Source organism: Acomys russatus, chromosome X (genome assembly GCF_903995435.1).
Source record: "Acomys russatus chromosome X, mAcoRus1.1, whole genome shotgun sequence".
In the NCBI taxonomy this organism is placed as follows: Eukaryota; Metazoa; Chordata; class Mammalia; order Rodentia; family Muridae; genus Acomys; species Acomys russatus.
Window position 1 is genome coordinate 100008858 of NC_067169.1, and position 72089 is coordinate 100080946.

Consider the following 72089-nt stretch of genomic DNA (forward strand, 5'->3'; position numbering starts at 1 on the left):
AAGATTATGAGCTTCAAAAACTTCCTTATGGGGAGGGCTTCAAATGTGGCAAACAAGTCACTGGATAAAATGTCCTTGTTTTGACCACAGACAGAATTGTGCCTAAAAAAGGGGCATGCTTGGATGCCAGCAGAGTTGACAGCCAAATTCTACCAAGACATGGTAAGCAAGTCCTCTGTAGTTCCTGCCTCACAAATATATCTGTCAAAGATATTGGGCCAGAATGCTGAAGATGTTGCTCCAATGTTAAAGGGAGTTTTGGATGACTGTTCAGGCAGCAAATTGTTTCTGTCATTTTTTCATTTTGGGAGCTGCATATCTTCACTTCCAGTTTACCCAGGTATTAAAGTTTTATTCCTTCTCATGTCTCTGATGGGGTTGAAGACCAGATAGTATAGTCTTACAACTAAGCTTAATTGTTTAATGGTTAAGATATTTTTAGGTATAGAGAGATGTTTTAAGTAGATAGATATTAGAGTTGATAGATAGCGATTTACAGTCTAGACTCAACAAGATAGGAATGATGTTTACTTCAAGTGTGCTAAATACAAATAGCCAAAACACTATGAATTAACATTTGTAAAATTCCTGAATATTTCATGGTTCTTCTTGCTGTATGTAGTTTATTTTATTTATATTTAATAATATAAATATATATGTAAAAAAGAAATATAATTTAAAAAATTTAAAAATATTTTTACTTTCCTTTTGTCTTATGTAGATCTTTTCCTGTTTATTATACCCACCCCTTCTATATTTTTTGTTTCAGTTTTATGTGTCTAATACATATCCTTTAATTTATCTTTTAACTTTCATTATATTTGCTAAGTGTGTTGACTGATACAATTAATTGATTCTGGAAATGTATTAACTGCTTTATTTTCCTACCTCTATGATATTCTCTCTTCCATTTGAGGAAAATTAACTGCACATATATAGAAGAAATGTTACTTTTTATTACCCTGTTTCGATGCATCTTACTTTTTGTTTAGTATTCATCATATTTGCGGAATGCTTCACTTGGCAGATTTTGTTACTAGCTGCTTTCAAATTCATATTTTCTGTGTTTATACATATCTACTATAATACTAAATTTCTTTAATATCAAATTGTAGTATGGCTTTCTGATAGTCACCAACTCATATTTATGAATGCTTATAATAACTACAATATAGACAAAGTAAGAGAACTTGGAGATATAATTAAATATACTTGTTGACTTTGAACTCATCCAGAGAAATATTGACTGGAATGGGTATTACTCATTTATATCCAGTGCCCTTAGCACTACATTACAAAATCTGACTGATGGTGACACCACACCATTTGGGTTACAGGACATTGGCAAATCAAGCTGGAAGTGACTAGAAGTTTACTCCCTGCTTGCTAGCTTTTATAATACTCAAAGTTGCTTAACAGTCTGTGGAAGGAGAAGGCAATAGTCTCTGGGAGTTCATATATACTAGGGGAGAATTTGCCTGTGTTGTATTGCTAAATGGGTGATGACTGAAATTGCCTTGTTAATACTTCCTGCTTATGCCCATAAATCACTACTACTTTCACTCTTCATCAGAGAAGCATCATTTAACAGTGGAGAGAGATTACTTTAAAGACTCTCAAGTGGTCAAAATATGGAGAATAAGTATCTCTGGAGGGCTTATCCCTTAAGCAATGACTCAAGTTTTCCTCCAGAATACATAGTACAAATACTTTAATAGCCAGAGTTTGGATACAGATGCTATAAAAAAGTGATTTTTTGGAAAAGACATGTCAAAATACTTATACATTTATTGCAATTGTCCTTTCTTGCATAAGGCCTGCTCAAGATTAAGCTACTCCTCCACTTCATCATACATAGTTCAAGAGCTCCTGTGGTCCTCTCAAACTCACTGAAGAACTATGAGCAGTTAATAAATACCACAGCAGGAGGAGTCAGTTTATTCACTGATAAGATGCTTGTAGTCCAGTAACTTTCAGCCATGTAAAACAAGCAAAATTAAATTCAATGAGGCAAGATAAAAATTTTTATACTGATGATCCTGGCTAAACTCCATCACAACAATAAAAATGCTGAAAAAATGTAGGAGAAGGACTTTCACAGAGGAAGGATATTAATGGTGTTTGAAGAGAGATAATACATGGTAGCAAATGAGAATAATCAGAATACATTATATACATGTATGGAATTGTAAAAGAACAAATTTAATAAGTATCAAAGGAAAAAGGCATCAAAGTAGTAAGATGCTCATTGGGAAGAAGTGTTTCAGTAAAAGGGAATTTGAGCAAAAATCTGTTCATACATACATGAAAATGTAAAGCCATAAAAAAATAAAAATTACAAAAAGGAAAATTAAATATTAATGTTCCCTAAAATTGGAGACTGAAGACACTACTGAATTTCTCCATAGCTTGCTGTGAACAAAACCAAATATTCATAAATTCTACAAATGAAAAGAAATTCTGTCAGTAACTCAAGAGAAGATGAAAATATGATTGTCTGTAGTTGAATTCCCAAATGAATATGTAGATGAGTTAAAGCACTGATTCCACTTTGAAATGACTTGCAGGTTTTATTTTCAGGGACTTTGTGACAATAAGTACATGATATATAGGCACACTTTGTGTCTGGTGTCCCCTTATATGGCCATGCAAAATTAATGTTCTTAGGTCTGATCTTTTCATTGTCCCACTTTTATTTCTCATTCTTTGATAACTAATAGAATGCAGTTTAGCATCCTTAATTTCTCGGCCTGTCTACAAATTTTCATATGAAAAAGAAATATACATGTATATATATGTATATGTGTATTAGACAGCATATTAAATAATGTTATTCCAGTCACATGGATGTGCATAATATACTGATTAAAATATAAAAAGCACAAAAACCAAATATCATGCTGCTAATTGTGTGTAAATTGTAAGAATGCATTGTAAAGAGCAATAGAGTAAAGGCTGAGATGTACTAATCATGGAGCGAGTGATGTTCAACTCAGAGTGCATATGATAACATCAAGGAACTGATGAGCTAAAGATATAGATTAGTGGCAGCATGCAAAAGACCCTTAATTGATTGCCAGCACCACACCCAAAAATTAATAGATGTTTAACATGACTGATATGCCAATTACTTTGGTTAAAGCTATCTATTTATCCATCTATATATATATATATATATATATATATATATATATATATTAGAACCTGTCATCATCTCAAAACTTATTTTTATATTTCTAAATTGCTTCTATTTCCTGGGGTGAAGGTATGCCTGCAGAGGCTAGAGAGAAATTTGAGGGTTTTCAGTTCTTGAACTCCAGTTCTCAAGTTTGATGACAAATACCATAACACTATTCCACCTCAGATGCCTACAACTGATAATGATATTTTAAGAGGGCATGAAGTTAAAATGGACAGTTTTAATAGTAACCTAATTGGTGCATTTATAAATTGCATAATTTTTGCAATTTATCTTCACAAAAATACTAGCCCTCAAATAGTGTTCAGGTAAATTTTCCAAAGAGGAAAAGTTATATGTCAGGATTGAATATTAGTGGGTATCTATTCTGAATTTAGTTGCCTTTATCTAAAACCATTGATGCTACAGTACTGACAATAGTAAGTTGTGGGTTGATGAAGTGCTCCAGCAGTTAAGAGTGCTTGATACTCTTGCAAAGGACCCAGATTTAGTTCCCAGCACCTACATGGTGATTCATAACCATCTTTAGTTTTAGTTCCTGGAGATCTGATTTTCCTCTTAAACAGCAGGCACATTTATGGTGTGTACACCATATACATGCTGCCAGCAAATATTCTTACATATGAAGAATAGATCTTGTAAATAGTTGGATAAATCCATACACATTCCATGTTATTTCTCTGGATGTGTTGTCCTTTTTTGTATATTTGATATAATCAATTTTTTATTTTTTATTAAATGTATTCTGTACATATGTCTGCTTGTTTCTCACAAAGTTCAGAAGAAGGAAGCAAACCTCCTGTAACTGGAATTATAGATGACTGTGAACTACCATGTGGGCATTATGAATTGAAGCCAGGACCTTAGCAAGAATAAGTGTTTTTAACCACTGAGTCATCTCTCCAGTCCCTATTATTTTTAAAATAAAGACAAATACTTGAAAAAGTACTGTCTGTACTAAAATCTTTCAGAGGACCCAAAGATATATATTAATTCCTTCTCACAAAAGGTCTCAAGTTATATATGTAAGTAAAAATTTTATTTTGATATTATGTTAAATGATTTAACTTTTATAAGCTTTTTTTTTTGTTGAATTTCACTGAGAACTAACTGCTGATTTTAATTTGTGAAATTTAGGTTATTTCCCAAATACAAATCTTCATTATGTCACTATTCCACATAACTATATATAAAATAAAAAATTCAAAATTAAACAATCATAGTGAGTATAAATACGACATTCACTGGTGGCCAAAACAGTGCAGTAACCATGGATAATTTTATATTTGGATACACAGCAGAAAACTGTTTTAACGAGCTTATGTTTTCTTTAAAATTGTATACTATAATGTTAATAGTTATAAACATTTGTAGCAATGCGTATTAGCATAACATTTGCACTCAAATTAGTAAAATATTTATACTCAAAAGAACAAGGTACAGTAACTATTAAAAATAAATATTGAAATCACAAAAATTTATTATCTCTGTTTCTATAATAGAGGGAAGTGAGAATGGAGAGGAAATATGTGCCTAACCTGCTTTTACTGAAGCTGAACAAACCCAATCTATTGCAACAATAATTTATTTGATTTGGGGCTGGAGATCTCACTTAATGAGATGAGAACAGTGAATAGATTAAATTTAATTGCTGTGCATGCTACAACTATTCAGTGTAAACAAGGAAATAAAATCAGCATTGTATAAAAACCATTCCAATATCTTTAGATTAAGTAATAAATTAAAAGGTACTTAAGAAATAACGCCCAAACTTCATGTTATCTACATAGTGCCAAACCAAGCATACCCATGTTAGCCAAATTTGAGAATTTAATAGGAGTCATCTTAAAACTGTCATCATAAAAGGATAGATTACATTTTCCTATCACCTCTAATTAGTTTTGTGGCTGTTGAGAGGCAATTTAATCTCCTTGATCCTCCTTAGACAACAGGTAAACAGACTGATTTCAAAGTAGATTAGATTTTGAGTCCTTTTTCTCTCTTGAATTAAAATGTTTTACAAAAGTACATCTAGAATTTTCCCCAAACATACAACACAGAGTGTAAATTAACTGCAGGGTTAAAATAGAAATTTTCAATAAATTTTAAGTCATAGTGAATTGAAAATAAAAGAGAGAAGGGAAACATTACAAACTTTACTTTGCTGACTTCATTCATTCTTTCCTTCATATAGCATGAATATTTTACAACTTCGTTATATATGTACTATATATATGTAATTTATCATATGTAGTGTAACTTTAGATACTAACAAACAAAATTAACTAAACTAAAACAGGCTCACATTTTTAAAGGTACAGGTTGTCCAATTTACATTGAGTGACAGTAGGATTCAAAGGATGCACTTGATAATAGAATATGTGTGAAAAGAATTATTGACAAAGAAAAAGAATAATCTATTCACATTTATTTGACTGTTATTATCTACTTAAATTTTTAAAGAAAACAAAGAACGTGATTGGAGTTCATGTTTCAAGGATGATAGTAATTTCAGAAGGAATATAGAAATCCAAAACATATAGTGCCTCCAGACTATTTTGGCATGCCTGCAAATTATTATGAGAGGTTTTATTTTATTCTTTATGCAGTTGCAAGATGTTGTATTTTGGAGTGAAAGTGAATGAGGACAAATTCTAAATAAGTTTGAGATACAACAAGTAAAGAAACACTACAGAATTACTAGGTAAGGAATGATTAGACTTGAAGCTGTGTATGTACTTCAGTGATAGAGTACTTTATTATCATGTTCTTAGCCCTAGGCTTCATCCTCAACACTGGAAATAAATTTAAATTGATTCAATGGTGTATGTATCTATATAGCTGTAGATATGTGAGCATCACTAGAATAACTTAAGTGGAATAACGTAATCTAAGGTCCATGTGATATGCAACCTGTAAAAAAAATTATGTTTAATGGAGTGTATTGTTCTGTTTCAATAGTTGTGTTTTCATCCATGAGGCAAAATGTATAATTTCTGATTTTAGTCATATAGCCAAAGTATAGATGGAATTATATTTACTTCATGTATATTAACAATTTTCAATAGGAGTAATAAACAGAGTAAAGAAAATGCATTGACCAGATTACAGATTATATATATATATATATATATATATATATATATATATATATATATATATATGTTCATATATATGTTCTCAGAAAATTAAAAAAAAATCTGGAACAAAAATCTTCTAAATCTTATAGGTGATCCATCACAGTTGTTGTCATACAGGCATAACTTCTAGAAGGAAATATTTGCCAATGTGCAGAAGATGCTTTGGGTTCCTAAGATAGGGGAGGGGTTATGGTTATTGGTATTTCCTGAACAAAGCCAGGGTGTTGTTATCATTCTGAAATGGAAATGGTGATTCTTAAGAACAAATTAATAACCAGAAAGTGTTGATGTTGTTCAGATTTAGAAGCCTTGGTCTTCCATTATTCTTTGGCATTGGTTTAAATCTAATTTTCCTCTAAGGACACAATTTGCCTTACAGCGGTAAAAAACAATAGTTTTCTTCTTCAAAATCATTATAATTGGATCCATAGGGTGAGTTAATTGCCATAGCCTTTACTATTTCCAAACTACAACCTACCCTCATCTTTCCTAAAAATTTTCAAATATATATATTTCATGTTCTTAAGTATAGATTACTTGGTTATTCTCACTGCCTAACCATCATAAATTATTTAGTACAATATATGTTTATTTTATGTGAATGCATGTGTGAATGTGCTTCCCTGTGTATAAGCCAAAGATCAACTTTAAGAAAGTGTTTCTATTGATCTCCCTCTTATGTTTTTGATATTGAATTTAGAAATACTTATTTTGAAAACCACAGATGCCATCAAGTTTCCAGGAACCACCTGCCTCTACCCCAGTCATAGGCATATGCTGCCAAGCCAAGCTTTAACTCTGTTGCTGGGCACATGAACCCAGTTTTCATGATTGCATACCACACAATTTCCTAATGGAGCTATATGTCCATGTCCTCATGATTTCTTCTGAAAATGTAGTTTATATTCACTGAAATATTTTTGAACAAGATTCCTATAATCTTACCAATTATTTCAAATATACAACAAAATTATTATTCAAGGAAGTGGTAGTGGAGCCTACCACAACCACTTAGTCTAATGGCTAAATCACAGTCTTCATTACTGTTACTTCTCCATAATCTTAATTACATCTAATCTCTTCTCTCATCACTGTTTACAATTTTTTAAATCCATGTTGAAGGTTCTTGGTTTATAGCCCACAGAGAACTCAAACCTTCAATATTTGTAATTTTTCATAATCCTATTTTTATTTTATTAAGCCTCAGTTCGATGATCTGTTATAATCGTATTCATACATTCTCAGTTCCTTCTCCTCTTTTTCATTTTTATGCTATTTAGAGTAGTACAGAGATGAATAATTACAATTTCCACTTATTCAGTGGTAACATTCATGAAACTGAAAGCAATTGGAGTAAACCTACAATTGGCTTTACTTTAAATTCTTGATTGCTACCTTTAAGTGGGCCTGTCTACTGTCCTTCATTTACTATGCATTCACTCTCCTTTCAACTTAGTCTCATAGTAAAAGGATCATTAGCATTTTCAGTTAGCTGCCTAATAAATGCATCAAATATAACACAATAAAAATAAACACTTGAACTACTCTTGACCTGTAAGGCCTATTCTTCATGCAAGGTGCCATTTCAGTTGATGACAAATCCTCAACGTTGTTAAAAATGGTTTAGAAATTTTCTGTTTCTCTTAAAATAAAAAAGTTAATGAGTTATTGTGGTCAGATACTGCTTAATCAGAAATATGTTCTTGATGAATGATAGATTCTATCTTGTTATTGAAATAAAAGTTTAGAAGCTACTACAATTAAAACTAAAGACATCTGTTTGTTTAACTTAAAAGAACTTTTAACTTAATTATAATTTACATCTTATATATTTTGTATAAGATTTTTGGATAGTAAGTAGCAAAGTTTCTTTCCCTTGGGCTTATTGGTTTAGTTTTTTTAAAATAAATAAACAAGAAACTGTTTCATTTGTTCATGGTAAAGATCCAGATATTTACCACCAGAACTCAAGAAACTGGAGAGCAAAAATACTGTCTTGTTCATAGATTTATCTGTACATATTGTCTTCAACTGACATACTTGCTTATTGCTGGTAACAATTTTGTTCATTTGTCCTGTTTAGCTTGCAGCTTTTAAAGAATAGTTTCATTTCTTGTTTCTTTTTAAATTTTTTTGTTGAAAATATTCTTTGCTCATACAACACATACCAAACACGGTTTTCCCCTCCCTCCACTCTTCCTAGCTAACCCAACCTCCATCTTCCTTCTGCTCCAGATATACTTCCTCCTTTATTTCCATTTCAGAAAAGAGAATGCCTCCAAGAAGCAACAGCCAAGGAGGACAAAACAAGATACAATAAGACAAGGTTGGAAAAAAAACCAAAACAGTGCCAAGAGCAGACAAAAGAGTCAGAGAAATACCCATTCCCACTGTTAGGAGTCTTGCAAAAACACCAAGCTAACAGCCATAACATATACGAAGTGGACCTGCAGCAGACCCGTGCCAGCACGATGCTTGTGACTTCAGACTTCGTGATCCCCTGTGAGCCCTGCATTTTTAATTTGGTGACCCATGTTTTGTTGGTGTCCTCCATTCCCTTTGTCTCGTACAATATTTCCTCCCCTTCCTTCCATCAGTTCTCAGAGATCTGAGGGGAAGGACCTCATGGAGATCTCCAATTTAGACTTTCTTTCTGCATAATGTCTGGCTGTGTATCTTTGCGTCTGCCCTCACCTGCTGCAAGTGCTTCTCTGATGATATCTGGACAAGGCACTGATGTATGAGTATAGAAGATAGCAGAATATGATTAGGAATAATAATAATAATAATAATAATAATAATAATAATAATAATAATAATAATAACAACAATAATAATTGATCAGGCAAATAGAACCCCCACTAAAACACAATTGACAAATTGATGAAGTCTCAGAACAGACAAATTTGAGAATTTAAAACTCTGTAATGCTGTTAATTGTTAACTTGACAGGAGCTGGAATCAACTAGGAAACAAATCTCCAGGAAGACTTGTGAGGGGTTATTAGGCCTCAAAGGAACTATGCTTATCCGGTTATTTGAGGTGCAAAAAATGCATCCTAAGAGGGAGGCACCAGATTCTGGGCTTTGGCTCCAACTATATGAAAATAAGGGAGTGAAGTCTATAAATGTATTCTTGATTGTGATGTGATGAGATTACCTGTCTCAAGTACTTGCAACTTGGATTTCTCAAAAAAGACGGACTGTATTCATAAACTTGAGCCTGAATACACCCCTTCTTTTCTAGCCTGCTCTTTTTCAGGGTGCTTTTATCACAACAATAAGAAATGAAACTAAGAGGAAATCCATGGAAGAAAATATTAGGAAAGATCCTGAACTTTGGTAAATTTTGACTTCAGGAGACTTCCTAGATCCCTCAAGGGAAAACTAAAGAAAAAATGCACTGAGTTCTAAAATGAAATAGGATGATGGAAATGGGCATTTATGGAAGCAAATTGGGAGGCAGTGGCAATTATGGATCAGAAAGGTACTCTCACTAAAGTGGCAGGAAACACAAGGAAGGGCCCTGGAGAGAATAATAATATATAATGGTATATTAATTAAAACGTGAAAATAAAATCCATTGCTTTATATTCTAACTTTAAAAGACAGAAAATAATATTCTCACCAAGGTGTGGAATTAAGAGAAACACAAAAATTATTGCAGCAGAGACAATCTGAATAAGGTCTCAAGAGGTCATAGTGTGTAGGTATATAGAAGAGGGGAATTATAGCACTCCAAGTTTATCTCGGATTTCTCACCACAAACAATAAAGGAAAAGAAAGGAGAGAAACACTTGTGAAGGTCAAGGTAAGTAAATGTGTGAAATTTCACAAATATTTTCTTCATATCCATACCTCATCTTTTCATTTTGCCTACAATTTGCTTGTCATGTAAACATGTTTGATATATATATGTATATATATATATATATATATATATATATTTACTTATTTTGTTTTCATTATTGAACTTTTTGTGAAATGCAGTGGTTTTTCCTATACATATCCTTTTTTGAGGACACTCTTCTTGAATTACTTAAATGCTAATGTGCAGTACTGAACAGGAATTGAACCCAAACTCAAGTTGAGAGACACAAACTGAAAGGAAAGAAGCTTTTAGTTGCCTCATGGACCCAAGTGAGAAATTAGTACATTCTAGCAAATACAACTTCGTCATACCTGCCATATTTATATTTAACAAGAGAACACCAAACTGTGTGGTACAAATAATGTTTTAAAAATAATGACTATACTATTATGAAATTGGAGGTTTGGGGCTGGAGATGTGGTTAAGAACACTGGTTGCTCTTCCAGAGGTCCTAGGTTTAATTCCTAGCAACAACATGGTGACTCATAACCATGTAAATTGAGATCTTGTGCCTGTGTGCATGCATACATGCAGGCAGGACACTGTGTACATGATAAATAAGTAAATATTTTTAAAAATAAAATTAGAGGCTTTATAACTCATCTATCTAGAAGCCCAGCAACTAATGAGGGCCTTTTCACTGCAGTGTCCTATGGAAAAAGACAACAGGATAACAGAGCACAATAGAGATCACATAAGAATCTTAGCTATCAAGCTCAGTGAATTCTGTGGTAGAGAAGGAGGAAGGAATGTCAGAGACAGAGGAGCTACAAACACCACAAGAAAACACACAGAATCCATGAACCTGGGCTCATAGTGGCTTGGAGAGACTGAACTAACAATCAGGGAGTATACATGGGTTTCAACTAGGCCCTCTGCATATATGTTCCAGTTGTGTAGCTTGCTGGACATTCTTGTAGGATTCCTAACACTGAGAGCTGGGATGTCTATGACATTTTTTTTTTTTTTTGCCTGTTTTAAGATCCTTTTCCTCCTACTTGGTTGCCTGTTTCAACCTTAATATAAGAAGTAGTGGCTAGTCATATTGCAACTCGACAGGGTATGTTAGGATGATAACTATGGGAGGCCTACCTTTTTCTGAATTGAAATGGAACAGGAATGTATGAGAAAAGGGGACCAGAGGAAGAGAAGGGAGGAAAACTGTGCTTGACGTATAATACATGAAAGAATAATTTAAAAAATGGTCTTAGCCACAATCTTTTTTATTTGTGTTAATTTATTCCAAAGTATAAGGCATTCATGGCATACCCATGAAATACCACTCATGAGTAATCATTGTACTAGTTGAATAGTTGCTACAAAATATATAAGCAGAGATAATATTTAGTATTTTTATCGGGGGAAGAGTGTTCAACACTCTAGTGTTTAGGCCTTTATGAAGTTAAATTTGTGAATAGCAAACACATCACCACCAAATCAAATAAACTATTTACAAAGAAGCACACACCTAAGGCAATAAGATTTCTTCTCACTATGTAAGACTGCTTCACACCGTAAAAGTTAATTAATGCTGAGCGTGGTGGCACATGCCTGTAATCCCAGCAGTCCAGAGGCAGAGGCAGGCAGATCTCTGTGTAGTCAAGGCTAGCCTGGTCTGAAAATCCAGTCCTGGGAAGCCAAGGGAACACACGGAAAGCCTTTCTTGAAAAATAAAAAAAAAAATAAATAAAAATAAAATATCAATAAACAACATCAATAATGAAAAAGATTACATATGAACAAACAATCATTTGCAATGAAAATAAGCTTATTCAACTTTATTTAATAAGTATGTAAGGATTGGTAATATAACTTATATTGTATGCTATCATGTTTGAGGCCTGGTATCTGTCTCAACAATGCAAAACTAAATCAACAATAAAGTAAAAAATCAAACATCACCACATCATAATGGAAAATAGGTCCTAGTATTAAGTTTTTATATTGCTAGACAGAAGATATATTAATGAGCCACATTTCCAGTATGTGAAAAACTTTTAAATTGCATTTTAATGACAGAGACTTATGTACATCAATTTTATTTCAGGACATATGCTATATAGACATATTTATCACGAGACACTTGAATTTGTGTTGCTTCTTCTCATAATATTATCTGTTAGTATTTTATAGGACTTTGGGGTTGTTTGGGAATTTCTGGCTGACATCTATAAAAATATTTTCAAATTGTTAACATCTGAACTTATATATTGTCAATTATTCTGTATAATATAAACAGAAATTTGCCTGCTGTGAAATACATAGAAGAGCCAAGTATTTTCAACTTCTTTGCTCCAAGTAAGTAGATGTACAAAACCGTACACTATTCTAAAAAAACCTATTTTGTCTATTCTGGGCATTTGTGTGTATGTTTGCTGTAAAAAATATCTAAGTAATAAAGTTTTTTGTAAGCATAAGGTTATTATGTATTTTAAATGTTGATTTAAATACCCCTTCCCATGTCTTATTGCAACCTTTTTTCTGAGAATCTCCTGTCTAAATATTGTGAAACACTGCTTCCCGTGCTTCCCTTGTATGCCAATAAAGCTGCTTATAGTAATTTGCTGAGTAGAGAGAATAGGCCTGACTTCATACAAGCCAGGGGAAGATGAGATACAGAAGGAAGTAGGGGATTCAGCCAGGGGATTCAGGCACAAGAGAGGTCTAAGAGACATCAAGAGAGCAGCTAGAGCAAGGAAACCTACAATGTGCAAGTACCTCTGAGATGTATGCTGAGAGTAAGCCAAATTAGCTTAGACAGTTAAGAATAGAGTTAATAATGCTCAGGATTGTGCTGTGAAGCTTGTTAAAATAATGAATAATATAATAGAGTCTTGATTATGTGATAGTAGGTTAAGAAAGAAATAATGAGAAACAAACACAGTTATATAAAAATAACATTAACAGCTCCTCAGAAAAGAATTTGATAAAATAGAGAAGGCCACATGATTGCTTTAGGTAGAAATCCTTAAGATTATAATACTCATCTGCCTAAAGTAGTTTAGAGACAATGTCACCTGAAGGCAAGGAGATTGATCAGCAAAACACTGAAGAGCACCTCCAGCCCAGATCCATAGATTTTCTATTCAACAGATATTGATCTGCACAGTTTATCCACCTTCTTTAGAGCAGGGAAATAACTTCTTGATCAATTTAGAAAAGAATAATTTGTTCTGATTATTCAATTTCCTTGCAGTTATATTTCTGACAGGCATCTAGTTAGTTTATTGAGTCTTTTTGTATAGAAACCTCTTCTCTTTGATACTACTCTAAAGGGATATTCGCATGGTCAATTAGTTTTAAATTAGTATGTATAAGTTGTTTGAGCATATCAAAATTCCTTAAATAATTCCTTATAAATTTATTATTTGATATTTTAAACCAGGGAACAGGAAAGGAATTAGAAAAAGAACAGAGAGGTTTTGTTAATAGAAATGAATATACTAAAGATTCTAAATGGTCATCAATGAAAATTATCAAAGATACATATCTTGTTATGAATCTCATATTATTTTCAGCCTTCTAGTAAAGAAAGAAACTCAAAATGTGTATTGGAAACACAGTAGCATTATATAAAATCTTATACGGTTTTAGGTTTTATATAGTTAACATATGTCATAAAAATAAAATATTCATGTGTAAAATCTCCACAGCAGACCTGCAAACACAGAAAACATATATATATTTTGTTTTCATGGATATCTTCAGCCTTTATATTATACTTCACTAAGAATTACTTCATTCAATACAAAATAATCACATATAATCACATTAATCTAACCTACCTTGTCTTCAACTACAGTTTTATTGTTAAATTTTAAAATAGTTTTTATTAATTCACTGAGAATTTAATGCAACATTTTTGTCATTTATTTCCACTCCCCGAACTCCTCCCAGATTCTTCTCCACCTTGCTACCAAACTTTATCTTCTTTCTTCTTATTGTTATTGCATGTACATATCACACACAAATACTTAATCTATTGAGGCCATTTACTGTTGCTTGCATGTATAGATTTTAGGAATACAATTAGTATTAGATAAACAGTTAGGGGGCTCATTTCTGGGGAAGTCTAATTTTGCCTCTATTAGTAGTAATAATTATCTGTAGCAATTCATCTAGGAGTGGGGCCTTGGAAGATAGCTTCGTTCATAATACAGACTGAGGTATTAGGAAATAAGCCTGTTTTGAAATGTCATCTTACCCAGATCAGAATGACTAAGATCCAAAGAATTAATAATGATAAATGCTGGCATAGATGTAACGAATGTAGAACAGTTGATATTAGTTAGGTCTTCTTTATGCATTCATACTACTTATATTTCCAATGTGCTTCTTTCCTGTGGCATACAGAAAACACAGCTTCACAACAAATGCCTTGGTCTTTTTGCTTTAAAATTATTCTGTTTCTTCATCCTCAATTTTCCTACCCCTAATAAGTTTAGGGGTTGTGTGTATATATGTAAATTTTGGCTATGCACCCCATGGATAATTATTCTCTGCATTTTGGCAAATGGTAGCATTCTTTATTGGGCTCTATCTGCTGCAAAAAAAAAAAAGTTTCTTTAATTATGTATGAGAGCTACACTTACCTATATGTATAAAAGTAAATATTACAATGCAGTTAGAAATCATTTTGATTTAGAAAAGGAGCAATAGTAAGTTCACTTTTAAGATTCAGGACCTCACTAACCACAGGTAATTAGCTAGGTTTCCAGAACCAAGAGTGAGCTTCATCCTACCGAGCAGAACTTTGAGACTAATTAGGTAGCTATCGGCTACTCTCAAGATAGAAGTGTTACTATTGCACCTTTGGGGATAACTTGTTATGTTAGTAATTGTGGTTCACAGGCATCACAGCGGGTAGAAGTATTGATTACTTTCTACCATTGGCAGCTTGCATAGCATGTTCTGGTACTATGAAAGAAATTCCTCAGGATGTAGGCTTCCAGGTCAGTTCTGTCTTGATTTCTCAAAATCCTCAGTATGTGTTATCTTCAGCAATAAGGATTTATGTTCAGCTGTTTGAAGGTAATCAAAGTCAATGGAAATAACATATATTGTGAAGGATGCCCTACCAACAACTGGAAGGAAGGTTTCTCATGCCTAGTGTATATATATATATATATATATATATATATATATATATATATATATATATATATATATATATGTACACACACACACATATGTATGTATGTATTAGAGAGAGAGTGAGTGAGTGTGTGTGTGAGAGAGACAGAGACAGAGAGAGAGAGAGAGAGAGAGAGAGAGAGAGAGAGAGAGAGAGAGAGAGAGATGTTACTTATTTTTTAGTCCTTCACTTGTGATATCCCACAAATATCAAGATGTTACAACTTTCTGCCTTTGTTCCTGGTCATCCTCTAGAAATTTCTGGTAATACCCTATTTCTAACCATACCACAAAATTGGGTCATAGAATATGGTGAAATCAAGCTTGCATGCACCTTTATTCTTACTCATTTTATTTTACAGTGCTGGACTGTGCTATGCAGACCACTGGAAAGAAAAATAATCACTTGTCTCACACAGATGTAAGCTCCATGAGCTCCAATAATGGCTGGCTTGGGTAGACATGTCTATTGGTGCAATTGTAGTATGATGGTTTGAATGGAAATGTCTCCATAGGCTCATGTATTTGAACACTTAGCCCTCTGTATTTCTTAGTGCTTGGAGAGGTCTAAGATGTTTTCAGCTTGAGCGAAATACATTGCTGGGGGTGGGCTTTGAATTTTCAAAGCCTAGAGCCACTACAAGTGTTCATATTCTCTTCTCTTCTCCCTCCCTCCCTCCCTCCCTCCCTCCCTCCCTCCCTCCCTCTCTCTCTCTCTCTCTCTCTCTCTCTCTCTCTCTCTCTCTCTCTCTCTCTCTCTCTCTCCTTCCTGCTTGAAATTTAAAGTGTAATTTCTCAGTTTTCTGCTACAGCTACCCTACATGTTCTTTCATGCAATAATTTCCCATCATAATAAACTCTAATCCTCTGGAATCATAATTCAAAATAAACTTATTCTATCATAGTTGCCTTGGTCATGGTGTTTTATTACAGCATTTAAAAAATAATACAGACTGAGGTATTAGGAAATAAGGCTGTTTTGAAATGTCATCTTACCCAGATCAGAATGACTAAGATCCAAAGAATTAATAATGATAAATGCTGGCATAGATGTAACGAATGTAGAACAGTTTTTCATCACCAGTGGTAGAGCAAAGCAGTACAGTCACTATGGAAATTATTGTTAAGGTTTGTTAAACTGCCACATGAGCAAATTATTCTAGTGTAGATACATTTGTATCTGTTTATTCATGTTCATTGCCAATGTGTTTGCAAAGGACAGCAAAGTGTAACAACTCCTTTATGGACAGCAAAATATAACAACCCCCTTGTCAATCAGTGGATGGATATATAATACAGATATGGTACATTTTACACAATAGAACATACAGATCTCTTTAAAAATAATTCCTTGATATCTGAGTGGCTCTTTTCCATTTATATATAAACTGTTAACAAAAGCTGCATAGCTAAAAATAAACTGAAATTCATGTGTGGTTACCTATATTTCCAGCTGAAGAAAGAAGCAAAATATTTTTTTATATTTTACTTTTCAAATTTAATTAACTTATTCAGATTATACCAATTGTTATCCCATCATTTGTATCTTCCTGTTTCCCCTTCCCTACCAGTTTCACCCTATTCCCCTCTCCTGGGTCTATGACCTAGGGGAACCTCCTCCCCCACTTTATGGTCATAGGCTATCAAGTCTCATCTTTTGTTATTAATTTATTCATATTTCATCTCAATTGTTAGCCCATCCCTTGTGTCCTCCCATTCCTCCCTCCCTCCCATTTTCCCCTTACTCCCCTGCCCTATGACTGTGAATGAGGGGGACCTCCTCCCCTTTTTATATGCTCATAGGGTATCAAGTCTCTTCTTGGTAGCCTGCGATCCTTCCTCTGAGTGCCACCAGGCCTCCCCATCAAGGGGATGTGGTCAAATATGGGACACCAGAGTTCATGTCAAAGTCAGTCCCAGCTCTCCACTCAACTGTGGAGAATGTCATGTCCATTGTCCGGATCTGGGTAGGGGTTCAAAATTTATTGTATGTATTGTCCTTGGTTGGTGCCATAGTTTGGGCAGAATCCCTGGGCCCAGATCCACCTGTCATAATGTTCTTCTTGTAGGATTCTAGGATTCTCTGGATCCTTCTATTTCCCCATTCTCCCATACTTCTTTCACCTAGAGTCCCAATAGGATACCTTCACATCTATCCCAATTTTATGGTAAGTGAAGACTTTCATGGGACATGTTCCTTGGGCTAGTGTCCAATTATAAGTGAGTATATACCATTTGAGTCTTTCTGTTTCTGGGTTAACTCACTCATTATGATCCTTTCTAGTTCCATCCATTTGTCCACAGATTTTGGGAATTCCTTGTTTTTCATCGCTGAGTAGTATTCCATAACACATTGGCACAAGAGACAACTTCCTGAACAGAGCACCAGCAACCCAGGCCTTAAGGTCAACAATTAATAAATGGGACTTCACGAGGCTGAAAAGCTTATGTAAGGCAGGAGACACTGTCAACAAAACAAATTGACAGCCTACAGACTGGGAAAAGATTTTCACCAGCCCTACATCTGACCAAGGTCTAATATCCAAAATATAGAAAGAACTCAAGGAATTAAACACCACCAAACTAAATAACCCAATTGAGAATTGGGGCTCAGAACTAAACAGAATTCTCAATAGAGGAATATCGATTGGTTGAGAAACACTTAAGGAAATGCTCTAAATGTCTTTAGTCATCAGGGAAATGCAAATCAAAACAACTCTGAGATTCCATCTTTTACCCATCAGAATGGCTAAGATCAAAAATTCAAGGGACACTTCATGTTGGCAAGGATGTGGAGAAATAGGAACACTCCTTCATTGCTGGTGGGAATGCAAGCTTGTACAACCACTTTGGAAATCTATCTGGTACTATCTCAGAAAACTGGGAATAGGGATTCCTCAAGACCCAGCTATTCCACTCCTTGGAATATACCCAGAAGATGTTCCAGCACATAACAAGGACATATGCTCAACCATGCTCATAGTGGCCTTATTCATAGCCAGAACCTGGAAACAGCCTAAGTGTCCTCAGTAGAAGAATGGATAAAGAAACTGGTACATTTCCACTATGGAATAATACTCAAGTCTCACCTTGGGAGCTAGCTTATTCTTTCTTTGAGTGCCACCTGTCCTCCCCACCAAGGTGAGGTCGTCAAACATGGGGCACCATAGTTCATGTCCAAGTTAGTCCCCGTTTTTCACATAAGAAGTGAAATCTTAAGTTTGAGTCTAGTCTTGGTTACTTTAGCTCAAGTCTGTACTACATAAATTAGGAGAGAAGAAAAGAGAGAGAGAGAGAGAGAGAGAGAGAGAGAGAGAGAGAGAGAGAGAGAGAGAGAGAGAGGGAGGGAGAAGAATAAGCTAGAAAAGAGAAAGGTCATTAAGTTAAGGATCAATATTTATTATTAATATATTTAGTGTTGATATAAACATTATTATTTCTTATGGAAAACTTGAAATGCATTTTTATTTGACAGTGCATGGTTCCTAACATTTTTATGGGTTTCATGCAGTTTTAGTAACAATTTAGAAATTTGGAATTAAATTGAAACCTTTTGGTGTGTATCAGAGCTGTTAACCACCTGTTCATTATTAATATATTCTCCTCCATGGAGGCATATAATAAGAAATCATTGGCATTGACAACACTCCATTGAATAATTTGAAACTATTGCCTTTACGTTGGGTTAATGTGATTAATTAACCTATCAGCACACTCAGTTGTCTGATGAAGAATAGAAGCTGTGTAGCATTGAATCTCAATAGAACTTGAACTTTGCAAGGATCTTGAACTGAACTCAAATTTTCTTCTAAGACTTAATTGAATTTCAATGAACTCAAAGTCAAAACTTTCTAAACTTCTTTTTTAATTCTGAAAGTACAGTTCTCTACATTTGAATAGCTTCCTCTTAGTCATTTCAAGTATATATTGGATGATATACTTTGAAATCACTGGGCCTCCAAATTGCAAACTATGGAATTCTTTTTTCAAAATAATTTTGTGGCTAAAGATTTCTTACACTTTGCATCACTATTAATTTTTCAGTACTGATATTGTCAATTTACTACACTATCATGTTAAGAATGACATATTTAAGAAACAGCATAATATAAGCTTATATCTTTGTTAATTCACATTATTATGGTGTCCAGTTTTTATAACGTACCCAAAGACTTGTTTCATTTCAGCCATAGCAAGTCATAGACAAAATTTGTTCTAAAAATAATCTCAAGAGATTATGATACATAACCATATTTATTATGTTTTTAATTTGTTAGACACAGCTAGTGCTCCTAATGTTAGGAGTACCACAAGAAGACAAAGTTGCACAACTCTTACATATGTACAAAGGGCCTATGTCCATCCCATGCATGCTCTCTGGTTGGAAGTTCAGTGTCTCTGGGTCCCTATGGGCCCAGGTTAGTTGATTCTGTAGATTTTCTTGTGGTATATCCTTCACCGCTCTGGCTCCTTCAAGCCTTCATCCTCTTCTTCCACAAGATTTCACTGAGCTCTGCCTAATGGTTTGCTGTGTGTATCTGCATCTCTTTTCATCTGCTGCTGTGTGAAGCCGCTCAGATGACTGTTATGCTAGGCTTCTATCTGCAAGAATAACCAATGTCATTAGTAGTATCAAAGTGGGCTATCTCTAATTACATAGGTTTCAAGTTGGGCCAGTTATTGGTTGGCCATTCCCTCAATTTTTGCTCCATCATTAGCCCTGCACATCTTGTGAGCAGACAAATTTTGGGTGGAATGTTTTGTGGCTGTGTTGGTTTTCCAACCCCTCCATTGGAAATCTTGCCTGTTTTCAGGTTCTGTATCCCTCATTGCTAGGAGTCGTAACTAGGGTCACCTTCATAAATTCCTGGGAGTGTGAATGCCTTAGGTTTCTAAGTTGTCCCAAAGATGCTACCACCTGACCCTCACCGCCACAAATTCCAGTTCTCTCTCCTAGTACTCTTTCCCTCTGAACTTCTGCACATGATACCTCCTGTTCTTGTCCTCACACCTCCCTGCACCCAGTCCCCCTCCCTCCTTCCCCGCTGGTGTCTATTCTATTTCCCCTTCTCAGTAAAATTCAAGCATGCCCACTTGGGCCTACCTTGTAAATTAGATTTGTTGTGTCTGTGGATTGTGGCAAGATTATCCTGTGTTTTATGAGTAATATCCACTTATAAATGAGTACATACCATGTTCATCTTTCCTGATCTGGGTTACCTCACTCAAAATGATTTATTTTTAATTCCATCCATTTGTCTACAACTTTCATTATGTTTTTTAATAGCTAAGTGAGATTCCATTGTACAAATATACTACATTTTCTTTATCAGTTCATTAGTGGAGGACATCTAGTTTGTCTCCTGTTTCTGGCTATTATGAATAAAGTTGCTATGATATTATGAATAGGGTTACTATGATATATTGAGCAAGTGTCTTTTGGGTATATTCCCAGGAGAATTAAAGCTAGGTCTTGATGTAGATCTTTCCCCAATATTCTAAGAAATCACCAAATCGACTTCAAACGTGGTTGTCAAAGTTTATAATACCACAAGCAATGGAAACGTGTTTCAATAGTACCACATGCCACATCATGAGCTGTCACTTGAATTTTGACCTTAGCCATTCTGACAGGTGTAACAGGGATACTCAGAGTTATTTTGATTTGCCTTTGACTGATGACTAAGGATGTTGCGCATTTCTTTAAGTGTTTTTCAGCTATTACAAATTCCTATGATGAGAATTCTCTTTTTAAATCTGTACCCTATTTTTAATTGAGTTATTTGATTTGTTGATTTCTAGTTTCGTGAGCACCATATATATTTTGGATATCAGTCCTCTATCAGATATAGGTTTGGTGATGATCTTTTTTCATTCATTAGGCTGCCATTTTGTCCTTTTGATGGTGTCCTTTGCCTTGCAGAAGCCTTTCAGTTTTATGAAGTCTAATTTATTAATTGATGATCTTAGTGCCTGAGGTGTTGGTGTTCTATATAGGAAGTTGCCTCCTATGCAAATGAATTTAAGGTTTATTCCTCAATTTCCCATCTATCAGACTTATTGTATCAAGTTTTATGTTGAGGTCATTTATCCACTTGGACTTCAATTTTGTACAAGACAATAAATATGGATCTATTTGCATTCTTCTACATGCAAATCTCCAGTTAGACCAGCACAATTTGTTGAAGATGCGTTCTTTTTTCTAGTGTATGGTTTTGGCTTCTTTGTCCCTAGATGTATAGATTTATTTCTGAGTCTTTGATTATATTTCATTGACCAAACTTTCTATGCCAACATCATGGAGTTTTTATTACTATTTTGTTGTACATCTTGAAATCAGGGATGGTGATAACTCCGGAGGTTCTTTTATTATACAGGAATGTTTTAGCTATACTGGGTCTTTTATTTTCTCATATGAAATTGAGGATTGATCTTTCCAGATCTGCAAATAATTGTATTGGAATTTTGATGGGATTTGGATTGAATTCTGTAGATTGTTTTTGTTAAGATTTCCGTTTTACCTGGCAATAGGAGCCGCCCTCCAGGCGGCCCATTCTGGCCCCAGGACCTGTTTCCACTGTAAGCAGCCTGATCATTTTGCTAGAAAATGCCCTGTGTCAGCCGCCACCACCGGTCTCCCCGACAACGCACCTTCATCTACCTCAAGCGCTGTACCAGCAACTGTCCACACTGTAAATGCAGAAAACATTGGGCAAACCTTTGCCGTTCCAAAACCGATATTCAAGGTAATCCCTTGCCTCTACCACAGGGAAACAGATGGAGGGGCTAGCGCTGGGCCCCGAGACCCATACCTTTTTGCCCAGCCTCGAGGACACAGACAGGCTCGATGCAATCAGTCCCCCTAGAATCAGCCCCACCTCCTCACTCTGCCAAGCCACTGCAGGGAGCGCAGGACTGGACCTGTGTACCTCCACTGACACAATATTGACCCCTGAAGATGGTGTCCAGGCCCTCCCTACTGGGATATGTGGGCCTCCGCCCCAAGATATGTTCTTTCTTATTCTTGGCAGAGCCTCAACTATGCTCAAGGGTTTGACTGTTCACCCCTCCATCGTAGACAATGATTATACTGGGGAAATAAACATATTGGTCAGTGCTCCCTCTGGCCCTGTGACCATTGCTAAGGGACAGAGATTGGCCCAAGCCTTGCCATTGACTATGTCTCGCCAATTCCCTCATATGTCACGTCTTCGAGGTGCATCCTCCTCTGAGTCCTCAGACGTCTATTGGATACAGGCCATTTCCCAGAGCCGCCCCACCTTCCGGCTACATCTGTATGGGAAACCTTTTGAGGGTATTATAGATACTGGGGCTGATGCTTCAGTCATCTCCGAGGCCCATTGGTCATCTACATGGCCTCTCCAGCCCTCTCTTACCCATCTACAAGGGATAGGCCACTCCAACAATACTCTCCAGAGTTCCAAAATTCTAACTTGGACTGATTCAGAGGGTAACATCGGAACGGTGCAGCCCTATGTTATCAAACATCTCCCCATTAATCTTTGGGGCAGAGACATCCTCTCTCAAATGAAACTTCTGATGTGTAGCCCTAATGAAGCCATAGCCCAACAGATGCTTGCCAATGGGTCCCTGCCAGGTCAAGGCCTGGGAAGAAATAATCAAGGCATGACCCTGGCCCAAGTTTCAGGCCTGGGGCTCTGCATCAGGGGACCCAGGATGCGTTTACCCTCCATTATTTCACCTTTGTGTAATCAGACCGTTGAGGTCAGTGGCAGCTCCACCTACCTGGTAGCCCCAAATGATACCTATTTGGCATGTTCCACTGGCCTAACCCCATTTATTGTGGTACAGTCCTTCTTACACCAATATGATTACTGTGTGCTTGTTCAACTACTCCCTCGATTAATAGTTTATTCTACAGATGAATTTCTCCACTTCTGGACTTCTCCGGGTACACCGTCCAGGGTCAAGCATGAGCCTATTACGGCTGCAACCATCGCCATAATACTGGGGCTCGGAACCATAGGGGCTGGAAATAGAAGGATCCAGAAGGTCCTGGAAAACTACAGGCAGGTCTCGGCCCTGGTGCTCTCCAACCAAAACTACCATCAACTTAGGGCAGCCATAGATCAAGATATTGCTGAAATACAGACTGCTAGGGCTGCCTTAAAAGAGACCCTCTCCTCCCTCACGGAGGTGGTTCTCCAAAACAGGCGTGGCTTGGATTTGCTGTTTTTACAATAGGGTGGATTATGTGCAGCACTCAAAGAAGAATGCTGTTTCTATACCATTAAAACCGGGATCGTAGAAGATAGCATGAGGAAGGTCAGAGAAAGTCTAGAAAATCGCAAAAGGGAGCGAGATAGAGCTGAATCCTGGCATAAAAATTGGTTTTCTGCTTCTCCTCTTCGGATTACCCTCCTCCCTTCGCTGCTGGGACCTCTTATAGGGTTCTTGCTACTAATAGCTTTTGGACCGTGGGATTTCAGAAAGATTACTGACTTTGTCAAACGCCAGATAGACTCTGCTATACAGGGACCCACGCATGTGGAAGTTCATTACCACAGGCTCGAACGACTCGACCCCAAAGCGGATGACCATGCCGCCTCTGATAATGTGGCTAAAAGTGGCCTTGATTTCAACAAGCTGAGACCTAAGGGCTTGAGTCGATTGTTCACTTGAGAGGGTGCGAGGCTAAGCACTGCAGGGAACCATGCCAGATACCTCGGTAGGTTCCTGAGGAGCACGCCTGACTACATACAGGATGTTACAATCCTTTCCCAGTCCTCCGCAAACGCGTCTGGGAGGTTGGGGACATGTGTGACCTGAAAAAATGGCCACGCATTGAACTCTGAATGCAACGCCCATCTCGAGGGGCCCCTACTCCCCCCCCCTCTCTGCTTCTACTTAATAAGGAAGGGGGAGATGTTCGGAGCCAGCCCCAGGTCACTCAAGATTAAAAGAGTCTACTGGCTATGGAAATCTAATGATGCCCCATTCCAAAGCTGACTTCCTCCTTTCAGCCCCTGCAGATGGTGTTTAGCAAGTTAGCTCGGGACTTTCTAAGAGATAGTTAGCTAAGATAAGATAGAAACTGTTCCAAGATAAACCACAGGATGTTCCCCTGATGGTATTATCTAGAGACATTCTAGGGCCCCTCCTACTGCTTAGTTCCTGCCTCCACCCCATATAAGCTTCTGCTTTTGATTCAATAAACGGACCTTGATAGTAAAAAAAAAAAAAAAAAGATTTCCATTTTACTATGTTAGTCTTACCGATCCATGAACATGAGAGATCTTTCCATCTTCTGATATCTTCTTCAGGTTCTTTCTTCAGAGACTTGAAATTCTAGTCCTACAGATCTTTGACTTGCTTTGTTAGAGTTACACCAAGATACTTTATATTATTTGTAAAGGCAGTATCGCTCCACAAAATGAACTCAATTTCACCTTTAGAGATTCTTTGCCTCATATTTCTTTTACCTTATATGTTTTTTCATATATATATATATATATATGTACATACATACATATGTGTGTGTGTATATATTATGGTTTCTAGGTTGTAGTTTTCAAGGGATTCTTGAGTATGCAAAAATGTGTGTCTCTATGCCTATATGTAAATTTGTTGGCCCTATTTCCTGTTTAGTTTTAGTGTCATATTATGATTTTCTTGAATTATTTACTTTAATATTATTCCTTAGATGACCTTTTCTGCAAAGATACAAAAAGATTGTGAAACAAGTTGATAGAATAGCTATAGAGAAACTGGAAGGAGTGGGGTGAGGGGAACCATAATAAAAATATATTGTATGAAAAATAATCTATTTCCCTTAAAGAAAAGGACAGCAATTTAATGAAGTCAAACCAGCCATAACCAAAAGATGATTTTTGTTTGCCAGTATCTGAAGATATGAGAAAGTTTTATAAGTAATGAATAAAAAGTCCTACAGATTGAACTATTGCTACAAACATTTCATACCATATCCCTATTAGAAGTTACTTATGAAGAGTTGAGCCAAGAAGAGTAATATGATTCTATTTTATAGATGATTCTGTGTTATATGCAGTCTCCACCTAGAAGTGAACAGCTTTTTTTCTCATTTATTGATAAAGAGACAGTAATAAAAATATAGCTAATATACATATACATACACACATATACATACACACAAATACACACACACACACAGAGAGAGAGAGAGAGAGAGAGAGAGAGAGAGAGAGAGAGAGAGAGAGAGAGAGAGAGAGAGAGAGAGAGAGAGAGAGAACTTGTGTTCTTATTCTGTCTCTTCTAGTCATCTGGGTTTTGTGGTTATCATAGGTTTAGATGTTGATTTCTGCATTTATCTTTGTTGGAGGTGTGTTTTGTAGTGTTCCCCCCTTTGATTGCTCTTTCCTATTAGTCTTCTGATTTGTGTGACCTGGGAGCTATGGTGAATAGACAGTTTCCAGGTTCACTAGGGTGTCTCTACTGTTGTTTTGTGACCTGTGGGGCCTCTGGAGCCCCTGTTACCAGTGTAGCCTGGAGTCCCTGGTAGCTGTGTGGCCTTCAGGAAAGTAAGCAGAGTTGTGAGGCAGGAAACATATTACAGTGTATGGGGTGCAATTTACAGCTGTTGGGTGTGCTTTTCAGGAGGGTTTGTAGGCAAGGGCCTGTGACTGGGTATTTATTACCTGGTATCCCTGGTGCTGAAAGGCTTCCAGGAAGTCAGGCATGTGGCATGAAATGGAGCATAAGTAATGTGATATAGTGTAGTGCTGTTGGGAATGTTTTCAGATTAACAGTTAAGGGATTGGGGTAGGGTCTTACTTGATGTTCCTGGTGGCAGCAGTCCTAGACAGCAAACAAAGTTGTGAGTGTGGGGGATTGATTTTTTTTTTAACAGAAAGAATAAGACATTAGATGAGTAGGAAGAAGATAGGGCTCTGGAATGAACTCAATAAAAGGAGAGTCCATGATAAAAATATATATTCTTTGAAATATCAAAAAAAAAAAAAAACTAGAAGAGGAAAAAGGATAGAAAAGTGTCATTTCTAGGGTAAAATCTGTAGTTTCTATAACTGAAGTTATATGATGTTTTCTCTGTCTCTGATCTAGGTGAGGAAAAGATTTACACTTTTACTGGAATCCCACTTGCATATAAAGTTTAAAATAACTTAGTTCTGATTATTTAAGACACTGTCATAGAGATTGTCTTCATGAACCTGTGGTAACTATTTTGTAGCCATGTGGAAAATAGAAACAGCAGCACAGAAATTTCTGCATGATTGAGTCAAGGAACCAGCTCCAATAGCCATCAGTATTAAATGCCCCATCACTTGAGTAAAGAAAGAACATGTATAGCATATTTCTACTTATGTACCACTGAACTTGTTCTATGTGGTATGCTATCAAGACATCTATAGTGTATCCATGTCAGAAACTAAGAAATCTTACTGTATTGAATATAAGTAAGCTTTTGATGTTCAATATCAAAAATATATCAAAGAAATAAAAATGTTTTTGATGTTAGTGTCTCCAGAAAAATTAATATACAATGTCACAATCTCCATGTGTTTACAGTATTATTACTATTTTTAAAATATAATCTACCAACAATCATTAAAATTCCAGATACAACTCAACACATTCACTAGACTTTGAAGTGATGTTAATATGTACAGAATCAGTATGTTGTTATACAAATATTTTCTAAGTAGTGTGACACTCAGTGTATCAAATAAAGTGTTTCTTATTTATTATGGATATTTTGCCTCTTGTATTTAAGCATCTAAAGATGATTAGAAAGTTGTCCAATTGGTAACTTTAATTTTCTCAAACCTAAACATTTTTGCAAATGATTCTTTGCTCATTAATTTTTTGACACTGTTCAAACAGAGAAGAATGAGAACAATTTTCACTATCTTCCATTAAAAACAAGAGTGAAACACAATGTTATGAAAAATAAATGCAAAACATCACAATTTCTCATTTACTTGTAATATGGACCACTTCACCATTCTTTTCTAAGGTCCTTATGCTCCAACTTCATTCAATATCTTATTTTTATTTAATGTTTGGAAAAAGCAATTTTGATTATCAATGCTTGTATTTTTATGTTAGTTAAAGGAACTGAATCTATAGAATAATAACATTGCAAGTTGAGTAAGAGCCAAGTGTTTATGGATCATGTAGCCATTTATGTAAATGACACTTTCAAAAATTTATCTAAATAACATGAAAGATTTGTTAAATTTTTAAAAATTATAACTTATTCACAATACATTCCAATTATAATCCCCTCATTCTTATATTCCCGTTTTCACTCTCCCTCCCTATTCTGCCCTATTCACCTCCCCTAGACCTCTGACAGGTGGGGTCCTCCTCCCCTACCATCTGACAACTGCCAATCAGGTCTCATCTATATAGACTGCATCCCCTTCCTCTGTGTTTCCACAGGGCCTCTCCACCAAGATGTAGTGATCAAATCTCCTACAGCTCCAGAGTTTTGTCAGAGGCAAGACCTCCTCACTCCCCTCCTTTCCACATTTGGAGAATGAGCTGTCCATGTGTTACATCTGAACAGGAGGTCTAGGATTTCTGCTTGCAATTTCCTTTGTTGTTGCATCACTTTGTATACCCCCGACTAGTTTCAGATCCTCCAGACATGATGGTTTCCTTATAGAGCTCCTGATAACCTCTGCCCCTTTTCATACAGAGTCTTGTTGCAAGTCTCAGTATCTGTCTGGATCATCCGCTGGGTGAAATCTCTCAGAGGACATCTATGTTGAGCTATTATCCACTTATAAGTGAGTCTATACCTCACTCAGGATGATTGTTTCTATTTCCCCCATTTGCCTGCAAATTTCAAGATTTCCTTGTCTTTGACAGCTGAATAGTATTCCATTGTGTAAATGTAGCACAGTTTCATTATCCATTCTTCAGTTGAGTAACATCTAAGTTGTTTCCAGAATCTGGCTATTACAAATAAGGCTTCTGTGAAAATAATTGGGCAAATGTCCTTGCTAGACGGTAGAGCATCTTTAAGGTATATGCCTAGGAGTGGTATAGCTGGTCTTCACCCAATTTTTCTGAGAAAGTGCCAGATAAATTTCCAAAATGGTTGTAGAAGATTTTACTCCCTATAAGTGAGTATATACCATTTAACTCTTTTTGCTTCTGGGTGAACTCACTCATTATGATAATTATTAGTTCAATCCATTTGTCCACAAATTTCGGAAATTCCTTGTTTTTAATAGCTGAGTAGTATTCCATAGTGTAAATGTACCACAGTTTCTTTATCCATTCTTCTACTGAGGGACATGTAGGCTGTTTTCATGTTCTGGCTATTATGAATAAGGCTGCTATGAACATGGTTGAGCATATGTCCCTGTTGTGTGGTAGTGCATCTTCTGGGTATATTCCAATGAGTGGAATAGCTGGGTCTTGATGAAGCCCTATTCCCATTTTTCTGAGAAAGCGCCAGATAGATTTCCAAAGTGGTTGTACTATTTTGCCTTCCCACCAGCAATGAAGGAGTGTTCCTCTTTCTCCACATCCGAGACACTAGTCCAAGGGGTACATCCCCATGAAAAACTTTACCTACCAGGAAAGTGGGTCAGAGAGGAGGACATCCTATTGGGACTTTAGGTGTGAGAAGCCTGGGAGAATGAGGAAATAGAAGGATCCAGAAGGTCCTGGAAAACTACAGGCAGGTCTTGGCCCTGGGGTCCTCCTCAAACTATGGCACCAGCCAAGGAAAATATAGGCAGTAAACTTAGAACCCCTACCCAGACTAGCCGATGGACAGGACATTCTCCACCGTTAAGTGGAGAAGGAGATCTGACTTTCACACAAACTCTGGTGCCCCATATTTGACCATGTCCCTTGGATGGGGACGCCTGGTGGCACTCAGAGGAAGGATAATAGGTCACCAAGAAGAGACTCGATAGCCTATGAGGATATACAGGGGGAGGAGGTCCCCCTCAGTCACAGACACAGGGGAGGGGAATATGGGGGGAAGCGGGAGGGAGGGAGGAATGGGAGGATACAAGGGATGGGCTAACAACTGAGATGTAATTTGAATAAATTAATAATAAAAAAGGGGAAAAAGATTTTACTCCCTCAAGGAATGGAGGAGTGTTCCCCTTTTTCCACATCCTTGCCACACGTGCTGTAACTTGAATTTTTTATCTAAGCCATTTGGATTGGTGTAATATAGAATCTTAGAATAATTTTGATTTGTATTTTCCTAATGACTAAGAGCATTCAACATTTCTTTAAGCATTTGCAGCCATTGGATATTGCTTTTTTGAAAATTCTGTCTTCCTTGTTACCCATTTTTTAATTGGCTTATTTGTTTTGATGGTATTTAATTTCCTGTGATCTTTATATATTTTGGATAGCAGCCCTTTGTCAGATCAAGGGTTGGTGAAGATCTTTTCCCAGTGTGTAGACTGTGGATCTATTTGTAGTTTTCTACATATATACAACTGGTTAAACTAGCACCATTTTATGAAGATGTTATCTTTATTCCACTATATGGTTTGGATATTTTTTTAAATTTTTTGATAACACTCAAGTGTCCATACATATGTGGGTTTATTTCAGGGTTTTAGATTTGATTCCACTGATTTACCAGCCTATTTCTAGGCCAGTACCATGCTGTGTTTATTACTGTTTCTCTATGGTACAGCTTGAGACCCAGGATGGTTATTCCTCCGATGATTTGTTATTGTACAGGATTGTTTTAGCTATTCTGTTTTTTTATTTTTCTGTTTTGTTTTTGTTTTTCTATATGAGGTTGAGAACTGATGTTTTAAGGTCTGTAAAAATGTGTAAGAATTTTGATGGGAATTGCATTGAAACTGTAACTTACTTTTGTTAAGATGGCTTTTTTTCTATGTTGATTCTTCTGATGCATCAGCATAGGAGATCTTTCTATCCTCTGATATCTTCTTCAATTTCATTCTTCACAGACTTGAAGTTTTTTGGCTTGGTTAGAGTTATACCAAGATACTTCATATTATTGGTGATTGTAAAGGGTATAGTTCCCTGAATTTTTTCTTATCAGCCTGTTTGTCATTTTTATAAAGGAGTGCTACTGATTTTTTTTTTTTAGTTTATTTTGTATCCACCCACTTTGCTGAAGGTGTTTATCAATTGCAGGCGTTTCTTGGTAGAATTTTGAGGTTACTTATGTATACTATCATATCATCTGCCAATGATGACAACTTTTTAAATATATTTTATTAATTTATTCATATTACATCTCAATTGTTATCCCATCCCTTGTACCGTCCCATTCCTCCCTCCCTCCCATTTTCCACTTACTTTCCTCCCCTATGACTGTGACTAAGGGGAATCTCTTCCCCCTGTATATGTTCATAGGGTATCAAGTCTCTTCTTGGTAACCTGTTATCCTTCCTCTGAGTGCCACCAGGTCTCCCCATCCAGGGGACATGCTCAAATATGGAGCACCAGAGTTCCTGTGAAAGTCAGACCCTACTCTCCACTCACCTGTTGAGAACATCTTGTCCATTGGCTAGATCTGGTTAGGGGTTCTAAGTTTACTGCACTTGTTGTCCATGGCTGGTGCCATAGTTTGAGCAGGACCTCTGGGCCCAGATATGCCCAACATATGTTCTTCTTGTAGGTTTCTAGGACCCTCTGGATCCTTCTATTTCCCCACTCTCCCATGCTTCTCTCACCTAGAGTCCCAATAGGATGTCCTCCCCTCTGTCCCATTTGACTTCTTCCTTTCCAATGTGCATCCCCCTTGATCTCCTTTAGTTGTCTTACAGATATAGCTAGAATTTCAAGTTCTATATTGAAGAGATAGGGAGCCAGTGGATACCTTTGTTCCCTGATTTCAGTGGAGGTGATTTAATGGTCATCAGTATAAAAATACTTATCTTGTTGCTTCATTGAATTTAATTTTGTTTGTTTTACATGGCTGAAAGTTACTAGACTATAAGCAACCTATCAGTGAATAAAATGACTCCTCCTGCTGTGGTATTTATTAACTGCCATATTTTTTACATTATTTTTAACATTTAAAAATTTGATGGAAACAAACATCTCAATATTAAAGAGGTAGAAGCAGACAGCTTAGTCTACAGGGAAAATTCCAAGACAGCCAGGGCTATACAGGAAAAGAAAGCAAAGAAATTCATGGAGTTTGATTTCTGTATAGAGCTGTTTCAGTGATGTTACACCAACTGCTACCGCTGTGTTTCTCAAATTGATGAATCTTTCAAAATTATTCAACTTCCTGTGTTTGCCATGAATAGTCATTCTGTGCTTGGATATGGAAATAATTCAATAAAAGTTGTTACTAACATGTTATTTGTATTACAAAAGGACATGTAAATCAACTTTCAAGTGAAGCGTGTGTGTGTGTGTTATGTTTGTCATTTTTCTTCATAAATATATTAAGAAAAACAAAACTTCGGTGGAAACAAAAAGCTTTGTGCATGGAAATAGCTACAAAGAAAAGATGAAAGGTGAAAATAAGAAAAGAGATTCTGCATAGAATCCAGTCCCAGAATTTTGTTTCTTTGATGACACTCTTTTCCTGAGCAAAAGCATGCAACAGTATAGTGATCACACAATATTGGACATTTTAAGCACAGAAAATTTTACAAGAAGGCTATGTGTTGTATTGACAGCCGGAATACAATTACTCAGTGTTACTTGAGCAATTCAATAACCATTTGTTTCTTTTGGCTTTTGTCCATTATTTACCCACTAACCACCTTAAGTGTCTGATGACCTTTCTTCTGATTTATAAACATTCAGCACAAAACAAATAAACAGCAATTGTTGTTTCATGTTCTTAGACTTCTGAGGTCTCAAATTCTCATTTGTTTTCTTTTACAAGTTTAAAAATAAAATGCCAAGTCACATGATGATTCCTTACTGTGGCACACAAATATTTATTGAATAAAAGTATACAACTGACTTTTACATTATCTAATGAATATGCAGAGCAGAGTTCACTTACAGGTAATAGGAAGATTTTAGAGTTAGAAGATTCAAATCTCTAATGAAAACACATTTTGGTTTTCAATATGAAAATCAATAAAATAGATAGAAAACACATTTTGGTTTTCAATATGAAAATCAATAAAATAGATAACATATTGCTCACTTATACTTACTTAAATCATATATTTCCTTTCTTAAATGTAATCTTTAAATGTTTAGTGAAAAACCCCATCTTCCTGAATGGTAAATTTGAAACAAGACAGGCAATATGATCCTCTCTTATTTTTTCCTGAGCCTATTATGATCTTGCTTATTTTTTCCCTGCTTTACTAAGGTTTAATTAAGTGTTCTTTGATAGCTGATACTTCATGTCATTCTATTTTCTATGTGAATTATGAGCTGTGTGAGGGTCTTGTTCTTCCTTTTTTCTATTGTGTAGAAGCTGTTATAAAAGTAGGGTTGAAAGTCAGAAACAAAATTTTCAATAGTGTTTTATGATACACTTTAAGAATAGAAAATTCTATAGTACTTTGACTACCTGGTATCACTATATCAAATGAACAAAAATTTATTTATTATGTACTTCTCCAAAAATGAAAACTTTATTTTAAACAATTCAACTACTTAGTACACATAAATATTTTATCAATGAATCTAAAAAGAGATGAGAATGACAATAATAAAAATAACTACATGATCATGATGGGAAAAATCGATTTATAGCTGAGGAAGTTCATTTTGACAATAGAGATTAGTTGATTTTGTAGTTAACATAAAAATTAATGCTGGTTTTAGACTTTACTTACTTGTGTTGGATAGTTTTGTGTCAACTTGACTCATGCTACATTTGACTGTGAGGAGGGAACTTCAATTAAGAAAATGACTCCATAAGAACAGGCTAAAGAACATTTTTTTAAATTAGTGATTGATGAGGGAGAGCCCAGGCCATTGTGGGTGGTGGTCCTGGGTTCTATAAGAAAGTAGGCTGAACAAGCCATGGGGAGCAAGTCAGTAAGCAACACACCTCCATGGCCTCTGCATCAGCTCTTGCATCTAGGTTCCTATCCTGTTTGAGGAAATCCTTAGATGATGAACTGCCACATAAACCCTTTTCTCCACAACTTGCTTAAACTGGTCATGGTGTTTCATCACAACCTAAGACATTGCCTGAGGTTGTATTTTAAATTTAACAATACCTTGAAAATATTGTATATGTTCTAACTTTCTATTAGCCATTCCCGATTACTTTATCAGTGACCATTATCTCATTTCAATTATGTGAGAACTGATGGAGTTCTTGGGATAGAGACTATCACATATCCAAGGGTATAGTATGCGGTTACATAAGCTAATTAACAAGGCAATTTAATTCAAGCTAACAAATGCCTTTTTACTAGGATTCTGGGACAAATAGCCTACAAGGACCTATACAAGTTCACCCTTCATTAACTCCCTTTCCTAATTAAGAATTCCACTTTTTCCCTGCTCACTGCATTCTACTCAAACTTCTGCCTTGAGAGTGTTCAAAAAGACATAGATAATCTTTGTTTGATCACTGTAAGTTTCACCTATAATATTTTCTTTGCTAAACTGTATCTTCTCAGAGAAAATATTAAAAGTATCAGTCTGTTATCAGCACTCCCAATCATTGTCGTCTGTCTGATGTACATTTAAAGTGTTATGCCTCACAGAGTTTAACTTTATGAGACACAAATTAAATAATGAAAAATGGTGGTAGACATGATATATGGATAGAATAAAATGAATAAAACCAGGAAACATTTAATAATTGAATTTAAACGTTCAGGAACTCATTTTCCCTTGGGTATAAGCAAAAGAATATACTTTATATCTTAAGAAAGTGTATCTAAATTTCTTTAATAAAATAATAATATAAGGGATAAGAGAATGACTCAGCAAGTAGGGTAATATATATGCACTCATATTTACAAAAGTAGATTACAGGAAGACCCAGTAAGAAAATAAGATGTCATAATTCCTTTCACTACTCAACATTTACTTACAGGTAGCATGTTTACTTATGTCATTGTTCACATACTAAGATTCGTTTGATTTTTTTACTCCGTACCTCAGAGCTTCCATTTTCCCAAACCCCCATTATCTTATATTTCAACTCTCTAATATTTACCTCTTCAATTTTCATGCCTCTTGTGTTCTATGACCTCTGTTACCTGCCTAAATTTAATTTTCTCATGTTCTAAGCTCCTTTCTCTTCTCTTAGCCTCTAAAAAGTGATACCCACATCAATACATATATAAAATTTAGAAATCATAACCCACATATGAGAGAGAACATGTGGTATTTGTCTTTCTTTTAAACATTATTTATTTACTATAATTTATTCACATTACATCCTGATTGTTATCCCCCACTCTTATCTTCCCATTCTTACCCTCCTTCCTTCTTCTACCTTCTTCCCCCTCCCCTAGATTTCTGCCAGGGGTGACCCTCCTCTCCTACCATCTGACTTCAGCTTATCAGGTCTCATCAGGATAACCTGCATCCCCTACCTCAATGTGCCACCAAGGCCTTCCTGACAAGGGGCTGTGACCGAATCATGGGCACAAGAGTTCATGTCAGAGGCAGTCCCCACTCTCCCACTGCTCCACACATGGAGAATGAGCTGTCCAGCAGCTACATATGATCAGGGTGTCTAGGTTCTCTGCTTGCATTGTCCTTGCCTGGTGCATCAGTTTTTGCCAGCCCCCCATAGGTCCAGATGGATTTATGGTCTCCTTGTGGAGCTCTTGAACCCTCCAGGTTCTTCCATTGCTAACTCTTCCATACAATTCTCAACACTTCACTTAGAATTTGGTTGTGAGTTCCAGGATCTGTCCCAATCCCCCACCGGAGGGGTTCTCTCAGGGGACATCTATGTTGGGCTAATATCCTCTTATACATGAGTATATACCATAAGTGTCTTTCTGGGTCTGGGTTACTTCACTCTGGTGGATATTTTATAGTTCAATCCATGTGCCTGAAAATTTCAAGATTTACTTGTTTTTGATAGCTGAATATTATTCCATTGTATAAGTATAACACAATTTATTCAACCATTCTTCTGTTGAGGGACACCAAGGTTGTGTCCAGATTCTGTCTATTATGAAAAAAATTTTATGAACATAGTTGAACAAGTGTCCTTGTTGTGTGATGGAGCATCTTCTGGGTATATGCTCAAAAGTGTTATAACCGGGTCTTGGGGTGGCACTATTTCCAATTTTCTGAGAAAGCACTGGAATTATTTCCCAAGTGGTTGTAAAAGTTTGCACTCCTACAAGAAATGGAGGTATATGTTCCCGTTTTTCCAAATCCTCACCAGCATGTGCTGTCACTTGAGGTTTTGATATTAGACATTCTGAAACATGCTAATACTTCTGATAAAAGGGCCTTACCTCATAGTAGAAAAAAGACAATGAATCACAAAACAGATGAATTCTAAAATATAACAGGTTACATGTTTAAAGCAAAAAGTTTCTTATCTATGTATCCATTACATAAGTTCATAGTGAGTTCAGAATAATAAAGGTTGACAGGGTCTAAGGTTAATATGCTTTGAAACTTACAGGAATATACTACTTATCAATTAGGACTGACCTAACTATAGATAATCCAGCTATCTCTTAGTTCATAATTAGTTCAGGACAATAATTTTAGCTGTCTTTCATTCTAAGAAACAGAGCAAATACAGACATCTTTAGGTAGCTTCATTCCAACTCGGGAACATGGAAAGTTTAAACAAACTTGCCTATATTTATGGTGAAATACTAGGATTCATGGTGCCATCTGCAGTGGTGGGTTATCTGAAGCCACAAATCTGCTACAGGCTATCCTTAATGAGGTATCTGGAGGTCCACAAAGGTATTTATTACAAACATAAACTAACTTTAACTTTTAAAACTATTTGAATCTAATCAGGAATTTCATAATCAGGAATTAATTCATCTGAATAGCAAACAGTACATCTTCAACAAGATCCTGTAGAAAGTTTGTTCAATGAGAGCTGGTGAATACCCAGAAAGTAATAGCTCACACCAATGCCACAAGTTTTTCTTTTGCTTTTCTGAGACAGGGTTTCTCTGTGTAATCCTGGCTGACCTGGACTCACTTTGCAGACAGGGCTGGCCATGAATGTAGTCCTGGCTGTCCTGGACTTGCTTTGTAGACAAACTGGCCTTAGACTCACAGTGATCCACCTGCCTCTGCCTTCCTCGGTGCTGGGATTAAATGCATGCACTACCATTCTCAGCTCTAATGCCAGATTTTAGGAAGATGCAACCAAGCACAATTGACAGGGTAGTCAGAGGTTGGAAGCAATTCTTGGGTACATCACAACACAGACCTGCAAATACTGGATCACCTCCAGAGATCTCTCATACCTATTGAACTTCTCCAAATCAATGGCTCCTGACAGCATGTCAGAGTCTGGATGCAGTTCTGGGGTTGCATCACAGTACAGACCTTGTGAATACTGCATCACCACCTAGATAGCTCACATGCCTAGTGAGCTTCCTTAACAGGGTGGCTCTTGGCAGGACAGCTTTCAGTAAAGCACCACATGACATAACTGAGTCTTCAAAGAAACCAAAATCTTCCACTTCAGATTAACTTGCTTAATATAATTTTCTTGCTTTAGAAAATTTAATATTTCATTTTTATTTAAGGCTGATAAAATTCCATTGTATATCTGAACTACATTTTCATTGTATGTTAGCCAATTGATTAGCATGTAGGTTGATTCTGTTTCCTAACTAATATGAGTGTAGCAACAGCAAACACCACTGACCAAGTAGCTTTGTAGTAGGATTTATGCTCTTTATTTACATATCCAGGAGTGACTTAACTGAATTATATGGTAGCTCTATGTTTAGCTTTTTGGATACCATATTTCTACACATTCTAATGTGAAAGATGCATATCTCCTTATGTTTTATTGATTATACATTTAAAATAAGGTATATTTTGTTTACTGTTAGGGACAAGAGACTCCAGAATTATTTTAGGTTATGTTATATAACACCCTGCCATTAACTAAGCCCTTCTAGTTGCTAAAATATTTCTCAAAGCTTTCTACATTGTATTTGAGGGAGGGAGGCTGAATTTTGTAAAAGAAAAAGGAAAGCACAAGCAACATTCAAGAATACTCAGTAATCAATGGGCAACATGAATTACATTCTCTAAGCAAACTGTACCTTTCCATATATAATGGACTCCTTAAAGAATGATTAAATGATAGTTTACTAATGGACTGCAACAAATAGAAAAATTTCTCCTTCTGAAGCAACAGAATCTTTTATTTATTGAAAATTAGATTTCTTTGTGTACTTATACATACACCTTTGTGAGTTTGAGGGTAAATGCTTTATTTTGTTGATTATTAAAGAAGATTGGTGAGTCAGTTCTTTCACAATAAAGAAATGTACTAAACCTTTGTTTTCAATAATGACATAATAGGAAGAACAAGAAAGGAGGGAGAGACCAAGAGGAGAGGAGGAGGAGGCTATAATTTGGATGTAAAATGAATAAATAAATAAAGACTTGAAAACTTTTAAAGATAATATCAAAATGTCAATACTCTGAAGACTGATACCAACCTTTAATATGATGGTAATTAGAACTCTTATAAAAGCTTAGTTAAAAACTTAAGCTTTTATTAGCAGGTATTAATTATATATAATGTAGGGTCTCATGCCATTTTAAATGATGGCATAGCCTTGCAATAGATAATTATTTGCTTGTCAGTAACTAGATTCTACCTTAAATGTCAACCTTGAGAACTCAGAAAATTTCTGGTTTGGCTGTTTTTATCTTAATAATTAACGAATAGCTTGAGTAACTAGTTTAACATTTTCACGAAGAATCTATCATGATAAATTAATTGAACAAAGAGCAGAAATCCAGCATTAATTGTTTCATGCATCATGCACACCTTTTATATACTTATAATTTTAGGACTGTATAATGCTTGTGAGAAATTATATGCTTTCAGAACAAAAGAACCAGACACTGACATTGCATCAGACATGACAGGATGCGTTCCTCACAGCATACTGGACATTGACACCCTGTTTGGACATAGTGGTTGAAAAGAAAGAAGGGGGAATAGAGAAATGTACAGGGATGATAGAACAAAAAGTAGATTAGTTAATCTACACCTCATCTTAATTCCTCAATTGTCACTCACAAGCTATTTTTAATTCACTGATATAGAATTTTGTATAGAGATGCAAAATAAGTTCTAGATACAGTGGTGTGGAATTCAAATGTAAGATTATTCTTCACACACACACTATGTTCTACTCTGAGTTATTGTACCCATATATCTAAATTATAATACAAGGTTTACTACCAATGCTTTGAAAGTGCTATAAAGCTGTTTAGGAGAAATAAGTTATACAAATTAAATGTTAGTAGATTAAATCAAGGTCATGTCAATTGCTAGTCTACTTTTATAACAAGAATATACATCTTAGGTACATCAGATAGATATGACTCTATAGAAAGACAAGGTCTTCAAAAACCCCACGGACATTCATAATATGGCATTTAAAAATGTTTTTATTACTTTAAAGATTCATTGACAATGAGACAGGTAAACTCTTGGCAACACCCAGCCTACCTCAAAGAGGATGATGAGAATCAAAGAACCTCCTTATGGAGATGGCTTCAAATGTGGCAAACTGCCCACTGGGCTAATGTCCTCATTTCTAACACAGGAAGAATTCTGCCTAAAAAATGGCAAGCTTTGATGCAGGCAAAGTCCATGGCCAAACTCTGCCAAGACAGGGTAAGCAAGTATTCAATAGTTCCTGCCTCCCAAATATGTCAGTCAGGTATATTGGGCTAGAACACTGAAGAAGATGCTCTTATATGATAGAGAGTTTTGGGTGACTATTCATGTAGAAAACTGTCTCTGTCATCTTCTCATTTGGAAACATACCTGCACTCCTGACATACTAGGATAATCAAGTTTACTCCTTCTCAAGTCTCTGAGGGAGTTGAAGACCAGAGAGCTTAGTTTTACAATGAAGCTTAATTGTTTAGGGTTTAAGATGTTTTTAGGTCTAGATAGGTGTTCTAAGTTGATAATGACAATATGTGATGGAGATTGATTTACATTCAGAAATTTAGATGCACCAAGATAGGAAAGATGTCTTATTCAAGGCTGTCAAAAACAAATAGCCAAAGCACTAAGAATGTAGCATTTATATAATTCTTGATTGTGTCACAGTTCTTCTTGCCATAGGTAATCTATTGTATATATGTACAATAATATAAATGCATATGTACAAAAATAAAATAATTTTTAAAATTAATTGAATTTTTTATTTGGTTATAATGCATATATTTTTTCAAGATCTGAGAGAGTTTTTTATTGTTTTTTGTTTTGATTTTTTTTTACACTTCAGAGCTATAGTATTTATACTCCATACAAATCAGATGGAAATCATTTACCAACGAAAAGAGCATAATACTTTAAATGACAGCCATTACCTTCTAAGTTATTTTTATTTTAGAAGTAATAGCACTGTGGGACAAGATCATAAATGACAAGCTATCATTCCTTTTCCACTTAACCTGATGAAAATAAAGCTTACTTCATCCTTACCCATCCCCAGTAGTCTTATTGGAGCTAATAGAACAGATGTTTTGTCACCCAGCTAGTCACATGATTACTTTTCATTCTGCTGAACATATTTGGGAAACAAGCTAATGAGGCGATCTACAACAAATACACTTGGTCCCCTTTGGCTGATATTTTGTTGCTGATCTGATGTCATTTATCCTTCATTGTTAATTAAATGAAAATAAGCAGCAATTGCTTTCCCTGTACACTGTGTTCAGAAATAAAGCTGTGTAATGTGGTGTATAAATTTTTTTTGTTTAATTGCTCAAGTTCAAGTGATGAACTTTAAGACTATGTTAATTGTTTAAAGGAGGGCAAAGGCACTTAAAAGACCCAGGCTCATTATGAGAAGTACAAGTGCAACAAGGGTGTGTTCTTAATGCAAGGATTTCTCCACTTATATGATATGAAGATTTTGGTTAATCTTGGGGTTTATCAACCAACATATCCCTCTTGAAAGTGTTAATGATCAAATACAGTGAAAATTTTCTCTAAACAAGTGGCTCAGCATGATTATCTACAGATGTGGTAACTGATGCTTATTCTTGGTGTCATTTTCTTTACCTATATAGCTAGAAGAGAAACTCCAGCCCCAAGTGATATCAGATTTTTACTCTGAACAAATGTTTTTCCTAATGAATAGTTAATTAAATAGCAATGAAATCAAAATCTAGGACAACACTCATGTGAAGTAATTAGTATTGAAAATGTTCATCATATTAAGATCAATTATGTATTGGACAATTATTTCTATACAAATCGGTTTAAGTATTTTTTATTTTACTTTACTTGGTATATGCAAAGTTCTATCTTTTATCTTTTAATAATATTTACATGTGTATGTCTATATGTAAAAATGAAGACATGAAACCAGACCCATGACTTGTAACAATGAACATTTGAAAGTAAACATATGTGGACAAAAGGTTATAGTGCATGATACACTACAGCTTTTGTGACAAGATTTTTTGTTTGTTTGCTTTATTTTACTGGAGGGAGGAGAGGGATTTTGGTGCATGATGTGCAAATAATAGACATTCAATAAAAGTATAAAAAAGTGCACATGAATGCAGGTGGCCATAAAGGCCAGAAAGTTTCTATGGAGCTGATATTACAGGGGCTTGTGACCCTCAAGGCGTGGGTTCTGTGAATAGAACTTAGGTCTCTTGAACAATATCAAGTATTCTTAGCTGCTGATCTGTCTCACTAGTCCCCATTTTTGGCCTTTAAATAGCAAAACATTTTATTCTTATCTGAAAGCCTCAATAGTAACTGGTAAAGGAAGACAGATAAAGGCAGGAAGTTCCCTGAGAATAATAAACTGTCTGAATAAGACAAGACCCCTTTAGTCAAATTGTTTTAAAAACAAGCCTTCTAATACTGTGCATTTCATTTAAGATTAAAGAGTACTTGGTAAGGACAATATTTTAAGGTGTTTTCTATGAAATTAATTAATGTTTTCCATGTAAGAACACTGCAACATGATAAACAAACCTATTAAAATTTTATATCAGCCAAGCCAACCACTTCAACTTTCATCCACAAAACAATCCCAAATGTGTTTCAAACATTTTTAAGATGAAAATTGCTCCTTTATAACAATTTACTGCTGCAAGTTCCACCTACATAAAGATTCTGAAAGCATCACTATGACATTATATCATAGCAAATGATATAATGAATAATTATCAAAGTCCTCAGTATGCTTGAGCCTTTGATTCTTAGGTTTGGCAGTAAACAAGCACTTACAAAAACAAATTTTCTAGTAACTCAATTTTACTTATAAATTATAGACATAAATCATCTTACTTTCCACAACATGTTTTATATACCCAGAATTGGGTTATGGTTAGGGCTAGTAGTTATGGTTAAGCTTAAGAATTAAGGTTAAGGTATTTAAATCAACATTTTTCCATGTTTTCAATATTGAAAATTATGTATAATAACTGGAAGAAATCTAGTTAAATAACCAAGAAAAAGCATGGCTCATTATGAGGTTCATTTTCAAGCGATTTTTCTTCGTTTGCCACTAATACCAAGTTAAATACTAATTATTCATTATTCAAAAATTAAATATGTGGAAACCTATAAGATCTAGTTGTTTGTTGCTTTCAAGATATAAATGCCACCATTCTACCTTTAAGGATATTTTGCCATGCAGGACACTTGTGAGGTTTATAGGCATCACAGTTGTGTATAACTTTTGATTGCTTTCCTCCTTTTGCAAATTTCATAGGACCTTTCATTACTATTAGATCTAGTCCTCAAGAAGCAGGCATCTAGCACAGTTCCCTCAGGATTTCTCTAAGTCCTGTGTCCAAACTGTGTGGTGTCTACCAACAGGACATGTCTTCAGCTTCCGGGAGAAAATCATGGATAATGCCAGTAACATGTGTTTGAGAATTCTTTATGCTCCTTTGAACAAAAATTCAAAAGGATACTTCTCATGACTGGTAATGGGGATTGCATTAGAAATTCTATGAGTCTTGAGGGGAGCATTAGTGCCCCCAAGTAGCATAACTACATATAAATATACACACGCACAAACCACACACACACACACACACACACACACACACACACACACACACACACACACACTTATGTGAATATAAAAGGTATCATTTCCTATAACATTTTTCAAACATCATTAGTGCTATTTACTCTTGTTCCTAGATCTTTCTCCTTCTCCCCTTAGTTACATTCTTTAAGTTCTTCCATTTTTTCCTATTCATGTTACCTGTAACTTGTTCTTTAATCTCTGAAGAGCTCTTATGTCCTCCATTGGGTTCTCATCTGTTTCACAGTTTTTGCTGTTGCTTCAGGTTATATGTTCAAATCTAAATAAATAGAGGTAGCCTTTGAAAATAAAATGAAGTATGTAGTTCGTTATGATGGTTCATGCCTGTAATCTCAGCACTCAGGGAAGCAGAGGCAGGTGGATTTCGGCGAGTTTGGGGCAAGATTTGTCTACAAAGTGAGTCTAGGACAGCCAGTGATACACAGAGAAACATGGTCTTGAAAAAAAACAATAATAGTACTAACAAAAAATAAAATAGAAGATGTGAGATTTGTTTTGCCAGTATCCTATTTTACAGTTCTATTTACCTCTAAAGTTTATTATTTTGTTTTTCTTCATGAATGAATAATATTCCATTGTGAATATGTATCTTATTTTCAGTATCCATTAATCAATTGAAGGAGATTAATGTTGTCTTCACTTCCTATCTAATATGAATGAGGGGACAATGAAAGTCTTTTGAAGAGTATATGTAGAATAAGGTATAAGCTTCTTTTGGGCATATGTTATGGCATGATATAGCAATGATAGTTATTTCCTTTATTTTTAATATATATTTTTATTACAATTTATTTACATTACATCTCCATTGTAATCCTGTCAGTCGTAGCTTCCTTTACCCACTCTCCCTCCAAATTCTGCCTTATTCCCCTCGCCTAGACCTCTAAGTGGTGGGGATGGTGAGGTCTTCCTCCTCTGACCTCTGACCAGAGCCTAACAGGTCTTATCTTGATAGCCTGCATCCACTTCCTCTGTGTTCCTACAGGGTCTCTCCACAGAGGGACAGTGATCAAATCATGGACACCAGAGTTTATGTCAAAGGCCATTCTCCCCTCCCCTCCTCTTTTTCCTGTGGGGAATGAGCGGTCCATTGGCTACATCTAAATAGAGGGTATAGGTTCTCTGCTTGCAATATCCTTTGTTGGTGCATCACTTTATGCAGACCCCTCAGAGTCCAGAACCAAAAGCCTTGATAGTCTCACTGTGAAGCTTCTGACACCCTCATCCTTCCATCCTCCATCTCTTCCATATAATTAGGATCTCTTAACCACAAGTCTGGCTTTGAGTCTCAGTATCTGTCCTGATACCCCCACAGGGTGGAGTCTTTCAGAGGACATCTTTGTTGGGATAATATCCAGTTATACATGAGTATATGCCATGCATGTCTTATTGGGTCTGGGTTACCTCACTCTAGTTCCATCTGTTTGCTTGCAAATTTCAAGATTTCCTTGTTTTTGATAGATGAATAATATTCAGTTGTGTAAATGTACCAGAGATTTTTTATCAAATCCTCGGTTGAAGGACACCTAGGTTGTTTCCAGATTCTGGCTATTATGAATAGGCTGCTATGAATATAATTGAGCAAATATCCTTTTTGTATGGTAGAGCATAATTCAGGTATATGCCCAGGAGAGGTATAGCTGAGTCTTTGGGTAGTCCTATTCCCAGTTTTCTGATAAAAAGCCATATTGATTTCCACAGTGGTTGCAGAAGTTTGCATTCCCACCAGCAATGGAGGAGTGTTCCCCTTTCTCCAAATCCACAACAGCATGTGCTGTCACTTGAGATTTTTATCTTAGCCATTCTGGTATGTTTAAGATGGAATCTCAGACTCATTTTGATTTGCCTTTTCCTGGTACCTAAGTACAATGAGCACTTCTTGAAGTGTTTCTCAGCCATTGAATATTCCTTTGTTGAGAATTCTATGTTTAGTTCTGTACCCCATTTTTAATTCTGTTTTTTAGTTTGGTGGTGTTTAATTTCTTGTGTTCTTTATATATTTTGGATAGTAGACCTTTGTCAGATGTAAGGTTGGTGAGGACCTTTTCCCAACACGTAGACTGTTACTTTGTTAACAGTGTCCTCTGCCTTAAAGAAGCTTCTCAGCCTCATGAGGTCCCATTTATTAATTGTTGACATTAAGCCATGGGCTGTTGGTGTTCTGTTTGGGAAGTTGTCTCCTGTGCCAATGTGTTCCAGGTTCTTCCCCAATTTTCTTCTAACTGATTTAAGGCCTCCGGTTTTATGTTGAGGCGTTTAATCCACTTGGACTTGAGTTTTGTGCATGGTGACAAATATGGGTCTAATTGCATCTTTATACAGATAGATGTCCAGTAGGACCAGCAAAATTTGTTGATGATGCTATCTTTTCCCCACTGTATGGATTTGGTTTCTTCGTCAAAAATCAAGTGTCCATTAGTGTGTGTGTCTATTTCTGGGCCTTTGATTTGATCCATTTCTATGGCAGTACCATGCTGCTTTTATTACTGTTGCTCTATAGTACAGATTGAAATCTGCTATGGAGATTCCTCTGGAAGATATTTTATTTTTACCCAATAGTTTTTAGCTATTCTGTTTTTTTTTTTTTTCAAATGAAGTTTAGAATTGATCTTTCAAGGTCTGTAAAGCATTGTGTAGGAATTTTGATGGGAATTACATTTTGATGGTAAATTGCTCTTGGTATGATGGCCATTTTTACTATGTTGATTCTCCTGATGCAGGACTGTGGGAGATCTTTCCATCTTCTGATATCTTCTTCAATTTCTTTCCATAGATATTAGAAGATTTTCCCATACAAGTCTTTCACTTGCTTGGTTAGAACTACACCAAAATACTTTATATTATTTGTGGTGATTGTGAATGGTGCAGTTTCCATAATTTCTTTCTCAGTCTGTCATTTGTATACAGCAGAGCCTCTGATTTTTTGAGTTGGTTTTGTATCCAGCCACCTTCATGAAGGTGCTTATAAGCTGTAGGACTACCTTTGTATATTTTTCAGTGTAACTTATGTGTACTATCATACATCTGAGAATAGTGATAATTTGACTTCTTCCTTTCCATTTGTATGCCCTCGATCTCTTTTCGATGACTTAGTGCTCTAGCTAGAACTTCAAGTTCTATATTGAAGAGATACAGACAGAGGGAAGACAGCCTTGTCTTGTCCCTGATTTCAGTCAAATTTACTTAAGTTTCTCTCCATTTACTTTGATGTTGGCTAGAGACTTGCTGTATATTGCCTTATATTATGTTCATGTATGTGCCTTGTATCTTTGCTCTCTCCAAGACTTTAACATGAGTGGATATTGGATTTTGTCAAATGCTTTTTTTTTTTTTTGTATCTAAGGAGATATGTGGGTTTTGTTGTTGTTGTTTGTTTCAGTTTGTTTGTATGATGGATTACTTTGATGGACTTCTATATGTTGAACCACCCCTGCATGCCTGGGATGAAGCCTACTTGGTCATAATGTCTAATAATTTTGTTGTGTTCTTGGATTCAGTTTGTATTTTATTGAGTATTTCTGAATCAATGTTTATAAGGGAAGTTGGTCTGAAATTCTCTTTCTTTGTTGAGTCTTTGTGTGGTTTAGGTACTAAACCTCATTGAATGAGTTTGGTAATGTTCACTCTGTTTCTATTTTGTGGAATAGTTTGGAGAGATTGCTATTAGCTCTTCTTTGAAGGTCTGGTAGAATTTTGCACTGAATCCATCTGGCCCTGTATCTTTTGAGACTTATTACTGCCTCTATTCCCTTAGGATACATAGGACAATTTAGTTTGTCTATCTGCTCTTCATTCAATTTTGATAATTGGCAGTTATCACAAAAATAGTCCATTTCATTTAGATTTTCAAATTTTGTGGTATATAGTCTTTTGAAGTAGGACCTAATGATTCTTTGGATTTCCTCAGTATCTGTTGTTATGTCTTCCTTTTCATTTTTGATTTTGTTGTTTTGAATACTCTCCTTTTGCCTTTTAATTAGTTTGTCTAATGGTTTTTATCTCTTGTAGATTTTCTCAAAGAACCAGCTCTTGGTTTTGTTGATTCTTTGAGTATTCTTTTTGTTTCTACTTTATTTATTTCAGTCCTGACTTTGAGGATTTCCAGCTGCCTACTCTTTTTTTTTTTTTTTTTTTTTTTTTTTTTTTTTTTTTTTTTTTTTGCGATAAGGTGCAATGACCAAGGCCACTTCACCATAAAAGAAAGAGTTTGTTGGGAACTTGTTCACAGTTCCAGAGAATTAGTACATGATCATCATTTTGGGAAGCATGTTCTTAAGCATGCATGCACAGTAATGTAATGCTCCTCCTCACAAGGTTCCAGTCCATGTGAAGGAAGCCAGGTCAGGCTGAATAGTGAGCAGCTTGATGTCACTACAGGGACACCACAAATTGGGTGAATATGAACCAATGGCAAGCTGCTGTAGACTCATCTCGGTACACTCTCAACCTGAATCCTTCCCCAGCTACTTCCAGGGAATCTGCCCCAGGTCAGGAGCCCCAAAGGCCCTGCGTCAGGAATGCCAAAAAACTGGAGCAGCATCTGCGAGCTTGTATCTAATCCACAATCAGAACACAGACAATGCTAACTGGGAATAATTTGGGCCTTTGATACCTCAAACTCTGCAATGAGTGACACAATACTTCCAACCATGCGATATCTCACAATCTTTTGCAAACTGTACACCCAGGAAACAAGTATTCAAATGTATGAGCCTATGGAGTCCATTCTTAGCAAAACCACAGTCAGATATACAGTAGATCTAATTTTGGTTATTTGAGAACTCTCCACACTGATTCACTGAATGTCCACACCTGTTTAAAATCCCACCAATAGTGAATTTATTCACTTTTGCTTAGAACTATTTGTTTCTCTTCTTTTGATTCTCTTTGTTTTATTTTTATCTTTGGAACAATGTCATAAAATTAATTTTGATTATCTTCAACACCCATTCCAACTCCTCCTTTATCTATTGCCCTTAGGTATCCACCCAATTTTGTGTCCTCTTGTGTTTAATTTATCTCCTAACTTATTTTTCTACCTATCTACTTCTTAACTTATTTTCCTACTGATTGTGCTGCCCATATACTATTGGATGCTTTACCTTGTAATGAAGCATAGTTAAACTACCAGGGGTCATGCCCATAAAGAAAAGGAACTCTCAGTTTCCAAAAGATGTCAACTGTCAATATATCCATAATTAGAGCTGGAGCTTTATGTGTCCTCTCTCCCACTTCATGGTGGAATTTCCTCTGTCTCAATATTGTGGAGGTCTTATGTATGCTGTCTCATCCTCTATGAGTTCATATATGCAAGTTCCCTTTTTGTTCTATACCCTCAGGATTGTATAATTTTTTAGATTGCATTCTCCACAATAATTTGTGGACCTTGAGAGAGGAGATGACAATATAAAAAGTCTTACTGCCACTTAATATTCTATGCTTGGTTGTTATTCATGGGAGGCCTGCTTTTCTGAAAAAAAAAAGGAGTAGTGGATATGGGGGAAAGGGGAGGTGGGAAGAGGGACTGAGGGGAGAAGAGGGGGGATTGTATTCTGGATATAATCTATAAAGAAGAGTAAATATAAGATTTAAAAAGACAACAAGAGCTAAGCACGGTGGCACATACCTATAACCCTAGTACTCAGGGAGGCAGAGGCAGGAGGACTGCTGTGAGTTCCAGGCCATCCTGGTCTACAAAGTGAGTCCAGGACATCTAAGGCTACACAGAGAAACCTTGTCAAGGAAAAAAATTTACATGATTATGATATGTTTATTATAAAATTCTAGTGTGTTTTGAGTCTTTAAAATATGATAATATTCACTTACCATTTAATTTTGTTACTCAAATATTTTAAATATTAAATTATGTTAAACTTCTATGTGTAGATATAGATAATTCACCTAAACATGTATTTCATACTCTAATCTTATTGCATGACACTCATTCTCTGTCTTTCTTCTCATTTCTATCTCTCTTTAAAAATGCACATGTGCACAGATAAACACACATATGAAGATTTATTTTCCCAAATATCAATATTCAGTCCCTAAATGTATTCTGTATTACATAAGTTAAATTCAATCAAATAAATAACAAGCATTGAGAGTAGTGTGTATAAATGGAAACATATACAATAATAAGGGATCAGTTGATATACCTATAACTATCTATCTATCTATACATATATATATATATATATGTGAGCATGTTTTTAAAAATATATTTATATTTAAAATATGTAAGTACAATTAAAATTAAATGGTAAGTGTGTATTATCATAATATTTTAAAAATTCAAAATATGCCAGCATTTTATCATAAATAAATAAATATATTTGATATATAAATATACATATATTTCAATTGATCTTTTATTTCACTTAAATGTTCTTAAAATTGAAAAGTGTAGCATATCTTGGAGTGAAGAACTGACTTGTATAATATATTATAATAAATCATCATTGACAAATTACCCCCCTCTGCTGAGCTGTAAGGAGACACTATTAATCCCAAAGCATCTGGCCTCATTTTGGTTTAGCATTACACATACACTTTGGTATGATTCCATGAAATATCTGATGTCATATGTAGTAAACCTTTAATCTCACTTGTAGAATATCCTTATAAAAATATTCAGTGAGTCCTATGGTGGCTGCATAAGTTTTCAAGATTTAGTCTTTGTAATGTAGGTATTTCATTATTTCTGAAGATTATTGAACTTATTGTTCAGTTGAAATTATATTTTCTACTGTTGTACGTTCCTGAGTTCCTTGTGTCAATGTTTTTCTTAATATATCAAGTATCTCACATTGTATTTTAGAAAAAATAAACTTAGCTTTACAACATCTTTAGCCCTTGTTAGATAATCATATAGGGAACCTCAAGAGGGAAACATGATAGAATTATATTTCTAAACTAGTGATGTCCAAGTAGAAACACTTCTTTATTGAACTGAGGTCTTCCATAAATCAAAGAAAGAAATGCAAATTATATTAAATTTAACATTATACTAAACCAATCTCATAGCAGCCATCCTAGTTTATTGATTAAAACTTGTTAATAATTCTGTTTTTCATATATTTGAAAAAATATATGACAAGATATATTATATATAGTAATGAAATAACATTTAGAATATAATAGAAACACAATCACATCTAAAGTCTGTCACCTCATTTTGTTAAACACAAAAAGCTGTTGTGTTTAAATAAAATGTAATAAATGAAATATTTACTTCTCTGAATAAATATAAAGGCAATATATTTGTTTTAGCACTAAACATGCATAGATATTAGGCAGAGATATGCTATATATAAAGTTCATAAAAGTTGAGTTCTTCAAGCAGCTCTATATTAAGAATTGTCCAGTGTGCAGTTAAATATAGTTCCAGTGACAGTTTCTTGGCTAACTTAGTAATTCAAGAAGTAACTAAGTTTGTTTCCAATGACCACGTGACATTTTTACCAGGACATAAGAGGGTAACTATATTCGTTCATGGAAAAACTATTCATAAGTAAGATGTTTTCCATATGTTATGTATCATGAAATATTTATTCTGCTTTCCCCATGTTATATGCTATAGCCTCTAGTTGAAACAATCAATGAAGAAGGAACATTCAACTTACACTGCAATTGCTCATGTTTCACTGTTTAGTGGCAAGTAAAATTATAAAAGAAAAATGTCATTGTTAGTATACATTAAATGAAGGGAAAGTTAAAGGAGAAAAGTTAAGAAGCTTTAGTATATGCATTGCAATTCTCTATATCAAAACAAAGTCTTAAAATATACCAATAAAAAAGTGTTTATAACTAGCAGATGAATAAAAAGACTCCACCTCCAGTTCTTAAATTATAGCTCCTTCCAGATTAAAGAAAACCTCCTAATATAGTATTCACTTTATATACTCTGGCAACATCCTTTTTTATTGCACTAGAAACTGATGTTGAATTTCTTGAATAATTACATAAATAATCCATGCACTTTACTTACTTGTGTGTCCATGTCTAATGATATATTGTGCATGTAACTTTCAGAAATATGATTTATGACCCTTTATATTACCACAGAGGGGTGTTTACTTGAAATATGTACTTGAAAAAATATCATATAAAATGATGTTATTTGATATATATTCAGAAATGATCTGTTTTTTAAGAAAATATGAGCTGAAAAACCTAGTTTCAATTAAATCATTTTGAGAGCACTCCTAATTGAATTTTCAGGTTTACATGATGTAACAGACTAATGCACATGAATATATAAATTATATTTATTTTATTCTCTAGTAGTTTGCTTTGGAATCAAATATAACCGTGAATTGGCTAGTACTACCTTCAAAACATTATAAAGCAAATCCACATCATATAAATCTAAAATAAAATGTTCAATATGTGAAGAAATTTCTAAGCAAATTCTGAAGCCCACTGAATATTCATTTCACTTCATTGTTTATCTTGGATACTATATATGTGGATTTATAAAAACTAAAATAACCCTTAAAGATACATTCTTGAAGGTTTTGTGCTTCAGTTGATATCCCAAAACCTCTACAGGAGGCCTGCCAAAATTATGGAAGATAGCCAATTCAGGTTCCATGTCCCCCATTAGTAGGAGTCATTGCTTCTGTTACTCTTATAGGTGTCATGAAGTTTCCATTGCACTAACTTTCCACCTCACCTTGAAATGCCCCCCAATTCCAGTTGTTTCCCTAGTATTTCCCTCTCCCATCTGATCCCTCCTTTTGGCACTCCCACCTGTCCCCAGTCCATCCATAATATCTATTCTGTTTTTCCATTTCAAAGAGATCTTTGCTTCATCCAATAGCTTTTCTTTGTTAACCTCTTTGGAACTGTGGACTGTAGCATGTTTTCTTTTCTTTTATGGCTAATATCCACTTATAAGACAGTAATAGTGATTTGTCTTTTTTGGTCTAAGTTAGCTCATTCAGGATGATTTTTTCTAGTATAATCCATTTGTCCACAAATTTCATATCATTTTTAAAGCTAATGTAACACTCCACTGTATTTATGCACCACATTTTATTTAACAATTCTTAAGATAAAGAATATCTAAGTTCTCCTTGGTGGGAAGGCCCAGCTGCACACAGAAGAAGGGGAAGCAAGCTATCCTGATGAGACCTGATAGGTTGTGGTTATATGGTGGGGGAGGAGGTCCCCTTCTGTCAGAGGTCTAGGAGAGAGGAATAGGGCAAAAGAGGGATCGAGGAAAGAAGGGAACCAGATGATACAAGTGAGGGGATGACAGATGAGATGTAATGTGGATAAATTATAATAAAAAATGAAAAACAAATGCTATCTTTATCCAGCACTCAGCGAGGCAGAGGCAGGTATACTGCAGTGAGTTTGAGGCCAGACAAGACTACACAGAGAAACCCTGTCTCAACAAAAACAAAAGCAAACACACACACAAACACACACACACACACACACACACACACACACACACACACAAAACACACACACACCAGCTTGAGAAGGAAAGAGTTTATTTGGCTCATGCTTCCAATCACTTATACTCATCAAAGGAAACCAAGACAGGAACTCAAACAGGCCATGGAAGGGTGGGTGCTGGTTGCTGTTTTGCTCACCATGGCTTGCTCAGCCTTATTTCTTACAGAATCCAAGACCATCAGTCCAGGATGACCCTCTGTCATCAATTATTAATTAAGAAAATGCCTTTCAAGCCTGCCTACAGCCCAATATTATGGAGAATTTATTTTTAGCTGAGGTCCCCTCTTCTTTGATGACTTTTTTGTGTCAAGTTGAGATGAACCTATCCAGCACAAGCACTCTTGGGCATATACACAAAGGAGACTTCATTCAATGACAGACACTTACTCCACCGTGTTGAATAGAACCAGAGAGTTTAGATATAGACTAAGGGGCTAGCATGTGGCATATATCCCAAATAATTGAAATAGGATGTGTTATTATGCATGGATGTGGGGTGTGGGACAGGAAGAACAAGCATGAAGAGGTAATTTTGGTAGAAATGGATAAAACTAAGGGCCTTTTGATGAGTAGTTTGGAAGCCTAAAACAGTAGAAGCTAGCATAGATGTATATGAAAGTGGTGGTAATAGTTATGACAGAGACCCAATTAATATTTCTTGTCACCAAATAAAATTTCTAGCACTGAGTTTGGATTACAACTACTTAAGTTGTTGAATGACCTGAGACAAAGTAGTCCAGAGACGTAGAGTCAAAACAAGTATTACTTTATAAAGGAAATAAAGAAAGAAACATGGCAATAAGTGACTCCTAATATATTCTACTATACTCATAGATCAGGGCCTTGCTCAACCACCATCAAAGAAGCATCCTCCTGTAGCAAATGGGAACAAATACAGAGGCCCACAGACAGGAATTATTCAGAGTGAGTACATTAGTCAGGGTTCTAGAAAATAACAAAACTTATAAAATTAATCACTGTTTATATATAGAAAGAGAATTTATTGACTTACATGCTGTAGTCTGGCTAATCCAACAATGGTTGCCTATAATTGTAAGGCCTAAGGACCCAGTATCTGTTTAGTCCACAAGGATGAATGTCTAAGTTTGTCTTTAGTGTATGCTAGAATCCCAACGAAATAGGCTTTGGTATCAGTAAATAAATGGACTTCCTAGTGAGGCCAAACCAAACAAGCAAAGAACAAAAGCTTCCTTTCGATTTCCTTATATAAAATTCTAAAAGATGGTATCACATAGATTAGAGGTGTGTCTTCCTGCCTCATATGAGAACTAAAGTTATGTCTTCCCACCTTGAAGTTCCAGATGAGAAGAATAGCTTTTCATTTCAAATCAAGCAAAATTTCCTCAGGTATGCCCTTTTATTTGGGGGGTTGAGTAAATTCCTTATATAGTCAAGTTGACAACCAAAATAATCATCACAGTGAGAGATCTTGGATCACTCAGCCCTAAGTTGAATGGCTCTGTCAAATTCTACCCCCCACAAGGGTTCAAGGAACCCTGTGGAAAGGAGGAAGAAAGAATATAAGAGCCAGAGGGGAAAGAGGACACCAAGCAAACAAGTCCCTTTTAAAGCAAATGATCAAAGCCTAAATAAACTCATTCAGACTGAGACAGCATGTGCAGTTCCTGCATGGATCTGTATGAGATGGGATCACATTGCTGAAAACAAAAGCAATCACTAACAAAGAAGCAATCACTAATTGATAATCACTAACAAATAATAAGTGCGTTTTCTAAAAGGGAGTCTCATTGAGAAAAGAAAACAAAATAGTCTTAGGAATTGGCTGAATGTGCATGCCCAACAGTAGATGGCCAACAGAAAATGAACTGAATGGCATCTTTGGACATTCCATTTCTCATAGTTTGAATTATGGCTCTTCCTTTTGTTTTATTCTTTTTATTATTAATTTTATTTCAACTGAGAATTCTTTTAAAATGAGAGTGATAATGATAATTAATGGATGCATTTGGTGTTTCTCTCATCTTATCGATACTCAGAATTATTATCTTCTAAATCCTATAGCTATTTTTGTATCTTCATTTTTTCCTTGTTCCCTTTTCTAACTGATTTTTATTTGAGTCACATGTTCCTACACACTTCTTTTCCATAACACATCTTCATCCCCAAGATACAATCTCCTAGTCTTTTTTAATGAGCTTATGCACTCTAGATATTATCAAATAGATAAATGATAAATATAATCACTATCTAGATTTCAAATTTCCTCAACCATTTATCTGTATGTGTCAGAGAATCATGAAGCCCACCCCTTTCAATCTAAACTAAGTTCTTTAAGCCCTGCATTTTATCTTACTAATTTCTGACTAGCCTTTTACAGTTGATGATCTTTGTCCTTCCAGAACACTGAAGTTATACTCACCAACTGTAACAGAAACAGTATTTTAAAAGTTATTTTAAGCCTCAGAAATAATAAAAACATAACTATACCAAACATGCAACTACACTTAAATAACAAGTCACTTCCATAGCTCATGCATATTAACAAACTAGAGAACAAAGTAGGTAGGTTAATCCAAACTTGCCATTTATGCAGAAGACTTATAAGATATACTAATTGTAATCTACTTAAAATATACTAATAAAAAGATAATTTGAATAACAATACCCTGAAAAGAAAAACAATGCTGCTCCAGAAAGATGGATTATATTAAATGAAACATCTTATCACCAGGAAAAACTTACTTGTTTATGAGTCACCAAAGCCTCAGAGGCACGTACATTATCACAAGCTATTGCTATTGTCCTTGGTTGCACAATATAACTGTTTAGTAAGACTAGTTGGCTGAAACACATGTCCAATCAGTCTTTGCTGGTGGATACCCCACAACAAGAACAAATTGAAATATTAAAAATTATCATCAACCCTGACCATTGCCTGCTTAGAGCTGCTAGACGGCCAGGTACTCAGAGCCTGTGAGCAAGCAGGCCAGGCTCAGCCCAGCTTCTGCGCAGCCAAGTTCTGTCACCTTGGGTGAGTCTGGATGGCTGTGTGCTGTGATCATGGAGGCCCTGGGCTCAGGAAAGTGTGTCATGTTGCCATGCCTCACCAAACACTTTGAGATAAAGCACCTCTTCAGTGGGGACCTGCTTTGCCAGAACATGCGGCAGGGCACAGAAATCGCTGTGTTGGTGAAGACTTTCACTGACCAAGGAAAGCTCATCCCAGATGATGTCATGACTCTGCTGGCCATTCATGAGCTGAAAAACCTCACCCAGTGTAGCTGGATGTTGGATGGTTTTCCAAGGACACTTCTGCAGGCAGTAGCCCTGGATTGAGCTTATCAGATAGACACAGGGATAAACCTCAATGTGCCCTTTGAGGTCAATAAACAACACCTCGCTGCTCAATGGATTCATCCTGCCAGTGGCCGAGTGTGTAACATTGAGTTCACCCTCCCAAAACTGTGGGCATTGATGACCTTACTGGAGAACCACTGATTCAGCATGAGGATGACAAACCAGAGATGAGGATTAAGAGACTAAAGACATATGAAGTCCAGACAGTATTACCAGAAAGAAAACATTGTCCAGAACAGAAACCAACAAGATCTAGCCCCATGTATATTCTTTCTTACGAACTAAAGCTTCAGAAACTATCCAGAAAGCTTCTGTTACTCCCTGAGTAGGGCAGTGATTAGAATGAAGCAGGGCCTCCTTGCCTCTCTTTTCCTTGACTCACCTCTTTATTTCAAAGCTCTTTTCCTAAGACTTCTCTGAAAATTTATGATTTCTTCTTAATAGCTTTCTTTTGGGTATTACCAAGAATGTGCCAAATGAGTCAAATACTAAGGCTGATCTGTTAAAATAATCTCAAATGTTTGGCCTAGAATCTAATTGTCTTCTGTGGATGTGCAACTAGAAAACATCAGAAATGTTGAAATTTTAAAAAACAAGTCAGATTCAAGCGACACCACATGCTGGCGATGATGTGGGAAGAGAGGAACACTCCTTCATTGCTGGTGGGAATGCAAACTAGTACAGCCACTTTGGAAATCTATCTGGTGCTATCTCAGAAAAATGGGAATAGGGCTTCCTCAAGACTATTCCACTCCTTGGAATATACCCAGAAGATGCTCCAGCACACAACAAGAAAATTTGCTCAACCATGTTCATAGCAGCCTTATTCATAATAGCCAGAACATGGAAACAGCCTAAGTGTCCATCAGTAGAAGAATGGATAAAGAAACTGTGGTACATATACACTATGGAATACTACTCAGCTATTAAAAACAAGGAATCCCCAAAATTTGTGGATAAATGGATTGAGCTAGAAATGATCATAATGAGTGAGTTAACCCAGAAGCAGAAAGAATCAAATGGTATATACTCACTTATATCTGCATACTAGCCCAAGGGGCATGTCCCACGAAAGCCTTCACTACCAATAAACTGGGACAGAGGGCAGGACATCCTATTGGGACTCTAGATGAGAGAAGCATGGGAGAATGGCAAAGTAGAAGGATCCAGAGGGTCCTAGAAACCTACAAGTAGAACATTATGATAGGCAGATTTGGGCCCAGGTTTCCTGCTCAAATTAAGGCACCAGCCAAGGACAATACAGGCGGCAAACTTTAAACCCCTACCCAGATCTAGCCAATGGTTAGAACATTCTCCACAGTTGAGTGGAGAGTGGGGTATGACTTTCTCACGTACTCTGGTGCCTCACATTTGACCATGTCCCCTGGAGGGGGAGACCTGGTGGCCCTCAGAGGAAGGACGGCAGGTTACCAAGAAGAGACTTGATACCCTATGAGCATATACAGGGGGAGTTAATCCCCCTCAGGAACAGTCATAGGGGAGGGGAATAGGGAAAATGGGAGGGAGGGAAGAATGGAAGGATACAAGGGATGGGATAACCATTGAGATGTAACAAGAATAAAATAATAAAAAAAAATTTAAAAAATAAAATAAAAAATTGGATATAATATATAACATTTCAAAAATAAAAAATAATAAATAAATAAATAACAAGTCAGAGCACAATTTAAAAAACGCAACCAGCCATTGTCTAACCTTTTTAATTAGTCAACATGGGTGACTACATCGTCATGTTTTTCTGGAAAAGTTAAAAAAACTACATGTCACTTGAGGCAGATAAATAATCTCATTAGGGGCTTTTGCATAAGCCAGTGTACCATTGCAACCCCCAAAAGATGTTTTCTAGCCTAATGGGACATGATAATGGAAGACACTGTTATAGATTCCAGAAAGAAAACAACTGGCTTTACAGATGTTGCCAGATGGAAACTCACTGCTATTTACAGGAAAAGCAAGTGCACAAGCCACCATGCTATACAAGCTCTGCTAGTTCAATTTGCTACAAAAATGACATTGGTGCTTAAGAACACGCCACTTTATACAGATTGTTTTCTTTTCCAAACCTGCATGTACTGAGGTATATAATTTGTGTTAACTGATATGTAAATTCTAGAATGAGCGATGGTGACTGGCAATGGAATTAAGTTCTAGGTTATCATATATTATTCCATCTGAATACTGTTGTTTTAAAATCTGTCAGTTTCCCTCTTTGATCCAAGTGGACTGTCTGCCTTGATGAGCAAGTGATAGTTAAAAGAAAACTAAAGGGTAAGAAAGAACACCCATAGTAGTTTGCCACTGAAGAAGTAGAGGGGAAGTGCCAGGGAAGTGTCTTGGACAGAAAGACCAATCAAATAGTCAACAGATGTAGTAACAAAGGGAATTTGCCCAATAGGTTCAAAAGCACTGAAGCTGAATTCCATTGAGGACATTTATACCTGTATTGAAGTTCTTGAATTCAAGCTGCTCTTGTCTCAGGCTCTCTTAAGTTCTAGGATCACTGTGTGCTACCACTTCCCATCCCATTTTAAAGGGAAACCACTCTTTTTGGCACCATTTTAGTAGCCGCCTCTTCTACCTACAGCACTGGGAATCTGACTCAGCTTTGTGTGCTGGACAGGAACCCTATCACTGTGCTATCTCCAGGCCTTAGGGTTTTTGTTGTTGTTTGAGACAGGATCTCACTATGTAGTTCTGGCTTTCCTGGAACTATGTCATCACCAGGCTGGCTTCAAACTCAGAGGTCCACATGTTTCTGCCTCGCAAGTGCTAAGATTAAAAACATGCACTACCACACCCAGGCCCAGTACTTAGGTAGTGAGGTAGGCTTTCACTATGTAGCCCAACCTGGTCTGTAATTATTATGTAGTCCAAGTTGCCATCACATTCATAACCCTCTTGTTTCAGCCTCCTAAGTGCATAAATTACAGGGGTATACCACTAAACCAACTTGGAAAAACCACTTTAAAATATCAGTCACTATAGATTCATTAGTGGGAGAAGGGTTTATTCTTATATATTGTGGCCTGAAGTGAGAAAATACGATAAATGGAAGAAACAAATTCTACCTTTCCGGAAGATGTATTCTTACTTGGTGCTAAATCAAAGAATCAAGTCTTTGTATAAGCCTTTGAAATTCTGACCTTTTTTATTTCAGACACTTGAAGTACAAATGCCAGCAAGTGGTTCTTATATTTTGGGAGTGAGGAAGAAATTTTGATTTTTAAATTTTATTTTTGATCTTTCAAAATGGACTAAGCCTTAGGATTACAACTAAGCCTTAGGAGCACATTGTCCTTTGTCAGTGTCTCTTTAATGCCTTTTCTGAAGGTTAATAACTGCTTTTTAAAAATGTTGTGAGCTGTCTAAACCCGGAGATGATCAGCAACATCCAGCGATATCAGCACTGTGGCTGTTGCCTTTTGCCTCTGGCCCTTCAGAGGCCCTTAGTGCCCTTCCTATATGCTTCTGTGATGTCTTAGTGGCTTCTAATAGTTTTCAAAAAGTAAAAAAATATCAAGTTGTCTTGCGATTGCTGTTGTAGAGCGATTTTCACAATACCTTGCCTTTAGCTCTTCAATGTAATGACTGAAATTTCTTGTCTTGTTAGACTTCAGCCAGATATTTAGGTTGCTCACTTATAAATGCAACTATCATTGCCATAGGCACCATTTGACTATGTGCACAGGGTATATGCCTGCAACAGAAGCTACCAACAATAAGTGAGCAACTCAGTTGCTCTTTGCATCCATGTCCAACAGTTGGACTTGGTGCACCCAACATATACTACATTTATGGGCTGCTGGAACACATGGAGGAGCCAGTGCTGTAGAAGCAGATTTGGGAGCACATCATCCCCACAGAAGATAAAGAGCTGAAAAATGGTAATGATCTTAAGTGGAAGTTGCTGCTAGAACGTGATGGGGGAATGGAGCAGCTTTTGGAACCTGAGAGACTGATAGAGGCACTGATAGGAGATATGACAATGGAAGATGAGTATGCAGAGACTGCTATTTCCCCAGAATAACTATAAAATGGCAGGTTCTTTTTTGGAAAATGGTTTTAACAACTGGACTGATGAAAGTGGAAGAAAATATGGTAGAGCAGAACTGTGTACTTCGTGTTGTGATGGCAAAACTACAGACACAGCAACTAAGGGTATGGGAGAGATATGAAAGAACAGCTGCAAGAAGACAAAGAAAATAAAATACTGAATAGGGCTGGTCCTTGGCACATTGAAAACCATCAGCATGGAGCCACTTCTGGGAGGGAGAAGAGCTCAGGGCCACAATATTGCCCTCAGGCTGTCTCTTGGCAGCAGGACTAGAGCTCATGTAGGTCTGTTCCCTGGATGCTCTGCCTAACCACAAGATCACCTTGACTCTGGATAATAGCAGGATATACAAGATGAGCCTTGCCATGTCCAGTATTTATGTTGCCTCAGAAATCAGAAACCTTGAACCAGAACAATTATAGCAGAGGGAAGGAGGCTTTTCTGTACCACCAACAGTATAAATAAGACACAGAGACATTCATATAGTTTAATCTTAGGTCTTTAGCTATCCAGATTCCCAGCTACCATAATAGATTCGACCCTACTATTCTACTTGCAACTCATCCTGTGGCTAGCTCTTTTACCTCCCCACTCTTGTTCATATCTGTTTGTTTCTCCCTCCTTCTGCCTCTGAAACTTTCACATTTCTTTCCTCTCCCAGAGTCCCTCACTCTCCTAGAAGTTCTGTCCTCTACTTCCTGTCCCAGATATTGGATGTCAACTCTTTATTATAACCAATCGGTAAAAAACTGCCTGACCTTCAAGTATCTGAGCAGATGTTTACAAATATAAAGCCAATGATAGGCCATAGAAATCATATTCCCAAAATCCTGCCACTACATAGCTCTCTGCTGGTACAGAATTAGCAATTGAAAATACAGAGATATGGGGGCTGGAGAGATGACTCAGTAGTTGAAAGCACTGGCTGCTCCTCTATAGGTTTTGAGTTCAATTCCCAGCAACCATGTGATGTCTCACAACTCTCTGTAATGGGATCTGATTTCCACTTCTGATATGCATATACATATCAGCATTTACACACATGAACTATATCAATAAATAAAATAAAAAATATAGAAATATTCCTTCAGATATGTCAAGGAAATGTACCTCAAACAACCAATGACTTGATGCAATGAATATTTGCATATTAAGCTGTTTGGCCAAAAAAATATATATTGTGTGACACAATGTGGATTTTCAGTACCACTTCAACAACAAAAAAAATATGAATTAAAGATGTAGGTAAGGTGGAGGAATGGAGTGGGCATGTGCACAGTGGAGAGATGTGATGCCAGTGATGGGTGTGGGAAAAATCTGTACCTGACCGTGGGAGCAAGTTGTGGAGCAGAGTTGGCAGAGTATTATGCAGCCTAGAGCTCAAGCAGGATCTGTCCCTGACCACACTGCCCAATTGCATGCTTGTTTTGGCTCTGAGTAATAACAGGATGTCCAAGATAGAGAATGGTACATTTTCTCAATTGGGCCTCCTCAAAACACCCCCATGGTCTGTTCTGACCCCAGAGGCCATATTCATGTATGCAATTCGTGCTACATCCAGAGAATGTGCTGGTGTTCATGGTCTGTGCTGCCATGCTAGGTTATGTTGAAACCAGAGGTACTTGTGGATGTCTGTAATCTGTTCCCCTACAGGAGGCCATGTTGATGTCCATGGTCTATGTTACTGCCAAAAGCCCATCTGCACATTCTTGGTCTTTGCTGCCTGAAGCCATAATGTCTGTGGCCAGTTCTGCAACCAAGGGAGATATGGTGTCCATGGTCAGTGCTAAGATTGAGGGCAGTGTTGATTTCTGTGTTTTGTACTGCCACTGAAGATGAGGCTGAGGTCAGTGGTCTGTGCTGTAGCCAGAAACCATTTGGAAATCCATGATCTATGGTGCCACTGACTAAATAGCAAGGAAGCTTCTATTGCAGTGATATCAATAATGGCAGATTCACAATTGAAACTTAGAGAATCTTAAACCCTCTGTAACAACCTCTGTATCTCCACACCCACACAGGAAGTCATTGAAGAGAACTATTAAAATTTGTGATAAGGATGCTGAAATGTAACACTTCAGTTGATGGCTTCTGGCAAGAGTGGAACAGGAGATCTGTTTTCTTTAGAAGGCTGACCACAGGGAGTTTGACTATGCTCCAGTGAATATATGGACAACAAAAATTGAGTCTGGCATTTTTTCTTTCTATTTTTTTATAGAGAGAGGTGGAAGTGGCCACACTCACAGTTGAATGGACCTTCGAGGACTGGTTAGTGAGTTAGAGTGCATTATATGAAATTCCCAAATAATAAAAATATCGTGTTGAATTCAAAAAGAATTAAAGTGAACATTTTGGTAAAAACACATCTATGTACTTGCACTGTATATGCATAGATGTCTAAAAACAATCTTTTTGAATTATAGAATTTTTGAAAATTATGGCACTTCTTCCAAAAATGAATCATTAAATTATTTTGTTAACATATATTTAAGTAATGGTAATATTTAACTGTTATGAATATATTGAAGCTACACAGAAGGGACCAGCTATTGTTAATGAACAGTGGATGGCTAATTTATGCTAATTAAATTGAACAGAAGAATAAAGGAAAATCATTTTGCTAAGTTGTTAATTTACATAAATAATAAAATTAATCTGTCATTAAATGCCTTACTTATATATTTTTTTATTTAGATATCTTTTCTTATCTCTGGTCAGATCCACTAGGTGCTGATTTTGCAGTTTGCTTCTTCTCCAAGAGAACTCTATTTACCTTATCTCCAGTTTTATATCTGGCGATGTATTGTAGCCTCTAAGTATATAGACAAACCTAGTTAGACTCATTATCAACAGGATAGTCTTAGCCAGAAAATGAGCTAGTATTTTTTATAATGTGATAATTATACAGACTAGGGATATTTTAATACATTTTTCCATAGGCATTCTTTTTGTTTATGTGTATTTTTGTGAACACTTTCCATTCTCCTTTTGTCCATATATAAAGTAATGAAAACCTTGAAATCTAAGAAGGCTGTGATGTCTTTCTTTTCAAATACTACATCAAGTGTTTGTTCTGGTTTTGGATCTAAAAATATAAATATTTCACTTAAAGAAGCTTAATGTAACCCTAGAACTTCTTTTTAAATGACTTTTCCTAGTAAAAACACAGGAAAAATAAGCATAAGTTTTACGCTAAGCAAGTTACTTACAAAGATTCCCTTTGTACTGAAACTAAAAAGAGTTTCTCATTTTTTGGTTACATTTCTTGTAATATTTAGTTTCAAACATCCCTAAAAGGTTACAGCAAGAGTTTACTACCAAACACAACTAGTTTTAATTACTAACCTCACTTACTGTAAATTAGGATGGCAATGATCTTTACACTCTAATTTAAATGTGGACTTACTTCTTAGCAGTCTTCTTGTAATAATGAGTGGGCAACAGATTATCCTCAGAAGGGCAATATACTGTATCACAAATCACAGGATGCATTTCCTTCTCTTATTTTTTGTAACTGCAAAATGTGATTTCAAAAAGATGTTATTAAGCTATAACACCTTCATCATTTTGAAGCTCTAGGCACTTAAAGTGCTGAATTTTAGATTACTTTTTTATATTCCGGCTGTGCCTTGTTTCCTTACTGTAGGTAAAGTTATTAAAGCTGTCTTCTCCAATTTCTTATCTACTTAGGAAGGTATGACAAAAAGATGAAAAAAGAGTACCTTTAATCTCAAAAGCCTAAACTCAATGCAGAATTGAAACAGAAGAATAAATAAAGACAATAAGGGTACTTTTCCAAAGGTATTTTACGATCATTGAGTGGTCACTAAAAAAGCACTAAACTGGAAGTATGTGACAATATAATGTGCCTGAGGCTCAATTTCTTCTCTAGATTGTTGATCCCGGATTTTTTAGGATGCTATGTAATTGGAATACCACTTGTCAGACAATGATTTGCTCCCCATGTGGTGGGGGTCGGGTGGGGTGGAGAACATTTGTTTTGTGAACTGCATAAGAGAAAAGTACATATTAAGACATGGGTAGCAATTACAATTGTCAATCTGTTTTCAAAAACTACTATTAAATAAAGTGATTCACAAGATAAGAAAATAATTTCTTGACAGTTTGTTCTCTTTAAAAAAGTTATAAAACAGAAATAGGTTCAGGGGTCTAATATATCTTTGTAATTACTTAATATCTAAGAAGGGATGGGGATCTTCAAGCATTTATGCTTCATTGCTCCTGTACATTTTGTATCTTTACCTATTTCTTCAGTCTTCTAACTTATGCACTTTCTGGAATTGGAAACTGTTGAATTACAAGCATTTGAGATCATAAATTATTGTTCCATGTTGAGACTTTCTGCATGTTTTTAAAGTTTCCCAGAAATTAATCTTTTATTATCATCTTTCTCATTCTTTTCTAATTTATCTTCTGTCATTTTATACAAACTAGAATAGTCTTAAAAATTCCATTTACCTACATCTAAAAAATTACAAACTATTAATGAAAATTATTGCATGTTTTCTTTGATAATGTGCAGAATGCTAAATCTTATTATATTCTACTTATTATTAAAATTATTTTCATATAACTTCCTATATCTCCATCATGCACTTTCAGTTATCAAAATTAACTGAACTCATTTTCTAAAACATGTTTTATTCTACATCAAGGATAAGCACTATACAGTTTGCAAATGAAAACTGGCTCAAAAATTTTTGTTGTCTATGTGTGCTCTGCAAGATGAAATTTATATTTATTAATATAAACCATACAGGTTAGTCATAAGCTCTTATCTACATTTTCAGATAATTTGTGTCAGTGTCCTACACACACACACACACACACACACAGAGAGAGAGAGAGAGAGAGAGAGAGAGAGAGAGAGAGAGAGAGAGAGAAACAGAGAGGGGAAGAGAGAGCTGTAATATCGCTGCAAAATTAAATGCCCTTGAAATTTAAGAAAGGTTATATGAAAGAAGACCTGAACAATAGGACACCAAAAGAACTGCTAACATGGAAGGAGATAAGTTCAAAGCATCACAACCCTAGAAAAAGAACTATGGGGCAGATAGTAAGATAAAATATTTTCCTCATGAAAAAGTTTCATAAGTTGTTTATCCAATAGCAAATAGTCATCCTTGAGAGTGTGTAAACTTATACAGACTTAAGAAAGTGGTATTAATTATTTGTCACATGCACACACATCACAATTAAACAAAATGAGACTATGAAATTGTGAGAGAGATCAAGGGTATTCACTGGAGGAATTAGGAGAAAAGACAAGAAGGAAATTATGTGATTATATTGTGAGTTTCAAAAAAATTCTTGCTAATATTTTTTCAACATCATTCAAGAGAAGTGATGGAATTTGTAAATTAATTTAAAATAAAACCATGAATCTGACCTGACTTACTGCTGCATGCCTTTAGTCCAAGTACTAAGGAGAAATAGGTAGAGCTCTGTGAGTTTGAGGCCAGCCAGAGCTACAGAGTAAGACTTTATCTAAAAAGGAAACAAAAAAGAACATGAACTCAAGAATTCAGATCAAAACATAAACATTTTAAACTAGGTCTCAGAGGAAGGACAGCAGGTAGCCAAGAAGAGACTTGATACCCTATGACAATATACAGGGGGAGGTAATCCCCCTCAGGAACAGTCATGGGGAGGGGAATAATGGGAAAATTGGGGGGGGGGAAGAGGGAGGAATGGGAGGATACAAGGGATGGGATAAACATTGAGATGTAATAAGAATAAATTAATTAAAAAAATAAACTGGTTCAAAATCTTTCTTGGATGAGAAAGAGAAGAAATGAAAAACTCAAAACAAAGAAATACTAAAGGATTTATGAAAGGAGTATAAGTAATATAAAGAATTAAAAGAAATAAATGAGAATATGATCATTTCTAGTTCAATCCATTTGTCCACACATTTCAGGAATTCCTTGTTTTTAATAGCTGAGTAGTATTCCATAGTGTGAACATACTACAGTTTCTTTATCCACTCTTCTACTGAGGGGCACTTAGGCTGTTTCCATGTTCTAGCTATTGTGAATAAGGCAGCTATGAACATGGTTGAGCTTATGTCCCTGTTGTGTGGTAGAGCATTTTCTGGGTATATTCCAAGGAGTGGAATAGCTGGGTCTTAAGGAAGCCCTATTCTCATTTTTTCTGAGAAAGTGCCAGATAGATTTCCAAAGTGGTTGTACCAGTTTGTATAACCCAGAAGCAGAAAGACTCAAATGGTGTACACTCACTTATATCTGGACACTAGCCCAAGGGGCATGTCCCATGAAAGTCTTCACTTACCAGGAAAGTGGGACAGAGAGGAGGACATCCTATTGGGACTTTAGGTGAGAGAAGCATGGGATAATGGGGAAATGAAGGACCCAGAGAGTCCAAAAACCTACAAGAAGAACATTATGATGGGCAGATCTGGGCCCAGGGGTCCTGCTCAAACTATGGCACCAGTCAAGGACAGTACATGCAGTAAACTTTGAACCCCTACCCAGATCTAGCCAATGGACAGGACATTCTCTACAGTTGAGTGGAGAGTGGGAACTGACTTTCACAAGAACACTAGTGCCCCATATTTGACCATGTCCCCTAAATGGGGAGACCTGGTGGCACACAGAGGAAGGATAGTAGGCTACCAAGAAGAGACTTGATACTGTATGAGCATATACAGGGGGAGGAGGTCCCCTTCAGGCTCAGTCTTAGGGGAGGGGAGTAGAGGGAAAGTGTTAGGGAGGAAGGAATGGGAGGATACAAGGGATGGGATAACAATTGAGAACAGACTGCAGGCTATATGGCTTTGGGTGAACAATCAGTTTCTTCCCTGCCATCTCAGAGCTGGCCAATTGATGTTCATCTCTGTGCAAGCTCTCCAAGGTCGGGTCATGTACTTTCTGCTCAATTAATCCATAGTCAATCCATGGAAGCTGCTCCAGGCCATGAGCCTTAATGGCCTTTTGTTAGGAATGCCCACATACCCTCCTTTTTGTTTTATCTATTGTAACATTGGGATAAAGGGTCATTTGCACCACCACTGTCGGTCCCAACCCTCAGCCTTGGGGGCTCACCTCAAATGATGTTGCCCTGGGTAAGGAGAGGATGTGGTCCCTGCCAGGTGCTGGTATAAGGGTCTATCTAGTAGACCAGGAGAAAAGGGTCATGGCTGGATAGTACCTCCAATATTTGTATACAGAGGAGTCCCCAGTTGTATCAAAGGTGAGGAAGTGGATTCTAAAAAGCACCTCTACCAGTGTCAAATGGTGTTCTCAGTGTGTTTTAATGGATCTTTGTTTGAGAATCAATTCTTTTAGTGTTCTATTAGTTCTTTCCACTACACCTTGACTTTGCGGATTATAGGGAATGCTAGTGGAGTGTTTAATGCCCCAAGAATAGATGAATGAACTGAATTGAGCAGAGATGTAAGGTGGGCCATTGCCAGTCTTAATTTCCCATGGCACTCCCATAACCAACATGGTGATTTTAGTGCCTTCGTGATGTAAGCTGTTATTTCCCCAGAGAGAGCTGGTGCATAGACAAATTTTGAATAAGTGTTGATGATGACATGGACATATTTAAGCTTACTAAAGCTCGGGATGTGGGTAATATCCATTTGCCAAACAGAGCTGGGCATGAGTCCCCTAGGGTTAACATCCTGTGGTTGAAGAAGGCCCAAGAGTGCTTGAGAAGCACAAGATTTACAGGCATGGGCCAGAGGTTTATATTGTTCCAAGGTCAATTTAGTGATAGCATGCATAGGCTGGAGGGAGACTGGTGGAATATGGTGTGCAGGCTCTTTGCATTTTCTATGGAGGCAAGAGAAACTGAGGCAATAAGCTGTGCACTTGGGCATTTCCTTGTCTATGTTACCAGGGAGTCCTGTATGGGAGTGTACAGGCTTGACAAACCATGGATGTTGTTTATTAGCCACCATGATCTTAGGGCACTGATCATGTTGATGGGAAGACAGGAAGATCTAGGGCAGGTCACAGGCAGCACCCTGACATAATTGTTGTCAGAGAAGATATTAAGCACCCTGACATAATTGCTGTCAGAGAAGATATTAAGGGGCTCCTGATGGCAGAGTTCCAGAGCTGAAAGGACAGCTAGAAGTTCTTCCAACTGAACCTGGTACAAGTTGGGGAACTTATGAGTTGAATCTGGCTGATTAGGTCTCTTGAGGACAACCTCCCAAATTGATTTGGTGATATCAGTGAATGCCAAGGTGGCTTAGGCAATGGGGAATCCAGAGGGTCTGGAAAAGTGAGTACCCTCTAGAGGCAGAAACAGGAACTGAATTTATGACAGAAGGAGGGGAGAAAAATCTTGAAGGGTTTTGTGTTAAAGATTTTTTTTAGTATATTTCTATGCTTTGATGGCAAGCATAAGAAGGATATCAGTCTTTGTGGCTAATTTATGGGTACATAACCAAGAGGGGTGGATCCAATGTAGGGGCAGATCGTTGTGTCAGATGACAGCCAATGGAGCCTCCCACACACAGAGGATATTATTAAAGGTCAGGGTCCCAGGATCATATCTCCCAAGTGTGAGGGAGAAGAGAGAGCTTGATTGTTTATGGTGCAATTTTTTTGTGTAAGAGCATCCAGCTGGACCATAGAAGAAGGACCAGAAGCATGTCTCAATAGGTTGATAAGAGGAAGAAACTCAAGAAGGGGAATAAGGAGAAAAGGCCTAAGCCATTTAAGTTGACTGAAGAGGTTTTGGACATCATTAGGGCAATATGACCATTTAGTTAGTAGTTGGGGGGTGAGAGGTTTGATCTCAGTGGTAATCTTATATCTCAGGAAGCTAAAGGAGGACAGGATTTGAATATTCTCATTAACTGTAAGGCCAAGGCTCTCAAGATTTGAGACCAATATTTTAAATTTTAAATAGGTTCTAAAAGAAATTCTTGGAGGGATGTGCAATAACAGGTCATCCATATAATATGGCAATGAGGCTGTACTCTTGCCATGGCCAAAGAAACAAATCGTTGGCAGATGGAGGGGCTATTTTTCATGTTCTGTGGAAGAAACTTCCATTGATGTCTCTGGATGGGCACATTCATTATGATTGAGTTCCCGCAGCTTAAATGTGGAATAGGGTCAGTCATCAGTAGTAGTAGGAGGAGGATGTAAAAAAAAAGCAATCATTAATATCCATGAGGGCTTAGTAGTGGTGAATACAGATGGCCCCAGGATGTGGAAGGCCAGTTTGGAAGGAGCTCATTTTAAACATATGTTTGTTAATTTGTCTAAGATCCTGAAGGAGTCTATATTTACCTGACTTCTTTTTAATGAAAAAAAATCGGGGAGTTATGGTGACTGGAGGATGGCTCAATATGGCCAAGTAAAAGTTGGTCCTGAGTGAAGGATTTGAGAATGGAAAGTATGGGTTACAGTATAGGCCATTGTTCAACCCAGATGGAGTCTGAAGTATCCCATTATAGTGGAATGGGTTCAGGACTCAGAACAGTGGACCTTAGAATTGGGGGTACATGCCTTGGGTTGTGGAAGGGAGTGCAAACTTCCAGAGAGATCTGAGGTGAGGTCTGCTGTGGTCAGGGCAACAACCATGGCAGTGAGGAAGTCCTAAACCCATAAAGTGTTAGGGACCTCAGTTACCATGGGAGAAAGGATGCCTGTATTCCCATCATGGTCCTCCCATCTAATGGGCTGTTTGACCCGGCAAGTGGTTTGTAAGCCACTGAATCCCTTGATATTGACTGAAGCCAAGTGCATAGGAACAATGTGTGTGGCAGAAGACATCATTAGAGGAAACAATGGTAGCCTCCACACAAGTATCCACAACACATTTATCTCAACACCATCTAGAAACAGTCATTTGAGAGAAATGCTCAAAAATAAAAAAGGTCCACTGAATGTGGGGTGGTTATTCTTCACTGGTGGGGCTGAGAGTTGCACTGGGGAAGTTTTAACGAGGGACTGATCTGTAGTCTTTAGCCCAATGATAGCTTTTGATGCATCGAGGGTATGGAGTGAGGGGTCTGGAGGATAAGGACCCCTTGGGAAGTCACAGAAGAAATGGCCCAGTTATCCATACTCCGGGAATGTGGGTTTTTGAGAAAGTTGTCCATTTTCAATAGCCAGGGTCTGCAGAGAGGCTACAAAAGCCTCGAAGGGTGCCATCATGTGGTTAATATCTTTGGCGGTAGTGATCCACTTATGAATATCTTCATTGTGAACTGCCACAATAGCATTGTGAGCCACTGTGAAGGCTCCTTCCCAAGGAAACTGTTTAATAAGAGCCTCTCTAGCTGGTCCAGAGGAGGTACATTGGTCCAGTGACTCTGTCACAAGAGTAAGGAAGTCAGTAAAGCCTCAGTGGGCACTTGTACAAGGTTGTGAGACATGGTCTCCATCTTGTTAGGAAGGCAGGACTTTAGGGCCTATAAAGAGATGTTTTTTTTTAACTTCATCAAAGTACCTATGGAGGCAAGTGGTGGCCTGGGCTACAGGGTCCATGTAGGGACCCATACACATAAACATGTCGAGGGAAATAAGTATTTTAAGTTGGAAGTTGGAATCCCAGTTGGCTGGGATTCGGCCAAGTTTTAGGACACTTTTTATTGAAGAAACTCACTAGGTGTGGGCACTCCATTTAAGAGGGAGTACCAGTCACAACGTGTTTGCAAGTGAATGGCTCACTGTAAAAGAGCATGCTCGAAATACAGGGAGTAGACACCAGACACTAAGGGCTACTATCTGATTGAATGCCAAATTGGCAAGTGGAGTGGGACACCAGGGCCGGGCCGCTGGGTCTTGTCGAATATTAACAGGGTAGGCCACAGCTTGAGGGTGGCGTGGTAGAAGTTCTACCACAAAGGTGTTTGGGGGCGGGGCTTGTGGTTGGTGAATGAGAGTGGGAGGGCAAGGCTAAAGAAAAAATTTCTGACATCAATACTTTTTAAAAAATTTTCATCTTCAGGAAGTCAAATTGAAAGAAAATACAGAAAACATTGGGTTTTGTTGTTGCTGTTGTTGTTTGTTTTTGTTTTCTGGAAGGAAGGAAGTAAAGAGCAGAAAGACTGTAGAAAGAAATACAAAGTCATAATTATAAAAATAAAAATATCTATGAGAATACAACTAAACCCCAAATTCTAAAACATGAGCACACATTTTAACAATAACACTAAGCAGCAATAGCCTCACCTCTCCAAACAAAAGACACTGACTAAAAGGAATAAGAACCATTATCCATCTTTCTGTTGTCTATAATAAACATCTTAGTTTTAAAGTTAGACACTGACTTAGAGTAAAAATTTGGGCAAATCACTCCTACTGAATATGATGAAGACAAAATAAACTTCCAAATATCAAAAAAAAAAATAAGCTTTAAACTAAAACTGATCAGAGGAAATGAAACAGGACACAGTTTATTCTAATCAAGGAAATAGTTTAAACAGCAAACTCATGTGCACATAGTTTCATAATAATTTTACTACTGGAATTAAAGATACAGATTGATATCAATTCATTGATAACAAATAATTTCAATATGCCACATTTTCTAGTAGATAAAAATGGACAAAATAAGAATGAAAACATCAGAACAAATTGACATCATAATTCAAACAGACCTAACAGATGTCTGCAGACTATTCTACACAAACTCCAAGAAACACATATTATAGCTAGTAGCAGACGAAAGTTTTACTAAAATAGACCACATCCTGGGACATGATTAAAACAAAGTCTTTACAACTAAAAAACAAAACAAAACAAAAGAAAACCCTTGCACACTATCTGAAAACAACACAATAAAATTTTAAATTTATAGCAAACAAATCTCTAGTAAACACACATACACATTGAGACTAAAGGACTCTTTACTGAATTATGAATAGATCAAAGAAGAAATCAAGTAATGTTTTTGAAAGAACTAAATGAAAGTATACACAACACAACAAATGTCTAAGACACATTGAAAGCAGACAAAGTAGAAATGAATAGCCAATAGAAACAACTTTAAAGGCCTAACATAAATACACACATTTTTAGCATTCTAATATTTGGCAAAATGCCAAAAACATAAGCTGGATGAAAGAAATCATATTAAACAAATGGTGTTAAGAATACTGGATGTCCACATACAGAAGGATGAAATTTTCTATCACTTTAGAGAAATACTAATTCTAAGCTGGTCAAAAGACATAGATGTAAAATCAGAAATTCGGAAGCCAATGGAAGAAATCAGCAGTAGTACCCTATACAATACAGCCCTAGGAAAAGACTTTTTGAATAGGACTTTATATGCACAAGAAATAAGGCAAGTTGGAATGTCCATGTGGAATATATCAAATATTTTAAAATGTCTATAAGAGAGTTGTAAATCCAAATAATTTTATTGAAAATACTTTTGAGTAAATATAATTTTATTTCTTCAAGCATTACAACTTATCCTGAATATATTTTACACTACATATGATAAACAACTTTTTCAATATTGCTGGTGTATTTAGAAAGAGAGTGTGCTTATGTATTGACTTACAAAATCTACATTAAAGGAAAATTCTTTAAATCACATCCGTGATTTTTTTGAAAGGAGACAATTGCTAAAATAGACATAGATTTCAATAACAGAAAATGAAACCTTTCTCATGCCAAGAGGAAAGAAATAATGCCTTTGTAACACCAGTAACATATCTA

At 36.3% G+C, this 72089-nt stretch overlaps 1 pseudogene; it reads left to right on the forward strand.

The window, feature by feature from the left end:
• Positions 1-24037: 24037 nt before the first annotated feature.
• On the forward strand, positions 24038-55656 carry LOC127185434 (GTP:AMP phosphotransferase AK3, mitochondrial-like; annotated as a pseudogene).
• The last annotated feature ends 16433 nt before the right edge of the window (positions 55657-72089 follow it).